The 51,702-nt window shown below is 34.1% G+C and overlaps 2 protein-coding genes and 1 non-coding gene across 5 annotated transcripts; 1 reads left to right on the top strand and 2 right to left on the bottom strand.

Moving 5' to 3' along the window:
- The first annotated feature begins 7,453 nt into the window (after positions 1 to 7,453).
- Positions 7,454 to 27,102, top strand: LOC113854160 (O-fucosyltransferase 9). Its single transcript, XM_027485043.1, has 10 exons — positions 7,454 to 8,107; positions 8,386 to 8,458; positions 8,706 to 8,773; positions 10,473 to 10,561; positions 11,623 to 11,820; positions 15,620 to 15,824; positions 16,599 to 16,766; positions 17,401 to 17,568; positions 17,686 to 17,876; positions 26,714 to 27,102. Exons 1-10 carry the CDS (start codon positions 7,733 to 7,735, stop codon positions 26,886 to 26,888), a joined length of 1,710 nt encoding a protein of 569 aa, XP_027340844.1. The 5' UTR covers positions 7,454 to 7,732; the 3' UTR covers positions 26,889 to 27,102.
- A 14,815-nt stretch (positions 27,103 to 41,917) lies between these two features.
- Positions 41,918 to 47,511, bottom strand: LOC113854949. 3 transcript variants are annotated; one of them, XM_027486305.1, is made up of 6 exons: positions 46,755 to 47,418; positions 45,961 to 46,422; positions 45,288 to 45,665; positions 45,137 to 45,204; positions 44,918 to 45,018; positions 42,384 to 42,881 (listed from the first exon to the last, which is right to left on the bottom strand). In XM_027486305.1, the coding sequence occupies exons 1-5, from the start codon at positions 47,304 to 47,306 to the stop codon at positions 44,952 to 44,954; spliced, it is 1,527 nt and encodes a 508-aa protein (XP_027342106.1). In that variant the 5' UTR covers positions 47,307 to 47,418; the 3' UTR covers positions 42,384 to 42,881; positions 44,918 to 44,951. The 3 variants fall into 3 exon arrangements, with proteins under 3 accessions (XP_027342105.1, XP_027342104.1, XP_027342106.1); XM_027486304.1 differs by lacking the exon at positions 44,918 to 45,018 and having other exon boundaries at positions 41,918 to 42,881; positions 46,755 to 47,511; XM_027486303.1 differs by lacking the exon at positions 44,918 to 45,018 and having other exon boundaries at positions 42,282 to 42,881; positions 46,749 to 47,511.
- Positions 47,512 to 51,296: 3,785 nt separating this feature from the next.
- On the bottom strand, positions 51,297 to 51,403 carry LOC113856693. The gene has a single exon (XR_003502923.1). It is a non-coding gene; the product is annotated as a small nucleolar RNA R71 (small nucleolar RNA).
- Between the last annotated feature and the right edge of the window lie 299 nt (positions 51,404 to 51,702).

The following is a 51,702-nucleotide window of genomic DNA, read 5'->3' as shown; positions in this document are numbered from 1 at the left end:
ATTAACAAGCAATTGGAAAGAATGACAATCAGTTTCACATTATACTATTCAGAGGTTAATTCCTTAACTCAATGAACCTAACATTCAATTAAACCATTCTAATTCCTTAGATCTGATTCAATTCAATGTTGCTTTAAGTGTAAGAAACCAAAAGATTGCAAGATCAAAGTTCCTTATCCCTAAGAAAACTAAAATCTCGGTGATTGGTTCAGATCTGAAGAACAAATTCAATTTCCATTGACAAGAGTTCTTCTGAATTTAGTTAATCAAATTTCCATTCAATTTCCACGTGAAGTTCAGAATCAATCACTCAATCTATTCCAAAACTTGAAATCCAGATCTAAATCAATTCAACATGTTCATTTCAGATCTATAATCCCTAACTATGAACGAATTACACAGCCATGGCAGCAGAAGAAGAAAAAGAAAGAGAAGAAGAGAAGAAGAAACTCAGAAACGTCATGGAAGCTTGCTCCACTCCAATTCCTCTTCGTGAAGCTCCAAGATCTGAATCCCCACTCCTCTCTCTCACTTCCTCTAACCAGAAACTAACTAAAAAAACTGAAAATGAACATAATCCCTTTTTTTCCGGATCGTTTCTGGTATTTATAAAATTTCCTAGATTTTCACGTCATCACTTTTATGAGAAATAGTAGTTACGCAGAGAGTTTTTGGTTGCGCGTTAACACTTTTCCCAGAAATAGTGGCCACGCGCATTTTCCTGATATTGAGAGCTGTTGTTTGCAATCTAACACTAGCAAGTGCACTAGAATTGCAGCAAGTGATGAGTAAATTTAAGATCAGAATATCGTCTCCACAGGGAATTTAGGTTTTAAGTACCACTTCACAGAATTATAACCATTTGAGCCATACGAATTTTGGAATGAGATTTGTAACATATAACAGCAGTAAACAAAAGCAATTAAAGTAAGGAACTTGCAGAAAAACAGAGTATGTAATGAAATGAGATAGGAATGAAGAATAGTTAGGAATTTACTTCACAAGAATATTAGTATTAATTTAATTATGCCTCTGAACATTCAAGAACTTGGTTAATTGACAATCAGTTTCGCATAGTAATAGCCAAAGGTTAATTCCTTAACTCGTTGACCCTAACAATCCACTAAACCTCCCTAATCCCTTAGGTGAGATTCAATTTCAAGTTGCATTAAGAATTAGAACTATAAGATTGCAGAATTAGGTCTCCTTATCCCTAAGAATCCCTAAACTCTGGTTGCCAATTCAGATCGGAGCAAACAATCCAATTCCCATTGGTAAAGATTCCTCTTGATTAATCAAATGAATTTCCATCCAAAGATTGCATGAAAAGCAGAATTAACAACTCAATTAATCCAAGAACTTTAAGTTCAGAAGATAAAGTCGAATCAACACATCAATTCGAGTTCCATAAACCCCTAACTATGGGAAATTAAGCACACATTGCAACAAAAACAGAGAAAGAAGAAGAAGAAGATGAAGAAGAATGCAGAGCAGCCATGGCCACGAGCTCCAATCTGATCCCTCTTCTTGGAGCTTCAAGCTTCGACCCCAATCTTCTCTCCACTCTCTCTCAACGAGAATCTAACTAACAAAACAGAAAATGAGCAAAAGACCCCAGTTTTCGCGCTTCAATCATGTATATATAGAAACCCCAGTTCTGCGCGTTGTCACTTTTTTTTCACAAGAGTAACCACGCAGAAGCTTTATGTAGTGCGCGTGTTCACTTTCAAGAGCAAGAGTAACCACGCGCAACTTGCAGAGTTGAAGGCTTCTCTGGAACATTCACTTTTATTCATAACAGTGGCAACGCAGGAGCTCAAGGGCTGCGCGTGATCACTTTCGTGAGTAATAGTGACCACGTGCAAGCTGTCCTGATACAAGTGTCTCTGGAACGCTCATTTTCGTTGGCGAAAGTGACAACGCGCAGCTCCTCAGGAATAGAGTCTTCTCTGGAATGTTCACTTTCGTTGGCGAAAGTGATAACGCACACTGGCAACGCTCACTCTTGTAAATAAAAGTGATTACGCAAGGCTCTTCTTCTCCTTTAGGCTCTGGAATGATCACTTTCACTAACAATAGTGATCACGCCCAGGCTGCAACCCATAATTCTTGTATTTTGGAGTCCAACATTGCCATTCTTCCTCTTCCTTTCCATTGATTCTCCATTTCCATGACTTTTACTCAGATTATTCCTTCAAAACAAGATAAATTCCTTAAGAACTAAGCATAAATTCTACAAATGTGAAAATAACTACAATTTGAAATAAAACTTTCAATCATTCTCTTTTTCTGAATTTTTCTGCTTTCTTCATATATTTTCCTTATTAAATGAGCTAGAATTATGCTAAAATATCAGTAAAAATATGGATTCATCAAGAGCTCTCTGGAACTGTCACTCTTGATGATAAAAGTGACAACGCAGAGCCAAGGTAGTTGCGTGTTATCACTTTTTCTGATAAAAGTGACTACGCGCAGCTCGCCAAGTTAAAGACTCTCTGGAACGATCACTTTTGATGACAATAGTGGTTACGCAGAGCTTTCTTGATATTTTGCCTCTCTGGAACTATCACTTTTAATGATAAAAGTGGTAACGCCCAGGCTTCACTTCTTCTTTGAGCTCTGAAGTGATCACTTTCACTGACAATAGTGATCACGCCCAGTCTGCAATTTCTTATTCTTGAGTTTTTGGAGTCCAGACTTGCTTCTTTCCTCTTCCTTGTCATCAAACTTCCATGAATATGATCCTTACTCAATTTATTCCTACAAAAACAAGATTAAAAACTTAATTCCTAAGCAAAAATTTCACAATTGCTAAAATAACTACATATGTAAACAAAATTCAATTCCTTCTCTTTTTCTAAGTTTTTCTGCTTTCTTTATATATTTTTCTTATCATTTGTGTTAGAATTATGCTAAAATATCAGTCAAAATATGGATTCATCAATAAGTCTGTAATTAGGCCCTTTTTTATAGCCCATATATTCATATTTGACCTTTATTTTATTTGATTTTTACACTAATTTATATATTAATTGTGCAGTTTGGTATAAAGAGGTCGCAAGTGGATTTTGGGTGCATTCTCGACCCAAATTGATGAAAGATTACAGTTTCGCAGCAGTCAGCACGCCCAGACCCATTCAATAAGCACGGGGGTGCTTTGAGGCCATGCACGGTGGTGCTTAAGGCCTTGCACAACCGTGCTCATCTGCGGGAAGCCCATTTATGAAGAGTTTTTAGGGTTTTCAAACCCTATTAAAAAGAAGACCTAAGGTACCATTGGAGAACACCGTTTTTACATCTTGGCTTTGGCTCTAGAATACATCTGATCTCGTCTCTCTTGCACGGGATCCTTGGCACATGCTTGGCGACACTTGGAGCTTCAAGCGATCGTACTTAAAGACCGGGAACACATCTCATACTCTAATTTGCTATTCCTTTTGATTATGGCTATGTTTATGATTATTTTAGTTCTTTTCTTTAGCATGAGTAACTAAGTCCATAGCTAGGGCTATGAGAACTATTGTTCATGAATTTATGGAATTTTGATATTTGAATTTAAATTTAATTTCCGTTTTGTGATTAGATTTTATCCTATTACGCTTATTTCTTAATCCTAATTAATTATATCGTCAGGCGACCGTACCTCGGTTAATTAATAGATCTATAGGGTAAAACGAGATAAAGGATTAGGTGGACCAAACCAATCTTTCTCTTCTAATCATTATTAAATTAACAAGTTCATAGGCTCTTAAAGCTTTCTTAAATTAATATCTTGCATGACCATTGGGGATGTTAGTTTAGAGAAAAGAATATTAATATTGCATGACCATTGGGTATTAATAGTATTTGTATGAATGATTGGTAATCATAAGGAAATCGGATTTAGAGTTAAACAGAAAAATAACATAAAGGATTGAATGAGAAAACCCATATGCCCTAACCAAGACGTGCATTATATTCCTTGCTCTTAGTTTTATAATTGATTTTATAAATTCTTGTTTTTAATTAATCTCATATCTTTGAAGCTTTTTAAACAATTGAATTAGGAAATTCTTAGTAATTGGAAATCAATCCTTGTGGGACGATATTTCGGGAACTTAATTTAAGAACTCTTTATTACTTCTCGATGGGTACACTTGCCCTCCGAACAGGAGACCTCAGGCATCATAGGGGGGAATCGTTTTTATCTTGGCTTTTGCTTTAGGATACATCTCATCTCATCTCTCTTACACAGGATCTTTGGTACACTCTTGGCGGGACTTAGAGTTTCGAGCGATCATACTTGAAGACGGGAACACATCTCACACTCTAGTTTCCTATTTCTTTTAATTATGACTTTGTTTATGATTGTTTTAGTTCTTTTCTTTAGCATAAGTAACTAAGTCCATAGTTAGGGCTATAGGAACTATTGTTCATGAATTTGTGGGGTTTTGACGTTTGAATCTAAATTTGATTTTCGTTTCGTCATTAGATTTTATCCTATTACACTTCTCTCTTAATCCTAATTAATTATATTATCAGACGACTGTACCTCGGTTAATTAATAGATCTATAGGGTACGAGACAAAGGATTAGGTGGACCAAACCAATCTTTCTCTTCTAATCGTTATTAAATTAACAAGTTCATAGGTTCCTTAAGCTTTCTTAAATTGATGTCTTGCATGACTATTGAGGATGTTAATTTAGAGAAAAGAATACTAATATTTCATGACCATTGGGTATTAATAGTATTCGTATGAATGATTGGTAATCATAAGAAAATCAGATTTAGAGTTAAACAGAAAAATAACATAAAGGATTGAATGAGAAAATCCATACGCCCTAGGTTCCTCTCCAATAAGTTTAACCAAGACGTGCATTGTATTCCGTGCTCTTAATTTTATAATTAATTTTATAAATTCTTGTTTTAATTAATCTTGTATCTTTGAAGCTTAAACAATTGAATTAGAAAATTCTTAGTAATTAAAAATTAATCGTGGGATGATATTTTGGGAACTTAATTTAAGAACTCTTTATTACTTCTCGATGGGTACACTTGCCCTCCAAACATATGCTGACATTGTTAATTTTCTAGTTGCAGGGACATTTCTAGCAAATGCACCAAGAGCTAAAAGGAAAAAGATTAAGAGTGATGCCAAACATTACATTTGGGATGACCCTTATTTATGAAAATTTTGTAATGATCAAGTCATCAAAAGGTGCGTACTTGATGAAGAGATCCCATCCATACTACAGTTCTGTCATGCCTCAGCTGTAGGAGGTCATCAAGGACCCCAAAGGACAGCAAGGAAAATATTAGATGTAGGACTGTATTGGCCCTCAATTTTCAAAGACTCATGGCAAACATATTCTACCTGTGAGAGATGCCAAAGAGTGGGAGGAGTAATTACCTGGAAACAGGAGATGCCCCAACAGCCCATCCTATATTGTGACATCTTTGATGTCTGGGGTATTGACTTTATGAGACCTTTCCCTTTATCTTTTGGTTTTCTTTATATACTTTTTTTTGTTGATTATGTCTCGAAATGGGTGGAAGCTACGGCCACCAGGATTGTTGCATGCCTTGCCCAATTTTCAGCATTGTTGCATGTATAAAAAATTTTAAAACACATCTTATCTATAATATTCTCTTATACACTTTTATTCTGTCACTAAGAATCCTTGTCTTTTGGTCCAAGACCTCTAGTTCACCAAAAATTTGCTTAGTAACTTCTCTTACCTTTGTATGGATTTTGTTCTAAATGATGTTGACACAACCTTGTGCATTCCATCTATCCTTATTTACTAATTGCTTCTGAAAGTCTAATTGTTTCTCACCTTTTAAGTAGTCACCACTTAACTCTTGTAATAATTTGTAAAATTCTTGTTTACCAATCTTGACATGAATATTAAGGACTAAGACCATATGTTGCATAGTAAGACTCTCTCCTAAAATCACTTTATAATCCTTGCAAATTCTTCTTATCTAGATTCTTTACAAAAAATAAAAACAAAAATTGATCTATGACCTTAAGACCCTACCTTTTCTTGAAACAAGTATACATAATTTTAGACTAGTAGGTCATTGAGAAATGAAAAATAAATTGTCTTTCTTTATTTAACTCTCCAAAACCAAAATTATCATGAGCCCTTATAAATTGTCTTGTCTTACAACCAATATGACCATATCTCCACCTATGAGAATCACCTCCTCTAAATTCTCACAAATTTTTGCTTTAAAAAGTGTTTTGAAGTTAATTTGTGGAGCATCACACTAATGATATGAATATTGTCTTGTGCAACCAATAACATCAAGGAGATGATCTTGTCTCCAATCCTTTTAATCTCTACCATGCTCCTTTTTCAAATATTATCTATAATTATGTCAACTTTGGCCTTTCGTTTGACTTTTCTTGTACCCCAAAGTTTAAAAACCTATATTATAGAGCTCTTTGGCCTTATCTTCAACTTATTTTATTTCTTAGGGACACATGATGCTAATCTTTCTATGAATCATACTGTCCACTACTTTTCGGTCAAAGTACTAATATTCCATGAATCAAACCAAAACATATGTTCATGGACCCTAACTTCTTTACCCACACTCATGCAGCCGAATATGAGAACCCTTACTTATATTACACTATATTAAGGCGCCAATGCAACAAAATTATTGTGAGTTATTCATATAAAAAGTTTTAACAAGTTTTATGTTTACTGCTGCCTAACACAACTTTTTTTATTTATCTGACTTGAGACCAATTATGCGGCCACAGACAAAGTTACTTTTAAAAATTTGAAATATGAGCTAATTTTTAACTTACCTAATTTATTAAAACTAAATCTTAACATTTTTCTAAGAACTAATTCTAAATTTAATAATTTTTATAAAAATAAAAAAACATATTTAATTTTTTTTATAAAATTTTATCATATCTTACACTTTTAAAAATAACACTAAGACAAATTAACATATTAAAAAAAATTTAATTCTCAAAATAGAGATAATAAAATATTAAATTTTATCAGTTATTTCTTTTTAAAGAAAATGTGCTCAATTTTTTCTAAATTATTTAAAAAAATATGATACTGTTATTTAATTTTTTACAATTTTATTTTTATCGCATTTTACAAGTTGATTAAAAATAACGAAAATGAAAGTTATCCATGGGACAATCCACCAACAATGAGAAATAGAATAAATAAAGCATTACATTGTACGATTCTTAGAGAACCTTCATTTCATACATTTTATCGTGAAATAATTTAGCCAAATATAAAATAAAATATTTATCGTTGATAATAATTTTATCAAACTCAAACCAAATTATTTCCTACATTTAAATAAATAAAAGACAGGACTGGACACAGTACCCACCAATCCACCATGGGTCAGCGATTGGGTGTTTCGAAAATTGACACGCGAGTAGCACGTGATCATCTTTATTACTCTCGTGCAGCTCCGAAACGCACAACGGCAAGCGTAGCTAGCTATAGTCGATGCTCATCTTCCCCACCACCAAATAGTGGTACCGAGTAGTGGTACCACTATCCCTGCTTTATCGCACATTTCTTTACCGACAAAACCCTTTTCCTTTTTAGAGAGAAAAACTATAAAATAGTAAGCTCGAATTTCGCCACTCCTTTCCCATTTCAACCACACAACACGCTCCGCATTCAACCAACGTATAATTTTGGCGTTTTTCGAACTCAAATTCGGATCCTGTTGGTGGATCTCCATCCTCCAATCCAAATGCATGGGTACAGCCGCCTGGGCGGAGCAGCGCGTTCGCCACCGTCGTCGCCGCGCTTCCGCCATGGCCGGAGTAAAAGCAGCAGCTGGGGTTCGTCGAAGGAGAGCAATTCCATGGAGAAGTTGCTTTTCATTCTTATGTCGGCCGTTTTCAGAAAGCGAGGCTTGCTTCTTTTTGCGCCTTTGTTGTATATTTCAGGGATGTTGTTGTACATGGGTTCGTTGAGCTTCAATGTTGTGAGTATAAAGAATGGTGTCGTTGTTGTACACAAGCGTGCTCCTCCTGGTTCTGTTTATCGAAGTCCTCAGGTCTTCGAAAAGCTATGGCCCTTCATGGAGGCTGAGGCTTCCAATTCCAACGGAACTGTGAATGTGGTACCCAATTTCTCCTCTTTTTTTTTTTTTTTGTTTCATTCTAGCTTCCACGTCTACTGCGGCATTGTCTTGTCTTGTGTTACTTCAATCAATGTTTCAAAATGAAAACCACTGCTTCATGACTCTTAGCTGTAGCGTAAACGTAAAAGTCATTTGGGGGTACTTGAGATAATGCTTTGCTGTTGTACTTTCGTTCGTGAAAACTGTCTTCGTAATTTCATAGTTTGTTATCCATTTAGTGGTGACTGGCACTTAAAATCTGAGTGCATATCATGCAGTTAATGAAAGCTTGGAATAATATGGAACATAGAGAGTGGAAGCCTTGCGCTAACAGAAGTGTTCCTGAAACAGGTCTTTTCTTTTCTGAAAGACAAATTGTGCACTCCTGAAAATTTGTTTTAGTTGATTGTTTCATGAATTTTTTTACCTCTTTTGGTCAAATTTGTTTCTATGCCACATTGGCTCTCGCGTTCATTTTATTTTCAAGTTCACTTAGATCAGGAATCTTGATTGTTTTATCTTGCGTCCTTGTTGTCTTTGTTGAAGTAATTAGCTAACTTTTTTCTTGTTAATTTTTCCCCAAATTCTTTTTCCTTAGAATTGCCAAAGTCAAATGGGTTCCTTATAATTGAAGCAAATGGGGGATTGAATCAGCAACGCTTGTCGGTATGCCTATTGATGAAACCAAGGATTTTATTTCTACTGGTATATTTATCTAGCATTCTTGCATCATGTCTGGTACACATGAATGGTGATTCCATTCCATGTAAAGAGGGATGCCTATTTTTTGCAATCCAGAAAGAAAGAGCTTGGAGTGTTAATTCAATTCTGGGCCTCATTCCACAGAATCATGAATGAATCATGGAACATTAACTCAGAGAGATGGGACTGAGATTTCATGCTTTAGGAAATGGGAAAACCCTCATTCACTTATAGACAATTACTTCATGCACTTAATCTTTCTTTGTTGCAAATAATGTTTTACACACTTACGTTTTTTTCCTCACAAGTAATAATGTTGCTCTTCTTTTGTGAACAACAGTTTTTGTTATCAAATTGTTTATAAATAAATAAATTGAACAATACTCTCAAGAATCTTCATTCATATTATATGTATAAAATAAACACGAGAAAAATTAAACTTTGCTTTTGTGAACAATACTCTCAAGAATTCTCACAACTAATAATGTACTAAGGCTATGTTTGGTAAAGGTAGCTTGTTGCTTATTTAGGAGTCTGTAGCTTATTGATTTGGTCAATAAGCTTGTGGAGTTGTTTGATAAATAAAAAATGAAAGGAGTTTGTAACTTTTAAAAGTTAGCTTTTTAAAGTTAGTTTTTTAAAAGCCATCTAACAAAGCATTTAGCTTTCAAAATCTAGTTACCAATATTTCTATTACATTTTTACCTTTTATTATTTTTTGGAAAAAGTGAGCTTATCCTTCACACAATTAAAACACTAGTACGTTAGTCTTATTGTCATTTTGTTTTCTTTATTTTCACAATAGTCCATTTCCTTTTTTTTTCCTCCATTTTTTTTCATCTTTTTATTATTAATAATTAATAGTATATTTTGTCAGATAAAAATAAATGAAGTTGATAAATAATATTTTAAAATTAAGAAATAAATTATTAAATTCAATTCATGTAATCTTTATTAATATAACATGTTAACATTAATAATTTTAAAATAAATTCAAGTTATTGTTTGAATCAATAATATCATTTTTATTAATAAGATGTGTTAAAATAAGTTATATTTAATTTTAATATAATATTATATGTTCTTTTAAGTTATTTAACATAAATCAGTTAGTAACAGATAGTTTGCCAAACAATTTAATTTCATAAGCTACTTGTCCAGCTATAAGCTTTCAAATAGCTTCACAACTAGAAGTTATAAGCATGCAACTTTTATTTTACCAAACACAACCTAAATATTCCTTATGCTACCAAACTGTTTTGGAAATGACCACTTCATTCCATTTTCATCACATGGAATCACCATCCTGAATATGAAACATGCCATTAATATTGAATCCCGTATGAAATATGAATGGGTACAAGGAAACTTGAAATCATGTTGGTAGGAGGGATTGAAATGTTGTTAATGATTTTCTACATCCATCATCTGATTTCAAAATTGGATACCTATTGAATTAAATATAGAGTGCTTTAAGAGGTTGCTGAATATTTTTATCCAGGTGCTTGTCCTTGAGTCATTATGCTCTGAAAGTATATATACGGGTAGACTGTCAGGGTTGGTTAATGAAATTAGATGAAGAGCATTGATGGTGTGGATTTCTATCCATCATTCATCATGTGTCCTTATTGTTCTGTCACTTACTATACTACTCTTTATGCAGATATGTGATGCAGTTGCTGTGGCTGGACTACTAAATGCAACTCTTGTTATTCCAATATTTCATTTAAATAGTGTATGGCGAGACTCAAGGTAATGGCGTTTGTGGTGCTTAAAAGTTTAAAATTGGTGACATGGTCATGGTGGTTGCTTAATCTATTAATGTTTAATGGCTGTTAAATCTCATTGCTCTAGATCTGACCCTATTTTCTATGTTTCTTAATTTCATTCGTCTCATTTAGATATTAGGAGTCTGAACTTGAAAAATTGATCATGTGTCCTCATTCTTCTTTCTCTATGCCCACAATTTATATTACTTGCATTCATGATACGTCAGATTGGGTCTTAGCTCAGAATGATTGAAGGGTATGAGAATGAAAGATCATCTTGTATTTGATTTCTTTTAGATTAAATTTTTGGATTGGACTTCAAAATTAAAGATGTAATTTATGCATAGTAAGGAACTAATCAACTAATAACCAACATCTTAGATAATGAAAATCTTTCAAAATTGTATCAATTATGAGGTTAGGTACCATGAGGGTCCTTTTTTTTTTTCAACAGATAGTTTCTAATTTCTAACTTGTAATCTTCATTCTCTATAATTTATCCATGCAGACAAGTTGATAAGTTTTCTAAATGAGAATAGATATGCACTGCATACATAAATCAGTTTGAGCTTTAGTCTTTTGTTTCTTAACATTTCTTGTACCAGTGCATTGAAAATGATGGTAGCATGTTCACTTGTAACAGTATACTGTTTGAATATTCTAAACTTCAGAAGTTATCTTACTTATGAATATAGATGCCAGACTCATAAGTGAAAACAGATGTTGAACTAAGAATCCATTACATTAGTTGTTGCTTCAGGCTTATCCTACAACATTTAAAGGAACTACTTTTTGATAGAATGATTTGACTCCTTGATATGCATAAGTGAGACATCTGAAGTGAATCCTTGGTTAAGGTTTGTATATGTAGAACATAGAGTCCTTTAGGTTTTATAATTATTAATATGGGAGTTTCATTGTTATATATATTTGTTGGGCAATGAAGTTAATGGATGGGATATTTTATAATCCATGTTGATACTTTGTAATCTTGGTTATGTTAAATTAGAAAATTTATGTATGCTTCATCTTAATATCTGGCAGCAAGTTTGGAGACATTTTCGATGAAGATTTCTTTATACAATCACTTGGAAATCGTGTGCATGTGGTGAGAGAACTCCCGGATGACATACTTCAGCAATTTGACAATAACATAAGTAATATTGTCAATCTTAGAGTAAAAGCTTGGTCCAGTTCAGCTCACTATCTTCAGAAGGTCCTTCCTCAGCTTTTGGAAATGGGGTGTGTGCTTTTCATTCTTGTTATGTTTCCTCACCACTGGTTGGCTTTCAATTCTTCTAGATTGAAAGTGGTTTTGGCTGTGTTTTTAAAATTCTATCATCTTTCAAGTTCAATTATTCTCTATAGGTTACAAATTTTCCAAATGCCAAAGTGTAAAATGATAGCCAAATGAGGTAGAAATATGTTATAATAATGGCAGTTCAAAAATAATTTATATCATATGTCTGGCTGCTCACGTTTCCATAGATATTATCTCTTCATTTATTGATGGTACTATGATTGCTGAATACAAGACTTTTAAAATTGAATTAATCACAAATGGGAGTACAAAGAGTCTACAATCCATTAACGTAAGTAAGTCCCTAACAATTGAAACCAATTTTGAGGACAAAACTTAACAATCGAGAGCCTGCACATAGACACCACTACATACCTAATTTAAGGTCCCCACAAGTTACAGAAAATTACAATATAGTATCCCTGTTGACTTAGTTAGCTGTATTTAGTTATACTGCTCTACAGACTTATACTGCTTTTTACTAACATGCTGTACACAACCCATTCTTACAGTATAAATAAGAAAGAGACGTAAGGGACAATACACTTATGTATTCACACAACGAAGGTTTCTCCCTATGCTCTAATGTCAATTTTAAATAGATGTGCTTCAATTGTGTTATAATTTTATTGTCACCTAAAACTTACTCTGGTTTCATGAATATTTTGCTGTCATATAACATTATTTTTCTCAGTACTTGGTGTACTCTCTATTGCTAATAAATTAAAGCCACCATCCGTTGACCAATCTAACAATGGTGTCTGGGTTGCTTTTAAATCTCCTCCAAACCAACCCATGAACACCCTATATTGATCTAAGCTCTGGTACCCAGTCCATTTGTTCATTATAAAAAGTAAGGGTCAACACACCTACATATTTACATAAAAAAGAGTTTCTCTTTATATCCTTTTTTCTGCAATATATAGGACTGAATGAGTGAGAACTTTTTTTGCTAGTCTTCCAAATTTCCAATACAGCAGAATACTGCAAAAAATAAAGTGGCAGAAAGAATGACTCTGCTCAAAAGTTAAGTCCAATCCCTTTCTCAGAACAGAAAAAGTAACTCTCTGTTAGGATTCCAATATCACAGTATGGGATTTGAGTCCCACATTTGAAGTATGAGATTCTTATGTGGGGTTTATAAGGCCTTAGGTTTTCCAACTAGAATGACAAGCTTTCGTGGTGTGGTTCTCCAACTCCCCTCCGGCTGACATATCTTCAATAATCCCATTGATCAACTCATCAAAGCATTATATAATATTGATTATTGATAGACATACTTTGCTTTTTTAGACTATAGAAAGTTACATATTCTTTTGGAAATTGAGGTAGTGAGTGTTTGGACCCAAGTGCAACAACTATCCCTAGGACTATTAACATCTTTCTTTCACTCACGAATTTGGACTCTGACTTCTGTGTGTATCGAAGTTTTCTGGTTGATGTATTGTTACAGACTTGAAAATCACAGAACAAGATATTGGGTAGAAACAGCAATATTGAGAGAGAATAAGGGAGGTTTGTATTGTTTGCAACAGAAAAAATGAAACTATGCAGAAGAAGAAAGGTTCTTCTAATGCTCCAGAGCAATGCTCCTTACAGAGAGCCAAACGACACTCTATCCCACAACTTCCAGCCAAAACCATAAAAACCCCCTCCACTCACGGCTAAACATGCCTAAGTAATAAAAAACTATTCTCTCTCCATAACTAACTTTGCCAACTCAGCACATCTCAAACATTTTCTAATTTCTTTTTTTTCCTCACATACACTATCCAATCTTTGGACTTGGCTGAAGATTCATGGATTACTTTCTCCTTAGGCCCATTTTCTTCTCCTCGGTCCCCTTCATGTATCTTTCCTCCATCATAATATGAAATTCAATAACGGCTATGAACTGTGGCAGTAGGCATTAGGATAGAAGGGAAGGGAAAATTAAGTAGTAAGTAGTGGCAGCACAATAGTTAGTTAATGGGATAGGAGGAAGAAAGGTGGAAAGATTCACTCAAATAATTAGCAAGTTGTAAGAAGAGGGAAACCCTTTGGGAAGGAAAAATCCTTGGAGGAAAATTATTTCTCCTTGTTTCTGCCCAATTCCAATTAATCAATAAAATCTTTCTATGGGTTCCTAACATGTGGGAAAGATGCCAATTTCCTTATCCTTCACCTTTTGCAGAAAACCAATAGTGGTTCGTTAAGAGTTTATTAATATACAAGAGAGAAGAACAACCAAGACAAACACTAAGGTGCCATTTAGTGTGCAGAATTTGGCTTGGAAATGGACCTCCTATTCACATAATCTTGTTTGGTACATAAAATTTGTTATATTTATATGATCAATTCTAATCTTTAGGACCCTATAAATTACCTTTCCAAGCACTGAAAAATATATGTACATTTTGTGTGCGATGCTTTGCTTGTATAATCAAGCAACTATTTATGTTTGGCATACTCTAGCAACATCATTGTTGGTGCTGGTGACATCACTACTACCATCTGTCAATCATTGTTGCCATCTGTTCATGGATCACACTCATCATTTGTGTACTTTGATCATGTATTGTTGGTGTCCTTTGATCCTGTCATAATTGACATTCTCTAAGAAATAATTTGATAACCAAGCTCTACTGAAAATTTTATTTATAATATTTTTTTAAGAGTAAATGATTATTTTAGTCCCTTTTGTGCTAGTCATTTTAGTTTCTATCTTTATTTGGAAAGCATTATTTATCAATCCTTAACATGAAAAGAAGTGGAAAATGACTAATGTGAACAGTTTTTTTCAAAGTCGACAAGTGAAGTTTTAGTAAACTTAGGAGCTAAAATGACTAGCACATGCTATCTTAAGACTAAAGTGAGGGATTGCTCAAGTTTATAATGTATAATTTATTATTTTAAATTTAACTGTTTTATATATTCAGATAAATAATGAAAATAATAGCATTCAAATCCAGCTCAGAATTTCAATGTTGGGTCTCAATTATTTATTTGTGCCAATCATTCAAATGAAGATTCTTACTCAATTCTGATTCTTACAAAATTGGAATTGAAATTGAAATTCTGAACTATAATTCAAATTCTATCATCCAAAATGACCACCCCAAGAAAAAACCATTAAAAAAAATCTTGGTCTTAATGGCTTTAAGGAAAACTTGATTTTTGGCAAAATACAATAGTGTCATTTTTGTTGAAGTCCCATATCAACTATAGATATGGCTAAATAAGAGCTTATAAAGCTAAAATAATTCTCACCTTACGATTTAGCTTTTGGGTTGAATTAGGCTTAAAGCCCAAATTCAACAATTTTTGATCCTTGTATTGAACTCCACTTGGTTGGAAAGGCTTTTACTGTTGTTGCTCCCTTTCGCTGAAAACAGGTAGGCTTTTGGGGTAGATTTCATTGTGTTCAGTAAGTTTGGCATATGTAAAGACACAAGTACACACAAACATTTAAAACATAAAAGTAGAGTGGTGATTTGAATTTAAAAATTTAAATGCCCAAGGAGTCATAAATTGATTGTTGGTTTTTGTGGTGCTTCATGCTGACTATAGGAACAAATGCAGAGATTTTCAAGTCTTTTGATGCATCTTATAAAAAAGTACATTTGTAGTCATTTTATTGAATTGTTCTGATCTAGATTTTATTATTACTATCACTGTTTTATTTTCTTACAAGCACGTCTTTACCAGTTTGCCATATATTGTCAATGGCTCGTAAGAGGACTCAGCTTATGCTTGTTGCAGGGCTGTTCGCATTGCACCTTTTTCCAACAGACTAGCTCAGGCTGTACCCTCCAAAATCCAAGGGCTTAGATGCTTTGCCAATTTTGGAGCTCTTAGATTTTCAGAACCAATAAGAACACTTGCAGAAAGCATGGTTGATCGGATGGTTAAACATAGCTCCCAGAGTGGAGGGAAATATGTTTCAGTGCATCTTCGTTTTGAGGAGGTGTTTTTTTTTATATTGTTGTACTTATGTTGTTAGATTTACTAGCTATCGTATTGATTCATAATGTATAAGCATAATTTAGAATAATTTTTGTAATTTTTTTATGATAATTTAAGGATTTTACCTTATCCCTAGATAAATTATTTATTTTAACTTTGGTATTTGATGGGAGGTTGACTACGTGTCTACTGTATGATTATAACTTATAAATAGCCCATCAATTTCTGTATTCTGGTATCATGTGCAAATTATTGATAAAAAGACAATTTCCAATTTTTGAGTTTCCTGTGTTTTTTGGTTCTGTAGTTCTACATCAAATTGATATTTAGAGCTTAGTCCTGCAAGTTGAAACACCCCTTTGCACCCAAAGCCTTTTCTCTGCCTATATTCTGTAAATAGGGCAAGCACTAAAGTTCTGTGTGCCATAAATACACACAAAAGAATTGTTGATATTTTCCATTAATATTGCAAATATTCCTTTCTTCATCCACTGAACCCTAAGCACAGATCAAGAGTAACAAAAGCTGCACCAATGTCTGGTTCTGTAATAGAAGACTGTTGAAATGAGCTTATCTAGAGCTTTTGTATTTCTGAATTTGATTGGAGTTCACTACTTGTCTACTTTAATGTTAGAAATATCCATTGGTTGCTTTTGCTGCTATGTTTTGCAAATTATTAATAAATAGGCTATTGTCAATTTTTGTGTTCCTTAGTTTACATTAGTTATAATTTGTATATGATTTATTATAATTATTAGTTTTTCTCTGTATAAAGGATATGGTTGCATTTTCATGCTGTGAGTATGATGGTGGGGAGGAGGAAAAACATGAAATGGATATTGCTCGTGAAAGGAGTTGGCGAGGTAAATTCAGAAGACGACATAGGATAATAAAGCCTGGTGCTAACCGTGTAGATGGAAGATGCCCATTGACTCCTTTGGAGGTATGCAGTTTTCCTTCTTTCTTCAGTTTCTTTATTGCTTTCCATTTCTCATCCCCATATTTGTGCTACATTGTATCCTTTTAAAAATGCAATGTTTTGGAAATTATTTGTTGCTCGTGCTCTAGGTGTATCTATTTTCTTTTTAATTTGATTGGAAAAAAAAAATTAAGATGCTTGATGCTCAAAATCCTAAATATTCTGTTGCAACAATTTTCCTAGAAATTTGATTTGAAGCTAATAATTAGATAACTGGATGTATTATATTCTGATTGATTTGTAAACAGGATTCCTCTAAATTTTTAGTATTCTTTATTTTTCTTTTCTAAAGAGTTTAATCAGATGCTAGCATCAATTGGGGCAATAGTGTTGGTATCAATAGGACCTGAAACTTGATATCCCATGGTTTTAGAATGGTAATTAGTTTCCTATTTTTTATTCCTTGCTAATTTAGGCTCCCTACCATTGAAAGGTTACTGGAAATTCTTCTGAAAAGGAAGAGGGAAGATACAAAAATTGAGCTTAAGAAATATTGAAATGCATAACTGAAATAGAAAATTATAAAGGAAACACAATCTTTTAAAGATTAATATTTTGCCATGGTTTTGATTTTCACAGCTTTTGTTTGATGCTGTAGGTGGGAATGATGCTTAGAGGCATGGGTTTTGATAACACAACATCAGTATATGTTGCAGCAGGGAAGATTTATAAAGAACAAAAATACATGGCACCACTTAAGCAAATGTTTCCACGATTACAAACCAAGAATACATTGGCAACACCAGAAGAGCTTGCACAATTTATGGTATTTAGGAAGTGATCTTTGCTTGTTTAAAACAAGAAAAATCCATTTTATTCCTTACAGAAAGAAACGTGATTCACAGAATAAACAACGTCTATAATGCACATGTTTATAATGTAGGGGCACTCGTCTAGGTTGGCCGCTCTTGATTATACTGTTTGCCTTCATAGTGAAGTTTTTGTGACAACCCAGGGTGGAAATTTTCCACACTTCTTGATGGGTCACAGACGGTATCTGTATGGTGGGCATGCAAAGACGATTAAACCTGATAAGAGAAAATTGGCTCTATTATTTGATAATCCTAATATGAGGTACAATTTTGGCTCTTCATTTATTTTTATTTGTTTTCACAGTTTCTTTTTGATTCAAGCAGAAAAATATTTATTTTGAAGATGAATTTTATTTGTCTAGAAGACAGTTATCCTAATAAGAAAAATTACTTCTGTATTTGATAATCCTTGTATAAGGTACGCTTGAAAGAAGAAATACTGAATGCTATTTCTTATTATAATTGCTGCCTAAAAATAGAGCTAAATCTAAGGAAATAAATCTCCCCTTGTCTGAAAAAATTAAACAAAAATTTAATGATTATTCTTTTATATTTACAACACCCCCGCTCCAATTGGTGAATGGAAATCTATCATTCGTAGCTTGCTTGTCATATATTGAGATCTCTCTCTGGGGGTGCCCTTTTTAGTGCATTTGAATTCCCATTTGAAACCTTCAATCTATGGTTTGGGCAAACCTTGAAACTGCAAGATACAAACTTTTTAAACAATGTCTGGAGTTTTCCAAATGGAAATCCAAACATGCACTTAGTCAACATATCTTCTAATTGAAGTTCAGAAGAAATATGTAGAGTAGTAATCTGATAGCAAACCATTAACAAAGCAAGTGTAAGTTAAAAGGATTAAGAGAGGGGTAAGGGGTCAGCACCCAACTAACTGAATTAGTTTGAGGTGGTTAGTAAGAAATTGTATATGAAAGGGAATATGACAGGAAAGAAGGTAGGAAGGAACAGTATCATTGTAAGGTCAGGGAGTGAGCGAGGTTCAATCCAATGAACTATCTTTTAGGAGTGAGGTTCAATCCAAATTTAGAATGGTATCAGATTGGACCTAATAGCAATATTTATCACGTAAAAGCTCACCTGGTAAGCAGAAGGTATTTTCAGATTTTTTTTCCTTGACTAAAGCAATGCCTTCCCCCTCTATTGAATTTGGACTTTAAGCTTGACTCAATCCCAAAAGCTAGCTTGTTAGGTGAGGATTGCTTTAGCTTTTATAAGCTTTTATTTAATTGTATCTATAGTTGATGTGGGACTTCAACACTAAGGCAAAATCACTTAGTGGATCTCTTCCTTGCCATGACCTTCATTCATTATTGGTTGATCTCTTTATCAGATGGATATTATTAATATTTCATGCTGAATTATAGGAAGAGGTTTATATAGACTAGTCGCCTGGCTTTACCACCACTAGCAACCCTTGCCAAGTTTGTCGATTGCATCATTCACTTTATCATAAGAAGCGATCCCATCAGGCCTGGTTGGGGTGCGTCAGTCCTGCATTGATATAGTTTGGCATGACCTAGTGTGAGACTGATTGCTTTGTCTTCCCTGATCACTCTCCTTTTGGATTATATGTTCATATTTGGTGGAAACCTAATCTCATAGAGGAGTAAGAGGCGGAATTGAAAACCTTTTTAGCTCTAGACATCCATCTCCATAAAAGTTCCACCATATTCTAGGAAGCATAATCTTTCTATTTGACTTTGCATGATCAAGACCAAAGAGACCTTGAGCATAATGAAATTCAGAAAACTGATAATGAATCTTATTCCTCACAATTAGGTCATCTACCATCCTTGCCAAAGAACTATATGGCCTTGTTTAACCTCAAAATCATCATCTCTGAAAATTGGGATTGAGGTAATATGCAGTTGCATGTAGAGGCTTATGGAGCTGCTTATCCCACCTTTCATCAATAATTTTCCATGTAGTTTCATAATTACAAATAAATGCAAAAATCACGTACAAGATGATGAAGACAAAGATCAATAAATCTTAAGTGAAGAAAAATTAAGAATGTTTACCTTTTCTTAACATCTTAATTGAGCTAACGTGTATACTTGATCCTGAACTCACAATTTCAACCAAGTTTATGCGAGTTCATCCGAGGTGGGAAGAAAATGAGTTTACTGTTCACGTAACTTGTTTTTCCATTCTAAGCACGTAAACTAGTCTGATTTCACAAGTTAACTTGCAAGTTTAGCAACCATTGCTATAATAGTAATCACATGTGAGCTTACATGGCTTAGACAACTCATAGAAATCTCTCTCTAAGTAAATATTAGTCTATCGCATATTTGACATTGGGTCACCCTCATCTGTCCAAAAATCAACCTGACTCTATGGATTTCATGTTGTATTTACCTTTCCTTGTAGATATCGTATTGTAACCTACCTGAACCGTCAACTTTCTCAATGAAATCTACCTAGTCCTGTGGCTCTTTCACTGAAATATAAAAATAAATAAAATAAAATAAAAATTATTCATACAATTTTCATGCTCTAAATATCTAATATTTGAACATAAAGAGGTGTTAAGATCCCACATTAGCTACTAATAGGGAACTCAATGCAATAAAAATGAGAATGCACAACAAATTAGAAGAAATAACGAACTGATTCTATTTGATTGAAAGCAAGAAATATAGTAGGATGAGAAATCCCACTGCCCAGAGCGTAAGCACAATGGCCCTCTATCCAAAACAATCAACAAAACGGAATGCTCTCATTGATCCCTACACCTGATCCTAAATACAATGGAGATCCCCCTTTTTTCTCTCTCGTCTAACCAACTTATTTCTCATAGCTTGCCACGTCACTTTTTCTAGTTTTCTTCCTCTCATACATCCTTCCCCATCTGCGTGTATTAGCTTCTTGGATCAATGGCTCATTAGGCCTATATGCATTTGGGTCTGTATCAACACTTCCCCCTTGAAATACAGCCTTGTCCTCAAGGCTTAACTCTGGAAATTGACTCCGGATAACCACCTCATCTTCCAACGTAGCCTCTTCAACAGTTTTGCCCTTCCACTGCACTAAGACTTGGCTCTGTGTTTCTCCTCTTGTTGTAATTTTATGCGTGGCTAAAATAATTTGAGGTTCAATCATACCAACTCGGTCATCTTCAAGTCCTGTAAGTAATTCATTTTCCACTATATAATCTCCCACAGCCTTCTTCAGCAATGATACATGGAATACAGGATGAATCTGAGATTGGAGGCAAATTGAGCTTATATGCCACTTCTCCTATTTTCTCCTTAATCTCAAATGGCCCATAATACCTGGCACTAAGCTTAGGACTGATTCTGCTTGTTACTGATTTCTGGCGGTGCTGTTTTAGCTTCAAGAAAACCATATCTCCCACTTCAAACTTCCTTTCTTTCTGATGCTTATTTGCTTGAGTTCTCATTCTATCGTGAGCTCTCAGCAATTGGCTCTTTAACTGACGCAGAGCCTCATCTTGGTCCAAGAGATCTCTTTGGACTGATTCCACTCTCACCTCTCCTTGAACGACTTGCACAATCTTTGGTGGTGGACATCCATTAACGGCTTCGAAAGGTGTCGTTCTCGTAGACTCATGATAATTGGTGTTAAACCAATATTCTGCCCACGGCAGCCATGTTACCCAATCTTTGGGTTGGTCTGAGATGAAACACCTTAAGTATGTTTCAATACATCTATTTGTTACTTCAGTCTGTCCATTCGTCTGCAGATGATAGGCTATGCTCATTTTCAATTTAGTTCCCTACATCTTAAAGAACTCCTGCCAGAACGAACTCATAAACAGCAGGTCACGATTGCCTACCACCGAATTTGGTATGCCATGGAGTCTCACTACTTCCTTACCAAAAATTTCAGCAAGTGCTTTGGCTGTATAGGGGTGCTTGAGTGCCACACAGTGGCAGTATTTGCTCAATCTATCCACTACTACCATGATGGCTTCGTGGCCTTTGGATCTAGGCTATCCTGTAATAAAATCAAGGCTCACATCTTCCCAGATTCTATCAGGAACTGGTAGAGGTTGAATCAACCGCCCGGGGCAGTAGTGATATACTTCTGTCTTTGGCAAACATCACAAGCTTGGACGAACCTCTGAATATCACCTTTCATTCTCTTCCAATAGAAATTCGCTACAGCATGTCTGTAAGTTCGATAGTACCCGAAATGCCCACCTATAGGAGTAGCATGAAACTCTTCTAAGAGCCTTGGAATCCAAGCTGAATTCTCTGTAATGACCACTCTATTTTTGTACAACAACACTCCTTGTTTATAGGAAAATCCCAAATAGGGTCTGTCTTCATTTTCCCTGTGCACTTCTTCAATTATCTTCTTAAATTTTTCGTTTTCTTGGACCTCTGTAATTAATTCTTGGCAATCAAGCCAAACAGGGATATAAACCATATTGTTCAATTCCACATGGTCTCTACTTCGTGAAAGGGCATCTGCCCCTCGATTTTCAACTCCGGGTTTATAAACTCTTTCAAAATTGTAGCCCAAAAGCTTGGCTAACCAAATTTGTTGTCCCCTTGTGGTAATACGTTGTTGCAGCAGCTGTTTGAGGCTTTTTTTATCAGAAAAAACAGTAAATTTTCGCCCCAACAGATAAGGCCTCCATTGCTGAATGGCTAATGCCACAGCCATCAATTCATGTTCATACACTGACTTGGTTAAACTATGAGGACTAATGGCTTTACTATATTAAGCAATAGGCTTTTTATGCTGCATTAATATGGCTCCAATCCCAGTTCCTGACGCATCACATTCCAATACAAATTCCTCTTCAAAATTTGGCAAATTCAAAACGGGAGTTGTAGTGATTGTCCTCTTTCATTAAAAGCTGCTTGAGTTTTGTCATTCCACCCAAAATTGTCTTTCTTGGTCAATTCAGTGAGAGGTTTTGCTATTTTACCGTAATCTTTAATGAATTTCCAGTAGTACCCGGTTAGGCCCAAGAATCCACGCACTCCCTTGACATTCTTTGGCACAGGCCACTCCATGACACTCCTCACTTTTGATGGATCAACAGCTACACCTTGAATAGAAATAATATGGCCAAGATACTCTATGCTCTCTTGGCCAAAAGAACATTTCTCCTTATTAGCAAACAACATGTTTTCCCTCAAAATCTCCAACACCATAGTCAGCAGCTGCATATGTTCTTCCCATCCTTTGCTATACACGAGTATATTATAAAAAAAAAAAAACCAATACTCCTTTTCTTAGCAAAGCACAAAATACCTCGTTCATGAGGGCTTGGAATGTAGATGGAGCATTCATGAGCCCCAATGGCATAACAAGATATTCGTAATGCCCTTCATGAGTTCTAAACGCGGTTTTTGGTATATTTTCCTCCCTCATCCTCACTTGATGGTAGCCGAAGCGAAGGTCCAACTTTGAAAAATAACGAGATCCATGCAGCTCATCCAGTAGTTCTTCTATTACAAGAATTGGGAACTTATCCGGAATTGTAGCCTTGTTTAAGGCCCGGTATTCAACACACATACGCCACTTATTGTTTTTCTTTTTTCACCAAAATAACTGGGCTGGAAAATGCACTTTGGCTGGGCCTAACGTGACCCACCTCCATCAACTCCCTCACTTGCCTTTCTATTTCATTTTTCTGATGATAGGGATACCTATATGGCCTTACATTGATAGCTTCCTGTCCCAGTTTCAAATTTATCTTGTGTTCTTTAGCACGCACCGGTGGTAATCCTTTGGGTTCCTCAAATATGTCATCAAATTCCTGTAATATCGCTTCCAACGCTCGCTTTTGTTCTAATGTGAGTCCCGGCTCCTCTTGTTTTTTGCTTTCTTCCAACAACCCAAAAACTGAAGTCAGCAATGACTCTTCACGAGGAACTCCTCTCAATATTTTTATTCCCTGCAGAGTGGTTACTTTCATCACTTGCTTCTTCCAGTCAACCACCATTTCTCCTAAAGTAGTGAAGCATGCCATACCCAGAATCATGTCCATATCTTTAAGATCAAACCGGAAAAGCATCAATCAGGAATTCCCCTTCATCCAGCTCCACTGTAATTCCTCTACATACACCTTTTGTCTCAGTTCGGTGACCATCTCCCATTAAAATCTTCATGCTTCGTGTTTTTTCCTAGCTCCAACCCAAAACATCAACCAATTTATGAGAAACAAAATTATGGGACGTTCCACTATTGACCAAAATTAACAAAGGGAACTCACCCACTTTCCCTTGTATCTTCATCGTCCTCGGAGGATCCTCTCGTTTCATCATCGCCTGCAAGTTGATGGCAGTGCAAGCTCCATCTGAGTCTGTCTCTTCTTCACTGAAGCTTTCTCTTGTTTGCGTCTCTTCACCCTCACATTCGACTTGTAAATCATTGTCCATCAAAATGACCCGGAGTTGCTTAATCGGGCATTGGTGGAGTGGGCCATAAGACTCACCACACTTGTAACACAACCCACGTTTTTTCCTATCTAGAAGGTCTTGGTAAGAGAGGTGGTGTACACCTCTACCTCCATATCTCTCCAGCAGCTCTCTTTTCAAATCTTCCCAAGTTAGGTCTTCGTAATTGTTCAACAATGAGTGGAAGAAGTGTATTGTTCCTCCTTCCATACATACCTGAGCAAGATTCACACGTACCGCCTCGCTCATCTCTTGGACATTGAAATAAAATTCTGCATGAACTAACTTGGGAGTTTAAGTTAGGCTCACTTCAAATTTAAGAATCATAACTTACTCTCCTCATTACAGTCTGTTTTGAAGAGCTTATAGACAGCTTATAAGAACAGCCTATGACTCTGTTAAGCTGTTTCAACTTACTTCAATAAGTTCCTTAGTGTAGTGATAAGAACCTTGGGAGAACCACACCACAAAAGCTAGCTGTCATAGTTGGAGAGTCCAAGGCCTTATAAGCCCTACATTAAAATCCCATACTTCCAATGTAGGACTCCAGTCTCATTCCTTGCAATTGGATCCTAACATATAGTTTATCAAAATAAGTTATTTTCAACTTATTCCAACAAGTCTTATTGTTATATTTATGGCATACGTCATCATTTATGTAGAACTTATTGAATAAGCACTTAAATAAGTTGTGTATTTAAACACACCCTTGTACTAGTAGTTGTGAAATCCTCTTTTCTTTAAGCATTTGTCATTTTATCTTTTTTGTATAGTTTTTTTATTGATTGTACAATTTCCTAGCCATGGAAACTAGAAACTTGTCATTCCAAAGACACTTTAAATATATTACCAATGTGTACTCTAGAATCCTCCATCATTCAGTTTCTTATAATATTGATTTTGTTTCCATTAGAAGAAATAAAAGAATATCTTTATGTGCAAAATATCAAATCATGTAGTGGTGGATCTGTAGAGAGAAGGACAAGCATTTAGGTGTTGCAGGGAATGCGCTTCTGGGTTTATGATAGTGCTGGAAAATGTTTATCAACAGTAGAGAGATAAAAATGATTTATAACATAGGAGGTGCACCTTGTCAAATTCATTGAATGTCTTTGAATAAGCAGAAGTGGCCTGTCTTCTGTATTTTGGCTTGAACAATGATTTTTAATTCCTAGTGTAAAATTGACAACTTTTAGGGTGTTGGCAAGAATTAGAGAAGGCTTGGACTATTTTTTTTTTGTAACTCCTCGAAATTTTCATATGCAATTATATTCTAATTCTAAAATAGTTTGAATGTAAATATTTTAAATTAATAAGCCCATATCCAATTTAAGCTCAGTTCCATGCCCAATTCCAAACTGGCACTTCTAGATATTGAGGGGAATGGAGACTTCATTGCATTGATGAGATCCTTTTTCTGTGCTTCTTTCTTTTTCTTTTAGTCTGTCCTTATTTAGGAGGAAAATTCACTACTCCTTCCTTGTTATCTTTAATCTAATTTGTGTTCAGTTATCAGAAAAAATCCTTAAAATGTGCAAAATAAGGTATTCAGTTTTCTGTTTGAGGTATCAAGAATTTCTTGGAAGTCTGTACGGTTGTACTCTAAAATTCCATGATGTGCTCTTATCAAGAATATGTTGCTGGATTGAGGTAACCTTTGTGTGTGTGACAGAAAGAGATAGAGATGGAAAAGTACCACTCAAGCTTAAAGGAACATTTGAACTGTACAATAAGTTATAAAACCTACAATGTTTATTGGACTGAGTGTTGGGTGATAAAGAGCCAATAAGAAAGTACGTTTAGTGTTACAACAAATGAGTGGTTATACTTGACATGCATTTCAAGTGTCAACACAGTTTTTTGGGAAAAAACAATGCTGTTGTTGGCATTGAGCATGTCATGTTAATAATGGGCATATTTTGAAAGATTGTCACCTGAATATTACAGATAAGGGGAAATAATATATGCAATTGGGGAGGTCATTTGTGTTCTGAAAGCTCAGTTTGGAGGGTGCCAGTGTTAGATAAACTATTGATGTACACAACACGTATGAAATACCCGGAAAACAATAAATAATTTAATCTTACAAGAAATGTACTTGTTCTTATTGAATTTTGATTGAGGTCAATGATGTCATATGATCTATGTAGCCAACATCACCTAGTAGATAAGACTTAGTTGTGGTTGTTGTCTTGCTGATATACACAATTCATACAGAATTTGGAATACAGTAAGTGCTGATAGAAACCAAATTGCTAGTGGTTAAGAATTGTCTGACGAAGTTTATTACAACATTACATCGGACTAAAAAAAAATCTCAAAGCGATTACATGGCTGTAAAATGTGATTGCGCTTTGTGATTTTTAATATTTTTCCTAGGACAGAAACAGGTACCAACTTCTGGTTCCAATTTTTTTCTCAATTGACTTAGAAGATAAAGTTAAAAAAACATTGATGAAGGATGAACCATACTATTTTGTTTTAATGGGACAAACAAGAGTTTCCCTCTTAAATTTTGCCTGCTTTCTTACTATAAATCTCAAATGGACATGTAAATGTTCTTTATCATCTATCAACTATTTTTACATCTAAAATCTTGGCATTATTATTCTACCGAACTTCCAACCATCCATCAGATTCTTTCCCTATCATCATAAATTTTACTACTAGATATTTTTAACTGATTTTGCAGGTGGGAAGTATTCAAACAACAAATGAAAGACATGCTTCGCCATAGTGATCAAAAGGGAATCGAGTTAAAAAAGGCTGGTGGATCTCTATATACTTTTCCTATGCCAGATTGCATGTGTAAACTGGCAGAAACCAGAAGTGACAATGGTAATATCAGTAAATATACGAGTCTATAACGTATAAACGTAGAAAAATCTTCTTTAGGAAATCAATTTTTCAATACGTGTAATTTATTTTTGTATCATCCACCTTTTTCATTTTTTTTTTGTAGTGAAATTAGCAGTGAAATCATAATTCTTTGTCCATTGTACATGGGATTCATTGTACATGAGATTATTGTTAGTCGAGAATCGAGATAGACTTGCACCTGTTCATCATGATTCATTTTTGACAACTGGTGAGCTTTGTGTGACAATTTAATTTACTAAACCGAGCTGTTCATTTAGCAAGTGATAAATATCACTCGGTTGCTATCTGATCCAGACAGCTCATTTCCCGCGTCCTGTGCAGAAATAGTTTAGAAATCGTTACTCTATAGGAAGTAAAATGATAAAATGATACGTTTACCTGTCGCAGACACTCATTTACACGTAGATAGTAAATTTATTAAACAATTACACGTGAATAAGAAAGAGTGACAGGCTGGAATTTTATTTAATTTAAAAACTTAAGTAAACAATAAATAAATGAAGCTTTGTTTTTCAAAACTTAACAGAAAAATCTTTTGTACAGTGTTCTTTCTGTCCTTAATTAAGCATGTGTCTTTCTTCATTCATTGAAGCCATTGTTACTGCTTCTTTCCTAGTTGAAGCCTTCTCTTATTCATTTCATCGAAAGATGAAGTTACTTGTAGTGTTAATAAGTTGTACTATATCTAAGGTAAATTAGTCAAAATCTATATCCATCTGTATTAAAAAAAATTACAATTAATTGTGTAAGGTTAATAAATTGTACTATTTCTTAGGTGGTAGCAGGATCAACAATTTAATAATCAATGAACTAATCAGTAATGAATAATAAAGGGAGGAGAGAATTTGGTTTTAGTTCTTGATTGTTTGAAGGTTGCAAATGAAGGGTACAAGTTTAAGAAAGAAACTGTCTGAAGGAATCTAAGACTTCAGTCAATAACGAATGATGTCAATCGTCATGGGTGGAAGGAAGACAATGCTTTGGATAAGTCTAGGAAGAGAAGACTTGGGTGAAGGAAGGAAAAACACATTTGTGTTTTAATGAAGTTTGGAAAGACAAGCTTCAGTCAAAGAAGGATAAGTGACTTCATCTTTCAGTGAAGTGAAGAAGAAAAGCCTTGGATACAAGAAGTGACAATGTCTTCAGCGAATGAAGGTAGAAAGGCACAAGCTTGGGTGAAGAAAGAACACGGTAAAAGAGATTATTTTGTAAGGAAAATATCATTTTCACGTATAAAGGGAGTGTTTAGTAGGTTTTCTTTCCATGTGTAAAGGATGTGTTTATTGAGTATCTATTGAATATAAACGTATTGTTTCCCTACTATAGATTTTCTTATTGTATAACAGATACTTGTCATTGATGAAACCATTTTGTGCTTGTGATGAGCGGTGGGTTTGCGTTTTACTTTGAAACATATATAGAACATAATGTGTAGGCGCTATAAATTTGTAAAAATTATGTAATTTTTTTTATGTAGAAAGCTATTTACTAATGTCTTTCTGAAGTAAAAATTAATAAGCAAATGAACTATACAACATAAAAAAAATTATAATTAACACACCTCAGTTATTTAGTGAAAACAATATTTATGCTTCCATTGGTTCAAGAGTTTGATAAGCGTTTAACTCTAATATTCATTATATTTAAATATCGTTTGACATTCTAAGTGTAGAGAAGAAAAACGTGTGTGGTTTAGAAAGAGGCACAAAATAGTATGTTACAAACAAAAGTATAAATAAGTGATATAAATTTACTAAAACTTCTCACCGTTTATATTCTTTTCGTCAAGCTATTATGAATTATTGGGTTTTATAATTTTATTGTAATTGTCGTTTTAGATTATTGCGTTTTATAGTAAAGGACTAGGCGGAAGAAAAAAAATTATGAGTGTGACATAAGTAAAATTGGCAAATGAAATTTAGTGATAGGATTGGTGTTAGGATTCTTCCTCGGACTTCTATATAGAGTCTATAAATATAACCCAAAATCAAATTCACAATCCTTTAAATTAAAAAAGAATGGAAGAAAAAGCTCTAAGTTACGCTAATACTATTTTACAAGAGATAGAAAAGTGATAATAGTGGGTATTGTAAAGGGTAAGGGTAAACTTTTTGGATCCATCTCCAACAGGAACATCATATATTTATGAGGAAAGTGACCCCTTCTGTAGCATTTTGGTTCTTTTCTATATTCCTAGAAGATGAACTTAAAAAGCGATAGAAAAACTATAGAGAAAAATAATTATTAGAAGTAAAAAATACATATTTATCTTTGTTCATTATTATTGCAGAAATATAAAAAAGTATGGCGATATCTGAAGAGATATGATACAGATATGATTGAGTTTGAGTTAGTTTTGTCCTTATTTATGTCAAATTTGATTTGTGTTTATGGAAATAGTCTATGCTTTGGAGATTTATTGTATATTATATAACTAAGATCATATCGGAGTTAGCTCATGTTTTTCTTATTTAGGCTTCTCCTTATTCCTCTATGTTTGTATACCCTCTGTACAGTCTGAATCAATTAGAGAAACAAGTTTTCAATCTTTTTTTCTACTCTCAAGTTGGTTCCAAAGCGCAGCTCTGGGAGGTGTTTTAATTGTATGAGCTCAAATGTGGGGAGAGCCATAACTATTCAAGCTTTAGACCAAACCTAGTCACAATATTCTACTTCTTACTCTTCCAAGAAATCAAATTTCTTTCTAATGGACATAATATTCTGACTTGGACCGCCTATCAGTTGGACAACCTACTCATTTTGCATTTGAGGAAGAGCGTCAAGAGATGGTATAGATATGATTGAGTTTGAGTTGGTTTTGTCTTTATTTATGACATGGCTAATTTTTATTTATGCATATAACCAATACTTAAGAAAAAACACTTTTTCAATATTTCTCTCCAGTCTTAGGTATTATTAGAATAGCAAGATGAAGAGTCACTTAAATAATTGAAAAACATTATTTAACATTTAAGTGATGAAGTTAAAAATATTGCATAAGTTCTTTACTATTTTAAAAGGAGTTAGAAAGAAATTGGCGACAAGCTTAAAATGTTCAGATATTTATGATGTAGCTTTCCTTGATTTTCTTTCTAACTCCTTTTAACATGATGAAGAATTTATACAATATTATTAACTTCATGTCCCATTTGAACTTTAGATAATGTTTTTCAACGTACATACATATACATGTATATATATTGAAATTTTAAACTTTTGAGACTAATCAAAGCATGGTCAAGAAAGTTTTGAAAAAAAAAAAAACTTTTAGCCAAACTCCAATTGACGTACGAATTAATTGAATTCATTTATTAAAAATTATTTATTAATATTTTCATATAATTATGTTTAAAATAAGTGAGTTTATTTTTTTTAAAAGGCGATTGAGTTTGAGTAGAGATTCTAATAGCGACAAGGTAGGGAGAGAGGGGAGGAATGATGTAGGGCAATTTCTTAGCCATTTTGCCATGGAAGACTTTTACGTGTGGGTGAATTTAGAATAGTTGTTTCAATGATTTAGCTTCACTCTTATGGATTAGAATTATATAAGTGTAAACAAAAAGAATATTACGAAGTTTGGCACAAATTATTAGAAGGATAGAACAAAAGTTGTAAAAGAAAAGAATAAAATAGAATCCTAGTAACTATTTGAGAACCGTTTAATTCAAAATTATTTATAGTGTTAACGTACTAATTTGTCAACTTAGGATAAATAGGCAATGATAAACTTTTTTCTTTCGAGTTTAATCCATTTTACTTTACTTAAAAAAATTTTAAAAATAATGGGCATGAAAATTCTCTTTTAATAAAATCCAACTGAATGGTCAGTCCCTTTTCAATAACATTCATCATCCCAAATTGTTAATTTAAAAATAATATTGTTTCTTGAACAATTTTGGGAGACAACTTTTTAGTTGTCTCTTATATTTTTGTGATATTTTTTTTTATGTGTATAGAAAAAATAAAATAAAAAGTTAAAAATAAAAATAATAATATATAATATCACATATGATATTAATTTTTTAATATTTAAATAACTTAATAAATTTTTGTTAAAGTTGACAAATTTTTTGTTAATATCTCTAAATAAAATCTTTTTTAAATAAAATAATAAAGTAACTCAATATATTTAGTTCTCTTGTGGAACATTGTGTTTGAAGCAATGGATAAGACAATCTAATTATCAAAGATAAGTGTCATTCGTGAGCTTACTCTAAAATTTTACTCTAGAAATAATTGTTTAAGCTATATAAGCTCACACTTGGCTGAAGTATGGCTCAGCTTCTGCACTTGATCTTACAAGTAAAATTTACTTTTTACTTTTCTAAGAAACCAAGTTACCTCCAATATCCAATAGAAACAATATATCTTGAAGTGGATCTTCTGTCAATGGAACATGTGCCGAATCTGCATCGTAATCTCAATTCAAGTATGAATTTTGTCTTCACATAGAAAACCTCTACTTAAGGCTCCCTTAACGTATTTCTTCTATGAAGAGTTAAAGAATTGACTTACTATACTTAATGCAAGTGAGATATCAAACTGAGTAATAGTTAGATAATTTAATTTGCTAGCCAATTTTCTGCATCTATTATCGTCAAAGAGCTCCATCTGCTTTGGTATAAGCTTAGTATTTTGATCCATAAGAGTATCAAAAAACTTTGCATTCATCAATTATGTCTCTTCCAAAATATATATTACATATAAGTTTGGGAAATAACAACGGCATGTTTAGACAACATCAATCCCCAAGAAATATTTGAGTCTCTCAAGTTCCTTTGTTTGAAAAAGCTAAAGAAGGTGTTGCTTCAAATTCCATGATGATCACTACTCTTAATTATAATGTCATTGACATAGACAACCAAATAGATGCTTCTAGCAGAGGAGTTAAATGACCTGTTAAATGATTATAATTATAATGTCTAGAAGGTGTTGCTTCAAATTCCATATGCAAAACTATTAAATGACCTGCTATATCTTCCAAACAATATAAATCTTTGTGTAGGCGATAGACACGTCCAAAACATCCCTAAGCAGCAAAATCAAAGGGTTGCTTCATATAGACTTATTCTAAGAGGTCATGAAACGTGATAGAAGTTTGTATTGAATTTTCAACAATTTGGTCAAGCAAAATTAATTTCTCAAATCGTACTACAGAGAAGAAATTCAAATTGAAACAGAATCAACAAGTGCCGCTATAGCTTTGTATTTGTGCACCAATAATGGCCTCCAGAAAAATTTTGCAGAGAAGACACCTGAAGCAGGTGTAGAAGAATGAATTCAAAAATGTATCACAAAGAGAATTTTCAGATAGGAATCAGAGGAATTCAGATAGAAAGTTACCTCACACACACTAATTCAGTTGAAATCCCTTAAGCTTAATACTAGTTTTCTTCACACGTGAGCCTCACCTTCTTTCCATTAAACCCGGATCAATTGCCACGTGTTCTGAAGGCGTAACAAACTTTCCCGCCACAAGCTCCTCTTTACCTTTGCATGTTACATTTCCCTCTCCATCGGAAACAACCTTGTCCTCAAGGTTGAGATGAGCATAAGAAAGTTGTAACTCCTGCAGATCCTCCCAAACAGCAGCATCAGCTTCAAATAACTCCCAGCGTACCAGAACTTGAGGAACTGCACTACCAGCTCTATGACCAGTTCGCTTATCAAGAATCTCCATAGGCTGAACTAATGGACCAAACTCATTGGAACTTAATGGTAAGGGAGCATAAGGGTCTGAGAAGCACCATGAAAAGGTTTGAGTAAGGAAATGTGGAAAATTGGGTGAATTCGAGCAATAGTAGGAAGCTGTAATTCATAAGCAATTGTTCCAATCTTCCTAATCACCTTAAAAGGACCAAAATAACGTAAACTCAACTTCTGATTTCTTCTTAAAATAACTTAATGTTGTTGATAAGGTTGCAACTTGACTAAAACCAAATCACCCACTTGTAGCTGCAAATCTCTCCTTTTTTTGTTAGCCTGCTGCCTCATATACAGTTGAGCCTTCAACAAATTACCTTTTACCTTGAAAAGTACACGCCCATGTACACGGTCATGTACTTTGACCGTGTACATCTCTGGTTTGGATGATGCCTTTCAATTGACGCGACCAATAATATACACGTTCATATACATGGGCGTGTACTTGCCCGTGTATATCTCTGGCTTGAATGTATGCTTGATTTATGCATCCAGTGAGATACACACTCATATACACGGGCGTGTACCTGCCTGTGTATATCTCTACTTCCTTTCTGCCTTCAATTCCCAACATTTTTTTAAGCTTTCACTTCTTAGTCCTTTTTCCTGAAATATGAATAAAATGAACTTAATAATAGTAAATTCTCTCAATGAATAGTTCAAAAGTCTCAATTATCATTCATGAATTACAATGTAGGACCAAGTATGGAAAGCATTTATCATAGCTGAAAATTGGGAATAGCTAAGACAGAAGCAGAAGTCATAGCCTCCTTCAATTTCAGAAAAGCACTAGCAACAGAAATATTCCACTTAAAAGAATCCTTCTTCAATAGATCCATAAGAGGTGCTGCTATATTAGCTTAAAATTGAACAAACCTCCTATAATAACCGGTGAGGCCAAGAAATCCTCTAAGCTACTTCAAATTAGTAGGTTCTGGCCAGTTTTTAACAGCCTCCAACTTGCTCAAATCCATAGATACTCTATCACCAGATAATGTATGACCCAAATATTCAATCTTTGTTACACCAAAACAGCATTTAGAAAATCCAGCATAGAGTTTATGATGCTTAAGAATATTCAGCACAACCTCCAAATGATGTAAATGTTCCTTCCAATTAGAGCTGTAAATTAAGATATTGTCAAAGAATACTAAAACAAATTTGCGAAGTAAGCCAGCAAAAATATCATTCATCAAACTTTGAAAAGTGGCTGGAGCATTTATCAAACCCAAAGGCATCACTAACTATTCATAATGGCCATATGAGTTCTAAAAGCAGTTTTACATCTATCTTCTAGTTTAAGCAAAATCTGGTGATATCCGAATCTTAAGTCCAACTTGGAAAAATAAGATGCACCATACAACTCATCAATTAACTCATCAACAGTAGGTATAGGAAAAGTATCCTTAATGGTTATGGCATTCAAACTCTATAATCAGTACAAACTCTCCAGGAACCATCTTTCTTTCTTACCAAAATAATTGGTGAAGAAAAAGAACTTTTACTGGGCTGAATAATTCCCTCATCAATCATTTCAGCCACTAATCTTTCAATCTTCTGGCTATGAGGATACTGGTATGGCTTGACTTTAACAGGCTAAGATCCTTCTATCAAAGGAATGGAATGATCATGAGACCTTTGAGGAGGAAGACTCGTAGGAGTAGAAAACACTTCACCATAACTGTGTAATAACAAAGCTAGCTCAGGCTCCATGTCAACTAGAAGATCTGGTAAGGAAAAAGTAACTGAAGTCTCTACAATCACTTGCATGCTATAAATTTCAGCAATAGCATCAGTAGAAATCATTTTTCGAATATGATGTAACTGAGCATGAGCAGGACCGAAATCCTGATCCCTTTGCAGTGTGGACCAATAGTCTTCAACCAACTAGCCCCAAGAATCAAATCAACTCTAGAGATAGGCAATAAGAACACCGGTAAATGGAACACATTACCTTGAGCCTGCACTCTCAATTTTTTTACTAATCCTTCAACAGTCATATAATTGCCATTACCAACCATCACTTTGAACTTAGTAGCTGGTTCAACAGGCAACTTTAAAAACTTAGCAATGCAAGGTTGTAAAAACCTATCAAGTTGCCACCATCAATTAAAACTGTCATTGGAAGTTTGTCCACATAAGCCAGGAATCGAATGGTACCAATACCAATGCCTCCCTTTAAGGCGTTTAAAGAAAGACGATGGTCGTCATGAATAACTGGATTAGTGGCAGGAATATCAAGAGGTAATGAATCACCAGGGTTAGCAACCTCTTTGATACACATTTTCTATCGTAGTACTTAAATCGTGTAATTCACTACTAGCAAGTGTACTAGGTAGTTGTAGCAAGTTATAAAATGTGAAAATCAAATTGAGTCCCAAGTATCATCCTCTTGGATCTTATTTTTAATCACCAATTCACAAGATAATAACCATTTGCACCAAACAATTCATTGAACAGATTTCAATATGCAAAAAAATAAATTTCAGAATTAAAGAAATGAGATATTGTTAAAAACAGAATGTTAATTTGTAATATTTGAATGAATTATGAATGGAAGAAAAGTTAGGAATTTATTTCACTAGAATATCAATATCAATTAAGTTCTGCCTCTGAACATTCAAGCAATTAATTGATTGACAATCGGTTTCTCTTTACAATAACCAAAGATTGATTCCTCAATTCGTCCTAATATTCAACCAAATCTCCCTAATTTCTTAGGCCAAATTTAGTTCAATATTGCATTACGAATTAGAATCAAAAGATTGCAAAAATAATATCACTTATTCCTAAGAAAATCAATAGTTTTGGGAATTAATTTAGATCCAAGCAACAAACCTAATTTCCATTAGTGAAGGTTACTTTTTGATTAATCAATTGAATTTCCATTCAAAGATCAAGTAAACACATAATTAATTCCTCAATCAAATCAAATACTCAAAGTTTAGAGTCAAAACGAAATCAATATATCAATTCTAGATCCATAAATCCCTAACAAAAAGAGTTAGAAACACATTACAATGAAATGAAAAGAAGCAAGAAGAAAAGAAGATGAAAAGCAGAGAGCCATCTCCATAACTTTGTCTTCTCCCAGATTCCTCTAGCAAAGAAGAACAAAAGTCGCTCCTCTCTTCTCCCTCTGACTTCCCTTGGAAGTTAAAACGGTTACAACTGAATACCAAAAACTAAAAAATGACAAAAAGCCCATTTTCTAAGTTTCTAATTCCTATTTATAGAGTTCCTCTAATTCTTCGACTTAACCCTTGGAATTCTGAAAGTTAGTTATCCCCAAGTATTCTGGAATCTTCTAAAAGTGATACAAAAGCTCCAAACGTCCAGAATTGGAGAGAAGAAGAAGTTATAAAAATTGCAGAGTTTTGCGCCAAAATACGCAGTGACGGGAGTGAAGGCACGCAGTTGCGCGCCTTGGCTGCAAGTGATGTGAGTTTCAACTCTCAGTTGCGCGCCAAGGCTTCAAGTGATGTGCATTTCAACGCACATCACTTCAATGAACGCTTCTTCCATATGCTCAGCTCTGCGTTGCTACGCCATCTGTTATGAGTTGCCACTCTCTATTGCGCGCCAAAGCTCCAAGTGATATACGTTTCAACGCAATAGCAGTTATCCAGTTACAGTTGCTGGAGTGTTAACACACATCACTCAGAGTAGCCATGCAGACACAGTGCTGTATTTTCTTCTTTCCACGTTCAAACACCAATCACTTGGAGTTGTAACGCCCAGCTCTTAGGATTTCTTCAAGCTTGATTCTTTGACTTTTCTTCTTTAATTTCAGCTTTTAATCCTTTCTTTAAGCACTTTCAACAACTTTCTATCTTTTACATGAACTCCTACAAAAAATCTAAACAATTTTTAATATTTCAACAAAACAACAATTTATACTAATTATTTAATTTGTGTGATCTTTTCAAATTTATTTTAAAACTATTTTCCTAATTATTAACCAAAAACTATGCTAAAAACATGGTAAAATATGGATTTATCACTCTTCCTCCCCCACTTGTAACAACAACAACTGCTTATTAGGACATCGATGATTAAATGTAAATTTATCATCGCAAAAATAACAAACACCTTTCTCCCTCCGCAATTGTATCTCTGCAGGACTGATACGTTTCACAGTTGAAGTTTTCAACAGTGGACCAGGTGGTGTAGGCAATAGAGGTGGAAGTTGTGTCTTAGTAACAGATTTTGCTTGAACAGTATTTTTTTGTATTAGAGGACAAATGAGAATAACATTAAACATAATTACTTCTGGTAATCTTAACAGCAGGATTATACTTCTTTTCATACAATTTCGCTAAAGCAACAGCTCTCAACAAAGTAGAAGGAGTCATAGCAATCACATCACGTCAAATATCAGGGTCTAAACCACTGATGAAACAATTAAGAAATGCATCCTTTGAAAGACCAAAGGAACGATTTGCAAGAGACATAAATTGCAAATAATACTCAGAAACAGAACCTATTTGTTGCAATTTGAAAAGCTCAGCCATAAGATTGTCAAATGGTGAAGGTCCAAACTGAGATTCCAGAGCCTTAGTCAATTCTAACCAAGTAGAGACCACAACTAACTTCTGTAACATCTGAAACCATGAAACAACATCCTTGTCAAAATGCATAGCAGCAATATCAACACGCGAAGCATCTGTAGTATTGTGATACGAAAAGAACTTCTCCGCTTTAAAGATCCATTCCAGCACCGGAGTAAAACCATCAAAATGGGGAAATCCAAGAGAAATGTCTTCCACTGGTGGAACAACGTTCAAAGGCAAGGTTTGATGCGGAGGATCACCGTCTGAGTTTGAACTATCATTGTGCTGAACACTATTCGCAATCAATATATCTATCGATTGTTGCATTAGATCTAAGCGATCATGCTGTGATTTTTGAAACTGAGCCTGAAGATCATGTTGAATCTGATCTCGTTCAATTTGACCATTCATCCAGCTCGTAAGAGTAATAATTTGGTCTTGCAGCGTTTTGAGACGAGTGTCAGCCATTGATATCAATGAAAGCACCAATGAAACGTGACAGAAGTTTGTATTGAATTTTCAACAATTTGGTACAGCAAATTTGATTTCTCAAATCTTACTACAAAGAAGAAATTCAAATTGAAACAGAATCTACAAGTGACGCTATAGCTTCGTATTTGTGCATCCAAAATGGCCTCCAGAAAAATTTTGCAGAGAAGACACCTAAAGCAGGTGTAGAAGAATGAATTCAAAAAGTTATCACAGAGAATTTTTAGATAGGAATCAAAGGAATTCAGATAGAAAGTTACCTCACACACACTAATTCAACTGAAATCTCTTAAGCTTAATACTGGTTTTCTTCACACGAGAGCCTTGCCTTCTTTCCATTAAACCTAGATCAATTGCCATGTGTTCTGAAGGCGTAACAAACTTTCCCGCCACAAGCTCCTCTTTACCTTTGCATGTTATAGGTCACCACAAAGGACGAGAGAAAGTATGATCATAATCAAGGCCATATATTTGAGTGTAGCCTTTACCCACAAGGTTAGCTTTGAGGCGATCAACCTGGCCATTTGGACCAACATTAACGATAAAAACCCACTGACAGCCAACAACAAATTATCTAGGAAGAAGAGGAACCAGATCCTAGGTACTATTTTGCTGCAATGCACACATTCTATCAACCATGCATATTCAAACATGATGAGGAAGATCATCTACATCAAAAGGCAAGAAAGAGAGGAAAGAAGATAAATGATGATAACTCAATGTAACAAAATGAGTAGAGGAAACTTGGGTAGATAAAAAACTGTGACGATCAATGGAAGCATCATCAGTCTGGTTGCAAGTAAGTAGGTGTATTGTTGGGCTTACGGAGGTAGAGATTGATGATATCAATGCTAATGTACTTGTGGAGCATGGTCATAGGGCAAATAAGAGATAGAGTTCATTGGTGGGAAAATTGTGAGCATGGAGAAGAATTACAAGGAGATTTAATGAGTGGAAGAATAACGCTTATACCCACCACTTTTGGGAGTGAGTATAGCAAAAGAATACATATTTTAGACAGGCTTCTAAGGGTAGTTTAGAGGTGCGATTACTTAGGACCCAAGCTTAAAAGAGGGCCCAAAGTAAAAATCGTGTCCTACTTTTACTTGAAAAAAATTTTAGTTCTTACAATTTGCAGTTGAAAAAAATAAAAGAGACCTTTTAATTCTTCGCACCTCACTTGCTATAAACGTAGTCGACTCATTGACTTTTGTAAACTCAAAACTTCATTTAATTCCAAAATTTTACTATTCTTAACATTAAATCTCATGGAGAATTTTAGTTTTCTCCAAAAAATTAAAGTTATTAAGTTTGTAAAATCTACAGATTGTTATCTAAATGTTTTAATTACTTATAGAATTTTTTTTACAGTCCTGATGACTATATCATCAATTGAAAGAAGTTTTTTAGAGTTAAAGTTAATCAAAACCTACCTAAGGTCATCAATGTTACAATAATCGTTGAATGGTCTCACAATTTTATCAATCGATAAAGAATTTTTAGAAAACATTAATGTTAATGTTATCATTAATGATTTTGCATCTCAGAATGTTCAGAGAACTCATTTTTTATATTTTTTGTGTTTTTGTAGTTAATTATAATATAGGAGTTGTTTGAATGAAAAAATATTTTTTTTATAATTTTATTAGAAAAAATTATAGCCACTTAAAAAAACGTATTATTTTAATAAAATTATTAATATATGTTTTTATTTTGTTTATTATATTTTATAATTTTTTTAAAGGCCCTAATTTTCTATTTCGTCTAGGGTCCCAAAAAGGTCAAGAACAGCCCTGATTTTAGAGAATGAGTAGAAACTAGTCTAGATTTGATAGTAAATCCTAAGCCATTATTATGGATTGGTGTAACTACTTGTTATCCCTCCATTTTGAGAACTAACCAAGCAACTAAGCTAACCAAACCCTGGGATGCATCCATATAAACTTGCTCCAAATTCTCATTTAAAAAGGCATTCTTTACATCTAGATGTTGTAATGGCCAATCTAAGTTTGCAACTAATGTGACAAAAGAACTCTAACAGTGTTTAACTTTGCAACAGGGGAAAAGGTTGTTGAGTAATCAATACCATAAGTCTAAGTGGAACATTTAGCAACTAACTTAGCTTTGTATTTCTCAATAGATCCATCTGCCTCATACTTGACAGTAAACACCCATTTGCACCCCCATAGTTGTCTTTCCTCTAGGCAAGTATATTCTTGTTCATGTCTAAATTTTTCTTCAGGGCTCTCATTTCCTCAAGATAGTTTCCTTCCACTCAAGAACCCACACAGTAGCTTGTACGTCTTTTGGACTTTATATTTTTGTCCCTTCTTAAGTAAAAGCTAAACAAAAGAGATTAGTTTTCATACGACACAAATTTTGAAATGGGATCATTTGTACATGACCTTTTACCTTTTCTAATAGCAATATGTGGGTCAGAATCATCAAGGACATGTTTATTAGTAGATTGAACAGGTTGGATAGGATTAGAATTATTATGACCTGATGGATCCTCAAATTCATGGTAGTCTTGATGATCATTTGACTATTCTCTAAGATTTTTCTTTCTAAAATAAACAAGATCAAAGAGTTTTACATCCTTATCACCTGCTATAACTGCTTTATTTTATTGAATTTGAAAATTTTCAGATCTTAACATAGCTTGTAAATTTGAACTTGTAGTTTCTAAAAGAGGTTCTTGAAGTTAAAATAGTTTTTGGTATGAAATATGAAAATAAAAATTCTAAATTTTGTGAAGTTTGAAAATATTGGATGGCATCTTTCTTTTTCTTCCTCCCCTCCCACACAAGGGATATTATATTAAATATGAAATTTGAACATATTATATAGCAGAATGTAAGATTTTAGAGAGAATTACATAAATATGAAATTTGAAAATTGCCCATAGCGGTTTTTGAATTTCAATAAATTAACTAACTTTATTCAGAAATTGTCTAAGGTAATTTTTGAATTTTCATATTTTGCTGGGAGCATAGCCAATAAACACTTTTTTCTCTAGGTTCAAGTTTACTTTGATTTGGTTTGAGTATGCACAAAAATTCTTAGAAATAAATTGCATGACAGTATTATTTGAAAAAAAATAATTTGAAAATATTGAAAGGGGTTTTGAAGTTCAAAATTTTACTCGGCATCATATTGATCAAATATATTTTGATTAAGATTATTTCATCCCAAAGATATTTTGGGGCCATATTTTGAAAGAAGGCTTGAGCAACTTCAAGCATACGCTTATTTTTTTCTTTCAACTACTTCTATATGTTGTGGAGTATTTGTACAAAAGCTTTGATGAATTATGTTATTTTGAATGAAAAATCTATTTGCGTTTATTAAATTACTCTCTGCTATTATTACTTTAAATTCTCTGACTTTCTTATTTTGCCTGAAAATGAGTTTGTATCATGTGGAGAAAAAGATTGAATATGTTCTCAACTTCAGAATTTGTTTTCATCAAGTAAATCCATGTTAGTCTAGTATGATTATTTATAAACGTGACAAACCAAGGCTGCTTCTTTTTCTCTCCTTCTGGTTCGTGTCCTTTAGCAGCAAGGACAGAACTTTTAACTTCTTGCATTTTTAGATTGTTAGAGCTTCTCATCATAATCTTCCTCTTTGATTCTTTCCTCCTAACTTCAGAAAATACTTCACTCATTTTGGACTTTCTGCCTAGGATTCTACCACGAACCTCATCTAATTCTTGGTTGAGACTTGCTAGGAACATTTAAACTTATCATTTTTCTCTCTTTTCTTAAATCTGGCTGCATCATTGAAATTTTTCCAATTGTCCTCAACACTAGTCCAATTCCTGTCAAAGACCGCCATAATATTGTATTAGATTGTGACATCATGGTCTTGTTTGGACTACCAAAGTCGACTTTTTAGAATAAAGATCTGGGATGAGAGTTCTCCAAGTCAGAATAGCAGTTGCAGATTGCTTCATAGACATCCTTAGCTATTGGGAGAAATAAATATGGCTTTGGCTCCATTGATGCATCCGAACCTGAGGACAAAGTATCAATCACAGATGCTGGTTATTCAACTTTGACGCTTCCAAAATTCATGAAAAGAGGGATGCAGGTGTTTTGATCCTCATCTTTCTCTATTGAGCAGTTTTCTCTAGCCTTCAGAATTTTCACCACGGTGAATAAAAGGGAGATCAAAGCCGAAGCTCTACTGCCATATAAGTTTAAGAGGAGAATAATATTCTTCATTGATTGACTAGAAATGTATGAGAAATATATAGACAATGCTGGCTAAAAATTCTTTCTGCCTTTATTACAAACTTAATATAATTACAAAATAGGGAGGAGAATCAAATCGGATCATATTTGAATCAGATTTTATCTTAAATATGAATCTTATTTAACTAGCATAGTTAAAAATATACATCTAGTTTTTACTAATTTGACTACAACCCAGTCACAATCAAACTTGTAATTCATAGAGTAATATCTTCTTCACCAGCTCACCAATCCAACTTTGAAAACAATAATAAAAGGTAATCTGATGGGAGTGGGAAATATTTCACCCTCCGTTATATTAGGACTCCTTTTCTTTCAATTCTACCAGCAAAATTCCAAAACAATAACCAAAACTCTGTTGCAACGAAATAAACTAATGATCCCAAAACCCAACCGCTTCAACAAGTCCTGTATATTCCTATACTTTCCTTAAAAGCCACCACACTTTTAATAAACTTCTTGAAAGAACTAGATTTGGGAGAACAGATTCATAATATAATAAACACAAGGAGTGAGCAAAATAATGCGCTCAAAGAGAATGATACATTATAAAAGACCATCTTTCTAATCAAAGAAAGAAAAACAATCTACAGCTAAGCAAACAGAGTATTAGCATAGTATTTGACAACCATAAATACCACCACTATCTTTACATCAGTCAGGGTCGGGAGTTAAAATCTTTACATGCATGAAAAACATGAAGTCAACATGGGGACATTAGTAGTATATATTGATCAGAATCACAGGGTTTATCAGCCACTAGCCAGACATGAATGACATTGCTCGTCTGAAGTCCAAAGGTTTGAGGCTAGCTTGGGGAAAAGGCTTTCCATCTGGTAGCCACAGGCCTCCTTCATGAGGTAGCAGCACCTGTGGTTGGGCTTGGCTATTCTTCTCACCTTCAACAGCTTCCTTGGATGGATCGTCTTTCTTCTTCTTGACAAATTCAAAGAACTCTGCAACTTGGCGTGCATATCTGCACCACAGGCATAAAAATAAGAAAACTACAATGCATTAAGGGATCAATGGATTAACATTTTAATAGAGTATATTCTTGTAAATAAGTTTCTCACCAATGTAATTCTAATAAATTTTCCTGATTAAGAAACAGAGATCTTGGATACCTACATATCTAATTCTGGATATCTCAATTGCAGAAAATGTAACATTGCACTCACTAAATCCAGTATAAAGAACCAGTGATAACTCAAGGATTTGTTAGTGAGGAATGCAATAACTCAGCAAAGTGCAAATTTAAGAAAACAAAAAAATAATCAATATTCATTGTTTCAAGACCTATGTTTTAGAAGCTTTCTTGTGGGATTTGAAATAATTGATAACATAATTTATATTAATGGAAATTTGTTTGTTTGGATAGAATTCATGCACTCCTGTAGTGTAATGGTTCACTATAAAAGTAATGCGTACCTCTATAATTTGAAATAATGACATTAGATTTCATGTTACAAAATAACACTCGTGTGATAACTATGACACTAATCAGCATCATACTAGTACAAAGAGTCCATTCATCCTATGCACACCTAATATACTTCACAAATGCCACATATATTTCTCAAGATAACTATGTTGGACAATCACTTGTATATTACAGCCTTCAGGATTGGAGGTTTGCAGATTATGCCTAAGCCTAAAATTAGAAAAAAGGCTCAAAAAGTGAGACCAGTAGAGTACCAAATGGTCCTACAGATTTGCCTTTAATTAAATAATAAAATGATTTTAGCAAGATGGAAAACATCCATTCAGACAAGACAGAATATATAATCCTTGTCCTAAGTTGCAGGACAAACATGTCATCCATTAGCATATTACTCCCAGCGTATAATATCAAGAAACAGTTTTAACAATACACACAAAACAAGACAAATATATGCTTTGCATCAAACACAATCTCCTAAACCAATGCCTGCCGAAGTGTAAGTTTAAATTGTAGCCATGATCAGGCTCCCAGCTTAAGAAAAATTACTTAATGCTTTTTCTTTGGGTGCTATATCAACCAATTACATGACTAATGCATAAATTTCATGTGAAACTGACCAGAAAAGTTGTGTACCAATTTAGTGCACATTAAGCATGTTAAACAAAACCAGTCCTTTATTACATTGTATTCTGACACATTAACCTTAACTTTTCCCTTTCATGTCTCCAATTCAACAGAAGTGGAAGTAACTCCTAGTCACCAAGTTTAACAATACACATTAAACAGAACTTTCTGTCGGTGAAAATGAGAATAACCATCAAATTGAGACTTTAGGGTTTAGATAAATTAAGAAAGAACAAAGCAAGAAAAACCAAAAGTTTCATATGGTTTGACAAAACTATCTTAGTGTGGTATTAATTTAACCTTTAAAACTACCTAATCACTAACATAATACTCCTATATACACTAACAATCCAAATCAATTACTAGTTAAGTATGATGACACAAACCTTGGGAGAAACACACCACAAAACCTGGCCATTGTGGTGGCAGAGCACAACCTCAGAATGAAATCTCATATTTCCAATATGGGACTCCAATTTCATAACTTATAATTGGAACCTAAGGGGTTGTTTGGGAAGGAGGGTTTTGGCGGGGAGGGCAAAATTTATATTTTAAATGAATATATTTAAAATTAATATTTTTTAAAAATAAAAGATATAAATTAATATATTAACAAAAACGTAATCTATTACTAATGTAGTTGTTATTATAAATAATATATAATTCTTTTAATTTAAAATTAAAAAATATGTCCTTCCCTTCCTTCCCCTTGAAAAACCTCCTCCCAAACATACCCTAACATTCCACCTCACTTTGCAGCCCCATCACACGCACAGGCTAGCTGTGCATTAATCTAGTTCTAGGCAAAGACTGCAATGCCAGCATCACCACCCCTGCCACTTGTTAGCAACTGATACATGGTGGAAGGCTCTAATAACAACTGATACTTTAGGAGAACCAAACCATAAAGTTGGCCGTTGTGATGGAAAAGTCAATGCCATACAAACCTGATATCAGAATCCCATACTTGAGATGAAGGATTTAAGTCCCACAACCAAACATACAACTGCTAAAAGCCCAGCACAACAACGCTACCATAATAAGACTCCTACGGCAATAAGAGTCATAATATTTCAACACAAACAAAGAAGCATCTAATGGAACAAAAGTTTAGTCCATGTTATGGAAATTTAACCAAATATCTGAGTAAGAGATAGTTATCTTACTGCCTCTTTGCTTCAATATCTTTGCTGAAATCAATATTGGGTTCACAGTCCAGAACCAATGCAGGAACCTGCTTGTAATGTAAGTAAAATGATTAAGACAGCCTACCACAGCAAATCATAAATTCAGACATGGAATTTCCATATATGGTACCTTCTGAATGCTTGAGTGCATGTGATTACCCTCCAGATAAAATACACGGTCTCTTATATCAGGGTGTAAAGAGTTGTCAATATGATGAGGCAGCTTATTGACTGATAATACTCCACGATTACCACTTTGGAAGGGAAATAACCAGCTTTCATGCTTTTCATGGAGGTCACGGAGATAGTCCAGGGTGACACCACCTTCTTCTGCTCTCTTCCTTAACATCATTCTCTTGTGGCAAGTATCAGGACTTGCCCTAAGATAGATGAAACCATCAGGAATAAGTCCAGGCAAGGAGGACACAACAGGATCAAACCACGAGTCATAAATACTGATCTCCATCTCATTCATCCAGTTAGCTTCATGAACAGCGCGTACAAAAACCTTCATTGAGCAACAAGATGAAAAAAAGTAAGCCTTTTAAACTCAAAAGGGCCAAAACAGGATTCCCTTTCTCTCACTCAAATCATAGTATCATACCAAACAGAAAAATGAAAGAAGTACACAGTTTAAAATCCATCAATTGCTATAATTTTGTAACTGACATTCTAAAGGTCATATTGATGTGAGAAGAAAAGAGCACACTAATGCCCTTGCTCAAAAACCAAAGGAAAAGAATAAGACCGCAAGACAGTCAAACAAAGAGGCATTATAGAAGACCAAAGGCATAAATACTCACCATCCTGTCACTGAATACACTCCTCTCCATCAAACGAAGAGGCTTGATTCCACCAGATGACTCTCTTTCCTGCATCACCCTTGTAACAAATACATAGTTCTGAAAGGTGTAGGCGTACCTTTGCGGTTCAGCATAAAAAGCATCCAAAATATTGAAGTGGTCGGGTCCAACATCCTGCCACTTGCTAATGGGTTCAGGAACCACCTCGACAAGATCACGCAATTCTATCGTTTCGTTGGCTATTCTCTGAAGGAAGGTAGTCTTGCCAACACTGATATTACCCTCAACACAGAACGTTAGCCGTTTCTTCTGCTGCCGCTGCACAGAGGAGGAATTATCTTCCAATTCCTCATCCACACTATTTTTAATAAAAGTAGTTATACTTTCAGCATGGTTCTTGTGGATTATCCCAACCGAACTCTGCAGATACTCAACCATCTTGTCGCTAGATTTGCCAAAGAACTGCAGCAGATGACCCAACAGAACAAACAAAATTGCCAAAAGTTCAGTATAACCGAATAACATTATTTTTTGTTCTTTTCTTCATAGGAAATCAACTTGAATGAAAGATGAACTAGTGGCAGTTAATTAATTTTTACAACGGAACAAGAGTGCATCGACAAACAGGTACAGGCAGCGGCATTAGTAATTCACATATATTCCTATAAATTGAGCTGTAACATACTCAGCAAAGCTATATTGAGAGAAAACCTAAGAGGGAGAGAGAGAGAAAACCTAAGAGGAAGAGAGAGAGAGAGAGAGAGAGAGAGAGAGAGAGAGAGAGAGACCTTAACCTTATAGAGTTGCTTGAGTTGGGCAACGCCAGCAATACCATTCTGAACGAGCTTTCGGAAATTTCTGGGGCCCACACCGGGAATGGCCAACAAATCAGGATTTGAGGGAACGGGAGAGGAAGAAGCCTTTTGCCTCCTATTTAGCCTGAAGCTGAAGACCTTCTTCTCCTTTGCGTCGTTGCTCTCTGCAAAATCATCATTCGCTGAGCCCTCGAAAGGGTTAGGATTAGGGCTGGTGAGGAACGAGGCGTCTGAAGCCGAATGCAGAGAGGCCTTTGGAGAGTTCTTAAGGAGAAGGGGTTGCGTCCTATTCCTGTTACAGAAACAGCACGTGTTGGCTTTGGTGTTGGTGTTGGTTTTGGTGTTGGTGTTGGTGTTGGCCAAATAGCGAGAAGAGAAAGTGGATTTGAGAACAAAACGGTTCTTATCGGAGAGAGAGGGAACAAGGGAAGACCCAGAAGCTGCCATTGCTCCAACTTTGGCTAACGAGAGAAAAGGGGTAGCCACAGAGAGGAAAGGGAGTGAAGAAGAAGGGCGTACAAGTTTATGCATTTCACTGACACACCGAGCAAATGTGTTTCTGTCTCTGTTTGTGTTTCTGTTTGCTTTCCCTCATGAGGGCGGGAAGTGAAAGAAAGGAAGGGTTTTAGGTTTAGACTCTCTCTCCTCTCCTCTCCTCTCCTCTCCTCTCCATTTTATTTCATAACCCGTCATTTGGGTAGGCCACACCCTTCTCTTTCTTATTTTCTGTCACTGCAGAAGCATATCATTTTTTTTTTAATTAAATACTAATCTTTGGGTGGTTCGCCAGGGCCATTTTGATACGGATTCACCCTCTTAGAAAAATTATTATGTATTTTACTTTCTTCTTTTATCTCTTTTACTTGTACTGTTATTCGTATCTCTCGTCTCGTCACGATGTGAAATAATATTTACCTTAAGTCTACCCCGCGATAAGAAAACCACGTAAACAAATGAGACCAACGGAGCATTTGCAGGTCATGGCTATGTATAGTCCATGAAATAGATTACTTAAAATTGGTTCAACTATTTGACAAAATTTTAATATATTTTTAATTTATTTATGTATTCTATTTAGTTTTTTTTTTTAAGAAAGAATGTTGAAGTTAAATAATAGCATGTGTAAGATAAAATAAAATAAAAATACCAGTTTTTAAATAAAATACAATAAATTAGATTATAACTTTGTTAAGTTTGTGAAATTTGAGCGCATATCTTATTTAAATAATTATATCTTATTTTATTATTAAAATTATTTATTAAACATAAGAAAATTTAATGGAATATTTATGATTTATTTGTTTTAATAAAAATTCTAAGAAAAACACAATTTTTTACACATTTTCTATTATTTAAAATACCTCATACGAATGAGAAAGAAAGTATAATGGAATCCCACATTAAATCTCCTCTATTTACGATGGCGAAGAAAATAAAAAGTTAAGAGAAAAACTTATTTTCCCTTTTTATTCTTTGTTTAAAAGATTATTTTTTTCTTTGTAATTAAAATAACTTTCTAATTACGAACACAAATATTTTTATTTTTTTCAATTTTTTTTATTTTTCTACTCTTTTTTCTTTCACTTTTCTTTTTTGATTATTCTTCTCAAATCACATATATTATGAGCCTCCTAAAATCAAATTCACAATTTTCGAATGCATCAATATTTTTTATACCAAAAAGAAGGAATTAAGTGAGAAGGAGAAGATAAAATAAAAACAACCCATTTCAAATCCAGAACTTCAACTTTCTCGTGCTTTCCAGTATCATTAAACTAAGTTGTGTCATGGAAATAGCATATTCCATTGTTTTTACCTATTTATAAGTTTGAGTTACCTCATTCAATGTAAATTTTTGTCTTTCACTCATTTAAATATGTGTCTTTAGGTTTTGTAAACCTGAATTTAAATATCTATATAGAAAATTTTTATGAAAAAGTATATATTTATTATATAATATAAAGTACACTAAATATTTTTCTTTTTAATAAAATTTTACTATTATTAGTTACTTATTTTAGAACTGAAGTTGATACTTTTCTTTATATAAATAGGATAACTTTTTACCATTTAAATCTAGTGATAAATTTATATTTTATTAGTATTTTACCTTAGTTTTAATACCTCTAATAAAGAAAACATGTTGGAAAAAGCAAAAAAATTCATAAAAATAATAGAATGATTAAAATTTTCTCTAAACACATAGTTGTTTTAGAATTTATGAATTTTTTGTGTAGAAATTAATTATTCAATCATATTTTTGTAAGAAATTATGAGCTGAGTTCATGAGATTGAAAGATAGAAGGAAAGTAGCAAAAATAGAATCAAAGAACAAGGTTTAATGAAGAAAGAGCTCGGCGTGATCACTATCGCTAGCAAAAGTGATCGTTCCAAAGTTTAAAAGTGAAGGAAAAACTGCACGTGATCACTTTTCCTGGCAAAAGTAATCATTTCAGAGAAGCTTCAATCATAGCAAAACACGCGTGATCACTTTTCCTGGCAAAAGTGATCGTTCCAGAGAAGAGCTCCAATATAACAAAACGCGCGTGATCACTTTTCCTGGCAAAAGTAATCGTTCCATAGAAGCCTCTAGGAAAGCAAGTTGTGCGTCATCACTTTTGTTCACAAAAGTGATCGTTTCAAAGAACCTTCCATCACTGCAAAGTTGCGTGTGTCTCCTTTTGTCAACGAAAGTGAACATGCACAAATCTCGACCTCAGTATGGCTACTTTTGTGAAGAAAAGTGATCATTCCAGTTATGAAGAACATCAGAAAGGCCTCTGCGTGACTACTTTTATGAAAAATAGTGATCACGCCAGAAAAGCAGGAATTCTATAAATATGAATTAGCTCAGATGTCTTAGAATCTTTTGTTCATTTTCACTTTCCACTTGTTTTCTCGTGTTGAGAAAGTCTGAGAGAGAGATTAGGGACGAAAACCAAGCTTCAAATCTTGAGGAATCAGATTGAAGATTGGCTTGAAGATGCTTCTTCATTCATCTTCTTCTTCTCTTTCTTTTTTTTCTCATTTTGTAATGGTTGCTTAAACTCTTTGTAGTTAGGGATTGTGAATCTGAAATAGAAGTGTTGAATTGATTTTGAATCTGAACTTTGAGTATTGGATTGGATTGAGTAATTGATTTTGCTATTCACATAGTGATTGAATGAAAATTTGATTAACTAATTATAGAAGAACTCTTATCAATGGAAGTTGAATTTGTTTCTCAGACCTGAATCAATCACCAAGGTTATTGATTTCTTAGGGATAAGATATCTTGATCTTGCAATCTTCTGGTTTCTAATGCTTAATGCAACATTTGATTGAACCAGATCTAAGGAATTAGAGTGATTTAGTTAAATGTTAGATTCATTGAGTTAAGGAATTAACCTTTGAATAATAAAATGTGAAACTGATTGTCATTCCATCTAAATACTTGAAAGTTCAAAACTTTATTGAATCAACATTGAAGTTTTGGTGAAACAAGTCCCTAACTATGTTTTCTACATCTGTCAAATACATAATTTCATATTCATTGAAAATTTTATTCCCTGAGAACGATATTTGGGACTCAAACACATTTCTAACATTTTATTACTTGCTACAATAACACTAGTATACTTGCTAGTCAAAATTACTTCTGCTAAGAGAGTGACAAGTTTTTGGCACCGTTACTAGGGAATATTTGTTTTCAATATCATTAGTAACAAGAAAATAACTATATTGAGCATTTGTTTTCTTTAAATTTTCTGCAATGTTAGATTACATTTAAAATTTTTTTGTTTGTAATCAATTGATAGCTAATTATTTGTTTGTATAGTTTTGATTCCTGATAGATTTTATATCATATCAAGTAGTTAATTTGCATTTGTATACCATGAATTAGTGCAGTTTGTTGTTTTCTTTCTACTATATCTGTATTCTAACTTGTACATGCGTAGCAAAAACAAAAATAAGTCTACTCTTGTCTTTGATCCTGACATAGATATAACACTAAGAAGATTAAGGAAGGAGGCTAAAGCAGAAAATTCTTTAGGAGGTGATAGTGATTTATAGGTTATATATTCTCCAGAGATTCAAATTACTCCTAGTTCAAACAAAACACATTCACCTTTAGGATAGCCAACTCCAGAAATTGAAATGGCAGAACAACATAGAATGAGGACACTAGGAGATTATGCAATTCCAAATATGCAGGGCTATAACTCTTCAATAGTTAGACCGACCATTCAAGCTAATCACTTTGAAATCAAACCAGCCTTGCTTCATTTGGTAAAACAAGATCAATTTTTTGGTGAAATTTATGATGATTCTAACTTACATATTTCTAATTTTCTGCAGTTATGTGACACTATAAGGATGAATGGAGTAAGTGAAGATGCTATAAGACTGAGGCTATTTCCATTTCCTTTGAGAGACAAGGCCAAATGTTGGTTACAAGCACAGCCTCAAGGGAGAATCACCACATGGACAGAGCTTGTGAACAAATTTTTAACCAAACATTTTCCTCCATCAAAAGCTGCCAAACTGAGAGGGGAAATCACATCCTTTGTGCAGCAAGAAGGAGAATCACTATATGAAGCTTGGGAAAGATATAAAGAGTTGCTAAGAAGATGTTCATATCATTGCATTCCAAAGTGGATGCAATTGGAGACCTTCTACAATGGAATGAATGTAGTGTCTAAAACTATGGTGGATGCAACTGCAGGAGATTCTTTAAGCATGAAATCCGTAGAAGAAACTCAAAGAATCACTTAGATGATGGCTTCATGTATGTACCAAAATTCCAACTCAAGAAATGCAAGGAGAAGTAATGGATATGAAGCCAAAGTTATAGAAACCTTTCTTGCACAGAATTAGCTGCAGAATCAGACAAAATATTATAAAATTGTCATAATTAAAATAAGAAAATAATTCTATTTCCTTCAAA

This window comes from Abrus precatorius, unplaced genomic scaffold (assembly GCF_003935025.1).
Source record: "Abrus precatorius isolate BTA unplaced genomic scaffold, Abrus_2018 Scaffold11, whole genome shotgun sequence".
NCBI lineage: Eukaryota > Viridiplantae > Streptophyta > Magnoliopsida > Fabales > Fabaceae > Abrus > Abrus precatorius.
Note: the sequence above shows the minus strand (reverse complement) of the source record. Positions and strands in the feature narration are given on the sequence as shown.

Bases quoted from the DNA above. Each gene is read 5' to 3' on its own strand.
- LOC113854160 (XM_027485043.1), top strand. From the start codon at position 7,733: ATGCATGGGTACAGCCGCCTGGGCGGAGCAGCGCGTTCGCCACCGTCG. The intron at 8,108-8,385 runs GTACCCAATTTC...CATATCATGCAG, and splicing joins CCAACGGAACTGTGAATGTG to TTAATGAAAGCTTGGAATAA. The intron at 15,825-16,598 runs GTGTTTTTTTTT...CTCTGTATAAAG, and splicing joins TGCATCTTCGTTTTGAGGAG to GATATGGTTGCATTTTCATG.
- LOC113854949 (XM_027486303.1), bottom strand. From the start codon at position 47,306: ATGCATAAACTTGTACGCCCTTCTTCTTCACTCCCTTTCCTCTCTGTG. The intron at 45,205-45,287 runs GTACCATATATG...CATTACAAGCAG, and splicing joins TGCACTCAAGCATTCAGAAG to GTTCCTGCATTGGTTCTGGA. The intron at 42,882-45,136 runs GTAAGATAACTA...CCTGTGGTGCAG, and splicing joins GATATTGAAGCAAAGAGGCA to ATATGCACGCCAAGTTGCAG.